The sequence below is a fragment of the Vicugna pacos genome, unplaced genomic scaffold (assembly GCF_048564905.1).
Source record: "Vicugna pacos unplaced genomic scaffold, VicPac4 scaffold_20, whole genome shotgun sequence".
Lineage (NCBI taxonomy): Eukaryota > Metazoa > Chordata > Mammalia > Artiodactyla > Camelidae > Vicugna > Vicugna pacos.
Window position 1 is genome coordinate 41,156,571 of NW_027328741.1, and position 72,089 is coordinate 41,228,659.

The window sequence follows — 72,089 nt, forward strand, 5'->3', positions numbered from 1 at the left end:
GTGAAAACTGCATGAACTTCAAACCCGAAATAGGAAACATACTGAGAAAACAGAGTAAGTGTTTCTACTGCAAATCATTCCCTTTATGCTAGATGAAGGAACCAGACTCCACATGCTCAATTCTGAGAGTTAAGTGTGTGTGAAAGCCGACAATCACCTAGCTTGTTGGAAACAAACATATTCTTTTGAGTGGAAAACTACAATACATTCATATATATGGAGAGGTACTAGCTCTTACACTGTTTTACCGTGAAACCTGCAGCAAATTTACCGACACTAGGAAACATACTAAGAAACAAGAGTAATTATTTCTAGTGCAACCCATTCCCTTTATGCTAGACAAACGAAAGCCTGTCCACATGCTCTTTTCTGAGTTTAATGCTAGCGAATATGATCAATCACTTAGCTTGTACGGAACACAGTTTCTTTGAGTGCCAAACTAACTACATACATATATACGGGGAGGTACTAGACCCAAGTCGATTTTACAGTGAAAACTGAATGAACTTCAAACCGGCACTAGGAAACATAACTGAGAAACCAGATAAGTGTTTCAACTGCAACCCATTCCCTTCATCCTAGATGAACTAACGCTTCACCCCATGCTCAGTTCTGAGAGATGACTCTGTGCAAGAGCCTTCTATCACTTAGCTTGTAGGGAACACACAGTTACTTTTGATTGGGGAAATACACTACATATGTATAAATGAGGAGGTACTAGTTCTAAGTCGGTTCATAAGTGGAAAATGCATGAAGATCAGACCGGCACTAGTTAATATACTGAGAAATCAGAGTAAATGTTTCAATTGCTAACTATTCCCTTTATGCTATATGAATGAACGTCTCTACACATGCTCAATTCTGAGAGTTAAATGAGTGTGAAACCCGTTAGTAAGCTAACTTTTTGGGAACACACAAATTCTTTTCAGTGGGAAACAACACTAAATAACTATATATGGGGAGGTACTAATTCCAACTCGGTTTTACAGTGAAAACTGCATGAACTGCAAACCCGAAATAGGAAACATACTGAGAAAACAGTGTAAGTGTTTCTACTGCAAATCATTCCCTTTATGCTAGTTGAAAGAACGTCTCTCCCCCACATGCTCAGTTCTGAGTATTGAATATGTGCGAATGTAAACTATAACTAAGCTTGTATGGAAAACATAGTTTCCTTTCAGTGGGGAAATGCACTGTATACATCTATATTGGAAGGTAATTGCTCCAAGTCATTTTTACACTGAAAACTGCATGAATTTCAAACCGCCACTAGGAAACATACTGAGAAACCAGAGTAATTATTTCAAGTGCTACCTCTTCTCTTTATGCAAGATGAAAGAACATATCTTAACATGCTCAATTCTGAGAGTGAGTGTGAAAGACATCAATCACCTAGCTTGTTGGGGAAAAACAATTTTTTTCATGGGGAAAATGCATGACACAATTTTATATGGGGAGGAACTAGCCCCAACACGGTTTTACAGTGAAAACTGCAAGAACTTCAAACCGGCACTAGGAAACAGACTGAGAAACCAGTGTAAGAGTTTCAACTGCAAAGAATTCCCTTCATCCTAATTGAACGAAAGCCTCTACACATGCTCAGTTATGAGGGATGAATTTTTGCAAATGTAAAACATCACTTAGCTTGAAGGGAAAACATAGTTTCTTAAGAGTGCAGAAAAACACTACATATATATATATGGGGATACTACCTCCAAATCGGTTTTACACTGAAAAATACACGAACTTTAAACGGACACTGGGAAACATTCTGAGAAACCAGGGAAGATCTTTCTACTGCAAACCATTGTCTTTTTGCTAAAAGAACGAACGTCTCTCCACATGCTCAACTCTGAGAATTAATTGTGTGTGAAAGCCGTCAATCACCTAGCACCTTGGGAACACACAGAATCTTTTCAGTGGGAAACTACTCTATATACATATATATAGGGAGGTACAAGCTCCAACTCGTGTCTAAAGTGAAAAGTGTATCAACATCAAAACGGCACTAGAAAACATACAGAGAAACCAGAGTAAATGTTACAACTGCAACACATTCCCTTCATGTTAGATGAAAAAAGTCTCACCTCATGCTCAATTCTGAGAGTTAAGTGTGTGTGAAAGCCGTCAACCAGCTAGCTTGTTTGGAACACACACTTTCTTTACACTGGAAAACTATACTATATAAATATATATGGGGAGGTAATATTTCCAACTCGGTTTACAGTGAAAACTGCATGAAATTCAAACAGGCACTAGGAAACCTACTGAGAACCCAAGTTAGCGTTTCTATTGCAAACCATTCCTTTTAGGTTAGATGAACGAAAATCTCTCCACATGCTAAATTCTGAGATTTAGGTCAGTGTAAAAGCCATCAGTTACCTAGCTTGTTGGGAAAACAAAGTTTTATTGAGCAGGAAACTACACTGTATATATATATATATGGGATGGTACTAGCTCCAACTCGGTTTTACAGAGAAAAATGCATCAATTTCAAACCGGAATTAGGAAACATAATCAGACCCCACAGTAAGTGTATCTACAGCAATCCATTCTGTTTAGGTAGATGAACGAATCCATCCTCATATACTCAGTTTCAAAAACTGAATGTGTGTGAAAGCCGAAAATCACAAATCTTCTCGGGATTACATGGTTTGTTTACAGTGAGGAACACACTACATAAATATGCATCGGCAGGTACAGTTTCCAACTAGGTTTTACAGTGAAAACATCATGAAGTTCAAACCGAAAATATTAAAAATACTGTGAAAACAGAGTATGAGATTCTAGTGGTACCTATTCTCTTTATGCTATAAGAACAAACGTCTCTCAATTTGCTCAGTACTGAGAGTTAAGACTGTGTGGAAGCCATCAATAAACAAGCTTGAAGGGAACACAGAGTTTCATTCAGTGAGAAAACAATCTACATACATATATATGGGGGTAATAGCTCAACACGGTTGTACAGTGAAAATTGCATGAACTTCAAACAGACACAAAAAACATACTGAGAAACCAGAGTAAGTGTACCTACTGCAACCCATTCACTTTCTGCTAGATGAATGGACGTCTGTCCACATGCTGAACTCTGAGAATAAAGTTTGTGTGAAATCCGTGAATCACCTAGCTTGTTGTGAACACATAGTTTTTTTCTACTGAAAAAAATATATACATATATACTGGGAGGTAATAGCTCAAACTCGACGTAACAGTGAAAAATGCATGAACGTCTAAGTGGCTCTAGGAAATATAATGAGAAACAAGAGTAAGTGTTATAAATGCCACCCATCCACTTAATGCTAGATACACGAAAGACACTACACATGCTCAATTATTAGAGAGAAGTGTGTGTGAAAATCAACAATCACCCACCTTTTTGGGAATGCAAAGATGCTTTTCAGCTGGAAACTACAGTACAAATATATATATGGGGAGGTACAAGCTCCAAATCAGTTTTACACTGAAAATTGCAGGAAATTAAAAACGGCACTAAGAAACAGACTGAGAAAAAAGGGTGAGGGTTCCTCCAGAAACACGTTTCCATTGTGCTACATGAAAGAAAGTCTCTCCACATGTGTAGCTTTCAACCGAAAAGAAAGCTGGTTTTCCCAACAAGCTAGGTGAAGGACGGCTTTCACACACACTTATCTCTCAGAAATGCGCATGGGGAGAGATGTCATTTCATTTGGCACAAAGAGACAGGATTGTAGGAGAAACAATTACTCTGGTTTTTCAGTCTATATCATAGGGCCGATTTGAAGTTCCTGCAGTTTTCAGTGTAAAACCTAGTTCAACTTGTACCTACCCATATATATGTATGTAGCGGGGTTTGCAACTGGAAGAATCTTTGTGATCCCAACAAGCTAGGTGAAGGACGGCTTTCACACACAATTATCTCTCAGAACTAAGCATGTAGACAGACGTTCATTCATGTAGCACAAAGGAACGGGTTGCAGTTAAGCACTTACTATGGTTACTCAGTCTAATTCCTAGTGCCGTTTTGAAGTTCCTGCAGTTTTCACTGTAAAACCGAGTTGGAATTTTACCTCCCCATATATATGTATGGAGTGGAGTTTGCAACTGAAAAGAATCTATGTGTTCCCAACAACCTAGGTGAAGGAAAGCTTTCACACACATTTATCTCTCAGAACTGATCATGTGGAGACACGTTCATTAATCTAGTACAAATGGAAATGTTTGCAGTTCAAACAATGTCTCTGGATTCTCAGTCGGTTTCCTAGTGCCGGCTAGGTGAACCTGCATTTTTCACCGTAAAAACGAGTTGGAGCTTGTACCTCCCCATATATATGTAAATAGTGGAGGTTGCAACTGAAAAGAATCTTTGTGTTCCCACAAAGCTAGGTGAAGTATGGCTTTCACACACAATTATCTCTCAGAAATGAGCATGTGGACAGAAGTTCGTTCATATTGCACAGAGGGAACGGGTTGCAAGAGAAACACTTACTCTGGTTTCTCAGGCTGTTTCCTAGTACCGGTGCGATTTTCCTACATTTTTCGCTATAAAACCGAGCTTGAACTTGTACATTCCATTATAAATGTATGTATCGAGTTTGCACCTGAAAAGAAACTTTGTGTTCCAAACAAGTTAGGTGAAGGACGGCTTTCACACACACTTTTCTCTCATACCTGAACTTGTGGACAGACTTTCGTTCATGTAGCACAAAGTGAACAGGTTGCAGGAGAAACACTTACTCTGGTTTCTCAGTCTGTTTCCTAGTGCCTGTTTGAAGTTCCTGCAGTTTTCACTGTAAATCCGTGTTTGAGCTACCACTTCTCTATAAATATGTATGTAGTGTACTTTGCAATTGAAAAGAAACTTGGTGTTCCCAAGAAGCTAGGTGAAGGACGGCTTTCACACACACTTATCTCTCAGAACTGAGCATGTGGAGAGACGTTCGTTCATCTAGCTCAAACGGAACGGTTTTCAGGAGAAACACTTACTCTGTTTTCTCAGAATGTTTCCAAGTACCGGTTTGAATTTCCTGCACTTTTCAGTGTAAAAGCGTGTTCGAGATTGTACATCCCCTTATATATTTATTTAGTGGAGTTTGCAACTGTAAAGAATCTCTGTGTTTCCAAATAGCTAGGAGAAGGAAGGCTTTCACACACACTTCTCTCTCAGAACTGAGCATGTGGAGAGACGTTCCTTTATCCAGCACAAAGGGAACGGGTTGCAGGAGAAACATTTACGCTGGTTTCTCGGGCTGTTTCTTATTGCCGGTTTGAAGTTCCTGTAGTTTTCACTGTAAACCGATCTGGAACTTCTACCTACCCTTGTATATGCATGTTTGGAGTTGGCAACTGGAAAGAAACTTTGTGTTTGAAACTAGCTAGGTGAAGGAAGGCTTTCTCACGCACTTATCTATCAGAAATGAGAATGTGGAGAGACATTCGTTCATCTAGCACAAAGGGAACGTGTTGCAATAGAAACACTTACTCTGCTTTCTCAGTCTATTTCCTAGTGCCGGTTACAAGTTCCATCATTTTTCACTGTAAAATCGCGTTGGAACTTTAACCACCCCATATATATGTATGTAGTGGAGTTTGCAACTGAAAAGAAACTTTGTGCTCCCAACAAGCTAGGTTTAGGACGGCTTTCACACGCACGCATCACTCAGAACTGACCGTGTCAAAAACTTTCGTTCATCTAGCACAAATGGAATGGGTTGCAGTAAAAATACTTTCTCTGGTTTCTTAGTCAGTTTCCTAGAGCCGTATTGAATTTCCTGTAAGTTTCACTGTAGCACAGAGTTGGAGAGTGTACATCCCCATATATATGTATGTAGTGGTGTTTACAAAAGATAAGAAATTTTTTTGTTCCCAACAAGCTAGTTGAGAGACGTCTTTCACACACACTTATCTCTCTAAACTGAGCATGTGGAGAGACATTGGTTCATCTCGCACAAAGGGAACGCATTGCAGTGTAAACACTTTCCCTGGTTTGTCAGTTTTGTTTCCTTTTGCCGGTTTGAAGTTCCTGTACTTTTCACTATAAAACCGAGTTGGAGCTTGAACCACACATATATATTTATGCATTGGAATTTCAAATTGGAAAGAATCTATTTGTTCCCAACAAACTATATGAAGAATGATTTTCACACACAATTATCTCTCAGAATTGAGCATGTGAAGAGACGTTCGTTCATCTTGCACAAAGGGAACGGGTTGCAGAGGAAACACTTACTCTGGTTTCTCAGGCTGATTTCTAGTGCCGGTTTGAAGTTCCTGCAGTTTTCACTGTAAAACCGAGTTGGAGCTTATACCTCCCCATATATATGTATGTAGTGGAGTTTGCAACTTAAATATAATTTTGTGTTCCCAACAAGCTAGGTGAAGAACGTCTTTCAGACACACTTATCTCCTGGAACTGAGCATGTGGAGACACGTTCATTCATCTAGCACATGTGGACCGGGTTGCAGGGAAACACAGACTCTTGTTTCTCAGTGTGTTTCCTTGTGCAGTTTTGAAATTCCTGTAGTTCTCACTATAGACCGGAGTTGGAACTTGTACCTACCCATATATATGTATGTAGTGGAGTATGAAACTGAAAAGAAACTTTATGTTCCCAACAAGCTAGTTGAGAGACGTCTTTCACACACACTTATCTCTCTAAACTGAGCATGTGGAGAGACGTTGGTTCATCTTGCACAAAGGGAACGCGTTGCTGGGTAAACACTTACACTGGTTTGTCAGATTTGTTTCCTTTTGCCGGTATGAAGTTCCTGCAGTTTTCACTGTAAACCCGAGTTGGAGTTTGTAACTCCCCATACATATGTATGTATTGGAGTTTGTAACTGAAAAGAAGCTTTGGGTTCCCAACTAGTTAGGTGAAGGGCGGCTTTCACACACACTTAACGCTCTAAATTGATCATGTGGAGTGACGTTCGTTCACCTAGCACAAAGGGAATGGTTTACAGGAGAAACACTTACTCTGGATTCTCAGTCTTTTTCCCAGTACCTGTTTAAATTTCCTGTATTTTTCACTGTAAAACCGATTTGGACTTTGTACCACCCCATATATATGTATGTAGTGGGGTTTGCAACTGAAACTAATCTATGTGTTCCCAGCAAGCTAGTTGAAGATCGGCTTTCACACACACTTATGTCTCAGAACTGAGCATGTGGAGAGACGTTCGTTCATCTAGCACAAAGGGAATGGTTTACAGGAGAAACACTTACTCTTGTTTCTCAGTTTCCTAGTAGCTGTTTAAATTTCCTGCAGTTTTCTCTGTAAAACCGAGTTGGAACTTCAACCTCACAATATATATGTATGTATTGAAGTTTGCAAATGATAAGAACCTTTGTGTTCCCAACAAGCTAGCGTTAGTACGGCTTTTACACACAAGCATCTCTCAGAACTGAACATGTGGAAAAACCTTCGTTCATCTAGCACAAATGGAACGGGTTGCTGTAGAAACACTTACTCTGGTTGCTCTGTCATTTTCCTAGTGCCGGATTGAATTTCCTGTACGTTTCACTGTAAAACCGAATTGTAGAGTTTACCTCCCCATATATATGTATGTAGTGGTGTTTGCAAGTGATAATAAACTTTTTGTTCCTAACGAGCTTAGTGAAGGATTGCTTTCACACACACTTATCTCTCAGAACTGAACATGTGGAGAGACGTTCGTTCATCTTGCACAAAGGGATCGTGTTGCATTGGAAACCCTTACTCTGGTTTCTCATTCTGTTTCTGTGTGCCGTTTTGAAGTTCCAGCCGTTTTCTCTGTAAAACCGAGTTGGAGCTAGTACCTCCACGTATATATGTATGTCCTGTTGTTTCCCACTGAAAAGAATCTCTGTGTTTTTCATAATCTAGGTGATTAACTGCTTTCACACACAGTTAACTCTCAAAATTTTGGTCATGTATAAACTTTCGTTCATTTGACTTAAATGAATGGGTTGCAATAATAACACTTTCTCTAGTTTCTCAGTATGTTTCCTAGTGCCCGTTTGAAATTTATGACATTTTGTTTTAAACTGAGTTGAAGCTTGTACCTCCCCGTATATCTATCTGTAGATCAAAGTCAACTGTGTGTTCCGAACAAGCTTTTTTATTGTAGTTATTTTAGTGTTTCACAAATATTCATCTCTCAGATTTGATCATGTTCAGAGGCTATAGTTCATGTAGCATTAGTGTAATGTGGAGCAATTCAAACACTCTGATTTCTCAGTATGTTTCCTAGTGCCTGTTTCAATTTCATTCTTTTTCCCCTGTAAAACATTGTTTTAGCAAGTACCTTCCCATATATATTTATATAGTGTGTTTCACCAGTCGAAAGATACATTATGTTCCATGAAGTGAAATTATTGTCGTCTTTCACATACATTCAACTCTCAGAATTGATCATGTGGAGATGCGTTCGTTCATCTAACATTAAACGAGTGGGGAACAGTAGAAACAGTCTGATTTCTCAGTATGTTTCCTTGTGCCTTTTTGAAGTTTATGAAATTTTCACTGTAAAAACGAATTGTAGCTAGTCCTCCCCTTATATATATGTTTTGTGATTCCCCACACAAGAGAGGTTGTGTTTTCCTGACAAAAGAGGTAATTGTTTGCTTTCACACACATTCAACCCTCAGAAATTAGCTGTGGGTAAACGTTCGTTAATCTAGCATAAAAGAAATGGATTGCAGTAGAAAGTCTTACTCTGGTTTCTTGTATGGTTTCTTAGTGCCTGTATAAAGTTCACATAATTTTCACTCTTAAACTGAGTTACAATGAACACCTCCCCTTATATATGTATGTATTCTAGTTTTCCACCCAAAAGAAACTGTGTCTTCCCAACAAGCTAATCGTTTGGCGGTATTCACACACATTCAACCCTCAGAATTCAGCATGTGTTGAGGCGTTCTTTTATCCAGCATAAAAGGTAGAGTGAATTGTAGTAAGACATTCTCTGATTTCTCTGTATGTTTTCAAGGGCTGGTTTCAATGTAAAAGTTGATTGCCCTGGAAAATACAATTGCTGTGATTGCTTCCCCTTCGATATGTAAGTAACGTAGTTCCTCTAGACCAGAAACTATGGCTTTCCAAATAGTTATGTGAAGGACGTCTCCAACAGACGTACTGATGTCAGAAGTGACCATGTGGAGAGGCGTTCTTTCATTCAGCATAAAATGTAGAGTGACATGTAGAAATAATTACTCTGATTTCTCAGCATGATTCTTAAAGCCGGTCTCAAGTAAAAGCAGTTTGCAACGGAAAAGAGCCCTGGAGTTTTTGCTTCCCCTTAGATATGTATCTAGCCTAATTCCCCGTGGCCAGAAACTCTGGGTTACCAAAAACCTAAGTGAAGGAGGCTGCAACACAGATTCCATTTCCAAAATGGTACATGTGAGGACGCATTCCTTTATGTAACGTAAACAGCAAGGCTTACGTCAAGCACTTACCATGATTTCTCAGCATGTTTCCTAGAGTAGGTTTAAAGTTAAAAGCATTTTTTGCTCAAAAACCTTATTAGAGCTTGTACCTTCTCTTATATTTATAGGTCAGGCAGTGCCCCTAACACCAAAATTCTGTGTTCCAACAGGGTTGGTGAAGGATGGTTTTCGCACACTTTCAGTTTTCTCTCCCCCACCCTCTTTTGCTAAGGGAATCATGCAGGTTGTCTATTATGGAAGCCAAGGAATTTTTTTTCATTTAGGATCAACCTCGGAGAAAACTGAGACTTGCTTCTCCTTCATTTCACTGCTAGATTTCCTCTTGATGCATTTCCAAAACCTCAAGTGTGTGTTCCTGTAACCAAGAAATTATTTCAAAGAAAATGAGCAGGTTTCCATAAGGCCACTACTTCTTTTATATTCTTGCTTTTTAATACCTCTTTTCCATCTATCTCCAGTTATCTTATTTGTATGTACTTTGGTTGTGGCTGAAGGCTAATCAGCAATAGTGTAGAAATTATTGTTTGATATTACTAATCTACTTTCTTTCCATGGATATTTGAATTATCATTGGATTTTAGGGAAGATAATTTCTTTTAAAAAATTCTGGTAAGTATCTTGTGGGTGATTCTGAATCTCTTCTTTAAGAATTATAATGCTTAATTTCTGAATAAGTGATATTTTCATAGAGCTCAAAATTCCAAAGGTTTGAGTGCCACCACTCTCCCAAAGCCTTTCAAACTTTTCCTTGGGGGCACTCAGAACTGCGTGTGTGTGTGTGTGTGTCCTTCTGGACTTAGTTTAGCCTGAAATGAGCAAAGGGAAGTACCCCCCTTTTTACACAAACTGCAGAAGACTTTCACAAATTTATAAATTTCAAAAATATATGAACTGTAATGTTGTAGAATTTTACAAGAGGCAGTGACCTTCAGAGCTGTCAACAATGGAAGCAGAACAGTTGGAGGAACAGCAGGTGCTCGTGCTCAGTGGCTGAAGTCACATAACATCCACGGCCACCTCTGGTTAATCTTATAGAGTTGGTGCTGTCTGCAGGCTTTCAGGGCTGTGCCCCCCTCCCCACCAAATATATATATTAGGAAAAGTGGTGAGCCTCAGTATGAGAAACAATAAAGAATTAAAAGGGGAAATTGAGTTTATTGTTTTTAAAAAGAAAAATTAGCATCCAGGTAGTTTAATTTCAGCTCCGAATAGACTGATGTAATAACACTGACAAGGATGCGTAAACACCTGTAAGATCATGGGGCAGGACTGAAGACTCTGAAACAGCAATACCCACACACAACCTTCACTGCTGTCCTTGACAACCTTATTGAATTACTTGATTTAAAAAAGACCATAGATATTAAATATCATCATTTTGAGAAAGCAGTTCTTTTGAAATCTTATATACTAATGTAACTGAATTGGATAAAGGTATGCTAAATTTGTGATAAAGTATCCAAACAGGTAACGATTACTGAAAACACCACAAATTGAAGATGACCACAGGATAATGTGCATATATACTTTAATGATCTGGAAGAATCAGCTCACCATTGTATTCAAGACATCTAGAGATGATGTCAAATTTGGTTGTCCTTGGATACCTTTTTGTGAATGTTAGAATGAAGTCAGGGTCAAGCACACAAATTTAGTTTAAAAGCAAAAGGTGAAACAGACTTCTTTTCAAAAAGCTATTGTGTCTGGCTAGAAATCATCGAATCCATGGGTCAAGGGAAGAAAAAAACCTAGTGACCACGTGACTGTTTCAGGAGCTGGTGGTAAAATGACAGTTGACAATTATTTAAATTAGATATGATATTGATGTCCAACTGACCCAATGATTTTTAGTCCATGTGCAAAAAATATATCAAGGAATACATACTGATTTATGTTTTCTCAGCTGTGTTGCCCCCCTTCAAGCCTGCATTCTGATTGGGAATCTAATAACTTCTACTGCAGGGAGGAGGATTTTCAGAAAAGAAGTGTCCCCCAACTGAGAAAATGAAGAAAAATTAGATGTACACTGTAGAGACACAGGGAGATCTGTTGAACCAGACGACACTTGCTTTACTGTCAATTAGTAGGAGGCGCAGCTTTTTGATGAGTTGGGTAACATATTGCTGCTTTTCTCAAGGTATTGCCCACGGCTCTTGAGAAGTGATGAAGTGGGGCCAAGGAATTAGCCTCCGAATGCCCTCTGCCATGGATGTTGTCTCTATTTTCCACTTTTAAGATTTAGCTTAGACATGTTGCAGTGTCTTACCAAGTGAGCTACAGACAGTAAGTGCATCTTGAAGCACACGACTCTTTCCTTCTCACTGCAGCAGAGAACCTCTGCATTGGAGCATCCTGAGATGTCATCCGTGGTCATTTTTCATGTTAGGAATCAGTAAAGATGCTATGTCCACATGGATGAGGAGGGTAAGGTTTCAGTCTCTAAAGTGGTAATGATGGGTTGACCTTTTCACTTAATGAGTCTCACATCAACAAATGCATGTCTGTTCTGGACCAAGAAGAAACAAATGTTTCAAAAATAATAGCTTGAAAGGTCAGTGGGACAAGTCAGGCATCTTCTTCATGTCTTCAAGTTCGGATATCAAACATGGGTTTCCTATCCTGAGTGATACTGACAATTTGTCATGCTCTGCGCCTCATGTATACCAAAGGCTTTCCTAGATAAAATGTCTAGAAATGGTAACATTCTTGATATCTGTTAAACAGGGGAAGATGAAGGAATTAAAATTAGTCCCTAATGTGCATTGATTTTTTTAAAGACATCAATTTTACAGAAATTTTGAAGAATTAAAGTGACAGAAAATTTCAAAGCACCTTCTCCTTCTGGTAGAAAACTGTTCTGTTTTCCTTTTTTGATGAATGTGACATAGAACCAGTACTACTATTGTTTGTATTGTACTTAGGGTTTACAGAGTAATTCACAGCTATCCTCCTATTTCATCTGTGCAATGACCTCTGGAAGATAAGGTTTCCTAGTTATGCTTTTTAATGTCTATTTTTTAACTCTGTCTAAAAGCAGATTGATTGAGCTCCATTTGCTCAATTTAGACGGCTGGACTGATTAATTGTGTCAGAACATTCCAGGAGGCAGATGAAAGGAAGAGACAGGGGTTCTACATGATGGAAACTGTTCCTGAAATGATTTGGCCAACAGCCTTATCCATTTTTCCCACGGCTGGAAACAAAACACAACCCAAGGCAAGGAAAACAGGGAGTCCATGTGACTCCAACCTTGGCACGTAGAGTCACGGCTGTCCTCCTGTGCCTTGGAGAAGAGGATGCTTTGGGTCTCTGTTCTACAATCTCTGTTTTGCTTTTCCTCCACAGTGTCTTATTTTACTAGCATATGCTGTAACTTGACTTACATTTCATAACATTAAAACAAAAATCAGGAACTCTTTATCATTTATTAACTAATTGGTAAATAGTTTTTCATGAATTTTTAACTTTATTATTAGGACTTACCGTGGCAATGTACAACAGCTAGTTCCCCAGATAACAGCAGTAGCTTACACATGCTAAACTTGTATTTCCCTCTTACATAAAGAAGTCAAGCAATTGGTACCGCAAGGCTGGTTTGCATGAAGGCCCCAGGGTCAGAGAACCAGATGCTTGTTATTTTCAGCCCGTCAACTTGATGGCCCAAAGTGGCTGCCTGAGGGTCAACCATCAAGTCCACATTCCAGGCAGCAGAGAGGAGGGAAGAAAGGTGCTTCAGTTCCCTTTTGGGATGGTTCTGTAAAGTCCCAGGTAGCTTTCCTGCTTTTATCTTGTTTAGACAGAGGGCTGAGAGACAGCTTGCTATGAGGTAAGCTCAGCTGAGGACCAGGCATCTCCCTCGAGGGGAGGAGAGGGAGGGGGCAAGGGGGCACCTCTCATCCTGCACGTGGTGTAAGGCACCACGATGAGCCGCCAGGGGCCTCCGCAGTCCGTCCATTGCTTCGGGCTGCACTGAGCGGCTGGTAACGGTTGAGATTTTCATGTAGAGCTGCGTGTATGCTGGAACAATTGCTCAGTTCATTTAAACTAGTGGCTAGCAGAGCACGTTGGAGAACACATTTGTTCTCACCTTCTAGCCAGGGACCCTCCCACCAGGTTTCTGTCCTGCTGTTCATTTCCACATTATTTCCCAAGACTTCCGGAACAAATGTAAGAAGCCTGATGTTCAAATGCTTTTCCGTGTGATTCCCCCCTTGTTATTTGTAGGAACAGCAAATTGCCTAGAGAACATTGGACAAAATGCCAACACCCCATTTTTTTAAGTGTCTGAGATTTGGTGTTAGGAAATAAAAGAAATTTCCAGGAACACCCTTAAGAAACATTATTTCTTTCAAATGTGATTTGGAAAAGCAAAGGAAAATACATTTTATAGCACAGCTTTTAAGACAGCTGAAGAGGCAGTAAGTTCCCATAATGTAACTTCCAACAATTCTTTATATTTCTCTTAGAATTTCCTTGGTTCTTGATGTAAATTTTTAATAATTAATATCAGCTTTCTATTCTTTCTCTTCCTGTAGTTGTAGAATTAATGTGAAAATAGCTCTTTGTGTCACTGATGAAGCCTCCTGGTCAGACTTCTAGCTAAACAGCTTGTGTACGTTTTGGTGGCAGGTGTGCTAAATAGTAGTTTTCAGGCACATGAGGGATACCCATCACACCAGCACTGCGGGAGCCTATTTCTCACCCACGACCAGGTGAGAACCTCCTTTCTTCCGCCGCCTCACCCAGGCCCCCATATTCTGATTCTTTCTCACGACCCATTTTCATAAATTTCAGCCCTGCACAAGCAGAGGAAGTCTTGGTTTCTCAAAGACCAGGAAATTAGTTCTAGGTTTTCTGTTAAAGGACAGTGTATAAAATCAGGCACTTTGATATGTCTTTTGAGGTCTCAGGATCCCTGCATTTAAAACAAGAACTTGAGTTACAATACTATTCTCTTCCACTTTTGAAATTCTAAAGCTCCACACAATAGCTTTTTTTAATTGCTAAAATTTTTCTAGAATATATTTTTCGAAGATTCACAAATATCTGTTAATTTATATTTAAAAATGTTATATTTAAGAAATGGAATATTTACATTTAAATAGGAATTTAAGTCAAGAAATGTTTGATACTGAATGTTTACTATGAATTCAAGTATGTAAGCTTGATGTCTGTGGTACTGTCGATAAACCACAAAATTTGAGAGTTGTTGGTTAAAGTTTATCTGGGGCAAAATGAGGACCAGATTCCAGGTGACAGCATCTCAGAGAGCTTGCAGGAACTGCTCTGAAGATGAGGGGGAGCTCAGAATTATATAAGATTTCAGTGAAGGGGGACGTGCGGTCCAGTACACGGTTAGGCAGAGGCTGCTGCTAGTCAAGGAGCAGGTGTCTCTGTTAATGATTTTAGTGCTTTTCTAGATAGGAAGAGATGCAAGAATTTGGGCTCATAAAATTTCCTGAAAATGTCTAACTATCTGAAGACTTTTCTGCCCATTTTCCCAGAGCACAGAGCGCCCCATTCCTGATGTTTAGAGGGTGTTGGAGGTCAGCAGCTGCAGTGGCTCATGACTAAAGCAAATCAGAGGCAGATGACAAGTGCCAATTTTTAGTTGACAATATGTATATATTGTAGGAAAAAATGTTACTTTCCAACCCTACCCGTACTCTAGTTTTAGTTAGAGATCAACGGATTACTGTGTTAGATGACTTAGGTCAGACGAGAGGGCGACGGATTCGTCTCGTGAGTCGGCCGGTGCTCTATGTCAGCCTCCTTGATCACATTCAATTTCCTTTCTCTTCAAATAGCATGCTTCTGATTTTGTGAAGTTTAGAGCCTGTCCTGTGCACATGGGGTCTGGAGATGGCCCTGTTCCTGTGGTCTTTGTTTATTCTGTGAATTATGGTGTGAAACTTTATGTGCCCAAGCTTCATCATAACTTCAAATTTAAAGGATTTAAATATGGGAGATGGATGCCAAGTTCTGGGAATAGATTTTCAGGATAACAGCCAGGATTGGTAAAAAGTAGGGAGAATGGATACAGCCTTCAAAAAAGAAATGCTATTTTACAATTTCTGGCAGAAAAATTAAAAGGCTTGTTGGGATTCTATCAGGAATGTTTAATTGGTAGACTTGTCTCCCATTTTCACGAAACAAAATAATTTTATTATTTGTTCAGGGCCTACTATCTGGCAATGAGGTAGCCCCTTTGCATTTAGTTTTATCATTTAATCTCTACAAAGAATCCTAGGAGAACACACGTGTCACAGGTGAGGGAACCAAGAACATCCAGGGTATGTGACAGGAAGGCAGATGGGCTGGAGGGCTTACCCTCCTTCAGGCTGAGACAGAGACACCAAGGCTTATTGACAAGCATGTTGCTGAAGTGGTTTACTTAATACTTTGCTTCCTTCATGAAGTGGACCCCTTGAAATTGTTTATGTCTGGCTTATCTTCCCCTCTCTCCTCTACCTCAGGACTTCTCATAAGTAGAATGAATTCGGCCTCAACTTATTCAGTAAAACCAGAAAATATAAAATTAGGCCACACAAATGTCTGATTAGTCCTTGTAATTCAGTAATTCCTAAAATTCCTAGAAACGCAAGGAAGGTGTGTTACCTCGGGGACTGAGTGCATTTGAAGAGTGAGAAATGTAGTGTGATCTGGTAAAGGCATAGGCTGTATAGACAAAGATCCGGGTTTGGATCCTGGCTCCACCATGTACTGGAAACATGACCATCCAGAGCCTCAGTTTCTTCATGTGTTGAATGGGCTGATGGAGCTCACCTCCAAGCAGTCAGGTCAAAATGAGATGGTACGAGTGACTCTCAGGCAGAATGCTTGACATAGTGCTAGTTACTCTTGCTGCTTTATAATGTCTTCTTAGGTAATTCTGTTGTCCATTGGCTTGCGAATACCTCCTCATTTGGTTTAAGAAAAATAGCATGCCTTCAGAATTTTAAAATAAGGAATGAAGATTTGCTGAATACTGCTGGGTGTATTCTTATAGTTCATTTATTAAAAAAAAAGTAGGAGTTCTCTAAACAGAATTTATTCAGTGTGCCTTGAATATGATTCAGTTAAATATGATTTTCCTTTAAATTCTTTTCAGAAATTTTCTGTGATATTTTTATTGAATAGTAGTTGAAGTTTTCTGAGGAGGGGTTACATTTTAAAAAGTTTATTCTAGTAACAATTGATACATTAAATAAATGATTCATATCCCTGGACAGCGTAAAGCCCTGTTTTTTTTTTAATATATAAAATTTTGGGGGATAGTTCTATGACATTTTATTGGGCAGAAGTATTTCCCATTTCCATTTTACAGGCAGAGAAGATGAGTCACACGATACTCATTATACAAGAGCAGCAGAGGTTGATTAATTTGGGCAGAAGAGGAAAAGTGTGTGGAGAAAAAATCCTTGCTTCTCAAACTGGACACATTCTGTGGTGCTGTGCAGCTGAAACGGTTTTGAATTTGTTTCTGGGTTGTCCTAGATTTCGGCCCATGTGCCTGGAAAGGTCTCTCAGGCAAACATGCTAATTTAAGAAGTTTGTCATTCTAAATGCTCTTAAGAGGATTAAACAAATTCCACAGCAAATAAATCAACATGTTTGGAAGGTTTCCCACCCTCATATAATTTCCAGAAAACAGACATTATTCACTTGCTAAACCAAACACACAGGTATATAAATGAGCCTGACTCACATGACTGGACAGCAAGGAGGGAGCCTCATCTATTGGGTGAGTTCTGCTGCAAGAACCGCACCTGAAGGTTTAATTAGTATTTATTTCCAGCGAGTGCTGCTCCAGCCTTTTTCTCCCCAATGTAAGAAAGCGCCCTCCTTGCCTGGCCGTTAGTGTGCAGAGCCCCGCGGCTACAACACTCCCCTGATCATCAGGAGGCTGATGGAGCCAGTTTGGTTAGAAACGTTTAGCTACACTCGCAGCGGGGATCATCAGTCACTTCTGTGTGTTGACCTCCATGTGCAGGGGAGAAAATCGAGTTTTGCTGGCGACAAACGCTAATTGACCACCAGTTGTTTCAGAGGGACTGTGATGTTGAAAACTGGAGTCCCTTTCATTTTTATATGTTGGATGCAGACAAACTGCACGGCGACACCCCCACTGTAAGTACACCCACCAGGGAGGGGGTCGGAATTTGGATCTGCACGTATTCAGATCCTGGCACTGGTCAGCTTACTGTGTTCTCGCTGGGTTTGGGAGACTGTTTCCATAGTGATTGATTTGGTTTCCAATAAATTTGCACAGCCGTCTCCTTCAGTCGAGTTCTGATGAGTTCAGTTGGGAGGGGCATGTGAAACTGGGGCAGGCAGAGAGGTGCAATGAAGACTAGACACCATCTGGTTACCTCTCATTTTTTATGGGCCCAAAAATGGTTGTCTTGTTTTCTTTTCCCCTCCATCCACCCCTTCATGTCAGGGAGTCGTCTTCAAGAATATCTTCCTAAAATATAAAGTAATGAAGACGGCAGTGTGTCTCTTTGGTTGATTTCATTTGACTTGGGTTCATTATTAAAGATTTTCTGATGAGGATTTTATGAGCTCTTAAAAGCTGGAAGAGCAGCACAACCAAGGAGAGAAAGTCAGAGAAACGAGTCAGTGGCCACTGTGAGGTCTGGGGGACGAGGGCAAGAGGTGGTGCAGAGGCAGCACCGTGGCCTCCCCTGCAGCCCTGAGGGCAACGTGCGCATGTAAAGCCAGCGTCTCTTGTCACCATGTGTTCTAACAGGACTCCCACTAAAAGAATGCTTGGAGATTTGGGGAGGCCTTACCCTTTACCCTCTTGTCAAACATCTTTAATGCTGACTGTATTTATTCAAGATGACACAGAGATCACCTGCAGAGCTTGAGGGAGCGGTGCTTGCTTCCTGTCTTGCCCGCCCCAGGCTCACTCATCAGACACCTGATTCTTGCAGGCACTGCAGTGCCCGTGGGGGGAGTTCTGCTCCTGGGAGTCTCTGCTCCTGTGGTGGGAGCTCTGCTCCTCAGGCAGCTGGGCACTGGAGTGCTAACATTGGAGCCGGTCACACCAGCGCTGATCCCTCTCCACGTGATGAGCCCTTTGTGTAAATAGTAGAGGTGGGATCCAGAGTCTTCCTGTGTCTACAGAGTTCTCCAGTAAAGCCAACTTGGAGGAAAGAAAGAAAATGCCTACTGTTTCAAGACTGTGTCCTAAGGGTTTAAAGCTCACTGTGGAGCACACGTGAGATCTCATCCAGTAAATACTCTGGGGTCTTGACTCTTACTTGTCATGAATTTGGCATTCTCATAATGTTATTTCTCTTATAATATGTCTAAGCAATCATTTTTGTGTGATGGTTATATGTGCATAAATGTCCTGAAGAAACTGTTGTGGATGGAATTGTGGGCATCAGTGATACCACAAGGGCTGGTGGCCCTGGGGGCTGCCCGAGCTCCACACCATTTGTTACCAGCAGTCTTTCAGATTGCATCTTATTCTAGAGCTCACCGGGGCTCCCATCTCTCACTATGTGTCTTGAGAGAATATTTGTTCAGGGGGGAGGGGACAGGATGCTTCCAAGTCTGCGTTCTGGGGTTCCCTGTCTAAAGGTGGCACTGGCACAAATCCTTTATTCATGGAGTAATGAAGCCCCACAATCTCGTGGCTAATTGGGCCTCCCTGTCCTTCTTCATGTGAGAAGCCGGAGGGCATGGGTTAGGCCCCCAAACCTGTTTATGGTGAGCTTTCAGCCCTATCACACCACCTGGGTTGTCCCGTTTCAGTCACATGACTTTGATTTTTGCAGGCAGGTGTGACTCCTGGACAGTGACTGGGACATCCAGGTTTCCCCTACAGTAGGAACACTGAAGAAATTTCAACCCGTAAGGTGTGTTTGGGGGCCTCGAGGACAAGTAGGGACCCACAGACAGATATCTGGATGGATGGCGATCAGGCCCGAGTCTTGGAAGGACAGAGATTCCATTACTGTTGTAACAGTGAACTTAAGGGAGGAATTCGGGAAGGTCTGATGCAATTGAGATTAAAAGTATTATCTGGCTTTTTTTGTTAGCAGTAGTGGTTTTTAACCCTTAGACCCATTTCCGCTTTTATAAGAAATATTTTGTAACCTTTCTTTTTTGTTGCCTGGAATTGAACATCATAGAAAATGTAACCTAAGTATAAATATGATAAACAAATAGACAGGTAGATGGAAAGATGGGGTACCTCAATTCTTATATTATGGGTTATTTTATATTTATGCAAATTAGTGACCACTCAGGACAAAAGGCACATACAAAGGAAGTCACTTCTAATAAATTATTTTTCCAAGCCTTACCTAACTGGGAAACAAGTGGCTTCACAATGTTAGAGCACCTCCCAGGTCCCCGGGGAAATCTCCTTGTCACAGTTACACTTGCTGATGGTGTCCTGTGCCAAGTGCAAGCACATGCAGTTCGGAAGCTGCCCGAAGCCCGACTCCAGGGATTCCTTCTCCGTCGCAGCTGTGAGGGAGCCTTGCCTTTCCTGACCACAACCACAGAGGCGATTTTAACTCTCTGAAAACTGCCATACAATTGTATACCACAACCCCCACAAGATATGTTGAATAAAGTAGAAAACTTTAAGTGCCTCCTTTACGATAGAAATAGGATATAAAATAAATCATGATTTAAAAAATTCTAGTGCCCGAATAAGTGCTACATTACACTGGATGCATTATTAGGTTAGATAACTTCATTACTGCTTTCCATACCACATCTTCTAGTTAGATTTTATTTATCTTTTTTTTCCTAAAGAAAAAAAATCATATGATGCATTCTTGTGTCAGAGGTGACGAGCAGAGAGCAAGTGTAAAACCAGAAATCGTGATGCTGGTCAGTCTAATATCAGCTCCGTCACTGCACAGATCGTCTTAACTCATTTTACTGCACTTTTTGGAATTACCTTCTCACTTGGAAAAACCCCTGTGTCAGTTAGATTTGTTAGTAAAACAGTACTTTTTCTTACTTAGTGCATCAGTGATGTTTTCAAGATGATAAAAAATTTTGCCCATTGCATTTAAACAGTTGCTTGTTCTTGTAATTCATGGCTCATGGTCTCGTATTTGTCACAAGTGGAGAACTGTGTTTTCTGTGTGCAAATTCTCATTGCTTTGGTGACTCAGGGACACGTGTCCTTACTGGATGGAGTATGACAGCAGTTGTTTGCATTCTCTCCCTAAATCTGGAGTCCTGTGTTATGATTCCTGTTAACTTAAAAATTATGAATATTGTTATTTACCTAAATAGCTAACATCGCACCAGTGATGCATATCAAATTGGTCCAACTAGGAATTCCAACATTAAGTGAGATAGTAATTTCACAACCCACTATTCCAAAAATTTGGATTGATGGTTCAATTATACCAGGGACATTACCTGTTTAATTGAATCAATCATTGCTTTCTTCAATAAAAGTTTCCATTCCATCTGCTCTTTTGGTTTATTGTTCCTCAATGTTTTGTTTGCTTTCTTTCCCAAATATATATGATTTTGGCTTTTGTCATTGAAAATCCTTGCTGGTTTTGCTACCTCATGCTGGAGAGGAAGCCTTGTGACTGTTTTATAGTCACTGGTTTCATGGTTGTATGAGTGCTTAATGTCACCTTGCAGGGGTGTACAGAACTAATGAAGTGTGTACATAAAAGGCTTAGTCTACACTGAGTGCAGGGTTAGTGTGAGCAGCTCATGTCATCAGTAACATACTTAATCCATTACAATCATCCTCTGTTAATCAGTGTTATCATTCTAACGTCTCCAGGAGAGGAAATGTAGTAGTCTAAATGCAAATCTTTGCCACTCTTTTAGTCAATTCAAAACCTTTAAAGCTTTGCTGTAATAGGACTGTGTGCCTGCTATTCCTACTTCTGCTCCTGACCCAGGACGCGGTCTCCACGGCTGATGATCCACGAGAGACACTGGATTCTTGGTCCCATGGCTCTGTGTGTTCTGGGACATCTGGGGACTTCAGCACTGTTTTAGGGGCTTTGGGTCCCACCTCTTCATAGCATTGCTGAGATGAGATCTGTGGTTTCACCCTCTTTCTTGAGTGTACGGTTCATTTTTTCTAGAACCAACACACACCACCGTGGCAACACTGCTTTGACCATGTGCTGGGACAGCGAATGCTTGTCAGTTCTTGGGTTTAAATTTTCTGTTCTAATTTCTAAAATGGGGTCTATTGACAGATACACTCCATGTAAACAGAAGCTCTGTGGGGTTTTCAGGAACTTCTAAGAGCATAAATATTCCTGAAGCAGCTAATCTTCCTCCCAACAAGTGAGGAGCAAGCCAGTAAGTCATTGGTGACTGTGACGGCCAAGCTGTGCAACCCAGGCTGCTCACTGAGGAGCAAGGGGAAAATTTTAAAAACCTACTTCCATGCTGTCTTTCACAGAATCTCAGAAATGAACGTTTTAATATCTAAAGAGAGGTGATTTTTTAAAATAAATTTTTTTATTTTTTTCCTTTTTCAGTTTTATTAGGTAGAATTATTACAGTTCAACTTCACATACACATATTGCATGTAAATACATGTATTGAGTGTATTGCATTTTTTAGTTTACATATATGTACTAATTACTCTTTCTAAGAACAGATTAGATCTTTAGATTTTTAAAATTACAGTTACCAGAGGAATAAGGACATTTACAAAAGAATAATAAACAGAATATAGTAATCCAATCACAAAGGACAGTCAGATGTGCTTACATATATTCAAGAAATCAAAATAATATTTAGTTCATTTATGGTCTTATTATTATTGCTACTAATTGTAGATTCCCCATAAATGAAGTCATATTTCATTTTTGTTTCTCTTTCCACCCCACTTCACTTAGAATGACGGTCTTCAGGTCCATCATGTTGCTGCAAATGGCATCTTTTATGGCTGAGTAGTATTCCATTGTATATACGTATCAGCTCCTCTTTATCCAGTCATGTGCTGATGGACATTTCTGTTGTTTACATGTTCCTTGTTCTATGTCCCTTCTGGCAACAATTACGGATTTTAAATATTTTCCACCTTAAAATCCTTCCTGAAGGAGATGTGGTAACTGGAATCAAAAACAGTTACAGCACAGGGTTGTGTGTGATGGGCCCTGGGGGCTTGGTAGAAAGGTTGGCAGTAAGGATTTCAGATTCTTATCAAATGATTCCTCCTCTTGTAGCCCTGCTGACCGCCTCTCTCATGGCCTGCCCTACAAGTCTGACAAGTCCCTTCATTGAATCCTACTGTATTGTGCACATATTTTGTCCATTTGGTTTCATCCAGCAGGAACCTTAAGTGAGGCACCCAAGCTCCTGTGTTGCTTTCTTCCATCAGCCCTTAACTTCCTTGGGAGCCAGGACTGTCTCATTGCCCCAAGGATCCCTAATGCCTAGTGAGATGCCTGATACAGCTGGTATTTAACGAGCACATGGGTCAAATGGAAAAACCTGATTAAAAGAAAGGCCCTCATTTTTCAGACATGCCTACTTGAGTACAAAGGGTAAAATGACATGTCTTTTTGGATTTGCTGTCAAATACTTCAACAAAGGACAAATAAAAGAATAAAGGTCTGAATAAAGGAAATATGGAAAAGTTTGTGAATTCCTTAATCTGGGTGATGGGCTTATTGTACTATACTTACTGATGTATACTTAAGTTAGTTTATAGTTTTACTGTCGTTAGCTGAATAGCAAGTATCAATACGTATTAACTGAAATCCTTAAAACTGACCAAACTTACCCCACACAAAATCCTTAATAACCTAGTTGTCTGTCTTATGGAAATCTTTTCCCACAAAGACAGGAAAAAAGGGAAAGGCAGATCCGTGCAGTATTTCCACGTTGTCAAAAGACCAAAGGCCAACACAAAAGAAGAGATTGTAGAAAAGATAAAGAGGCTGAAATCAATGTCCGGAAAATCTAGCTAAGTTTCCAAAATGGCCCAACTTAACTAACCACAGCACTGCCGCATCAAGAATGGGGCAAATAGCACCTAGTGGATTTTTTTTTAATAAATAAATAATGATCCAGTTCCTACCACGGGCAATTATGATAAGACAGAGTATAAGTTCTAACAACAAATAGTGTTCAAATCATAATTTCTACTTGATTCAAACTGTTTCTACTATAAATTTTGAATCTTTTTATTCTTTAGACAGATTTGTGGCATATGACCTACTGATAAAATTTTCAACTGGCTTGTATTAAAAAAGGTCACCATAGTGAGAGTTTATTTCATCAACTATTCCTTTTTGGGAAATCCATGTGCCTTGTCACTCTCTTTCATAAGATTTCCTGTGGAAAATTCAATCCTTCATTCAGGGAAAGGCTGAGCAATATATCTCATGGAAAACCGTCATAAACTGCAACACAAGAAAATGAAAATGACACTGAGCATCCCGTTAAGCCGGCAGACACACACAGCACACTGCTGTGTTCCCGCCTCGACTTTCTGTAACCAGCAGGGAAAATTTGCATTTCAAGAACAGACATAAACAATTTTCAGGACCTGAGCACACAATTTCCCTTTCAGGATTTAGTGAGCTTCCATTTAATTCTTTGAGAAATGTTTAAAACAACAGAACAACAGCTGAGATAGTGTTTAAAGTAACTTTCATGCCAGTGAAAATAAAGCCAACCGATAGTTAGCATTTTTACTTTATTTGATCTCACTCTCTTACTTTACCTCCCCAACCTCCTCCACAAAATGATGGTGAACATCCCCTCCTGGGTCAGAAGGCTAAGTAGGAAGTACCAATCACATTGAGGTGTGCTTTGTTGTTTTATTTTTCAAAACAAACAAGTTTCATTCATGTGATTTAGTAAGATCAGAAACAAATTCTACTCAATAAATGGTAGCCAAAACGTGTCATCATAGCTGCTCATCAGGTTTGGCCCCACGTTACACACTTTTACATGGACATGTGCCATGTGCTGTCATGGGAAACGGTAAGTGGGGACAGGGCCTCTGCTCTCACAGGGCACACAGTCTGGTGGGGGAGGCGGTGTTCAATCATTGCCCTTTTTTTTAATGTACTTACAAATTATGGGAAATGCTATTTAAAAAGAACAAAATGAGTCAATGAAAGTGAAAAATACAAGGACAGTATTTAGGCTGAGGGAAGACAGGGAACCTCTTTGAAGAGCTGACACTCCAGTGAGACCCAAAGGACAAATCCGGTGCTGCAGGTGAAGGGCAGGGACACACTGATAAAGGGCTGATATCCAGAATATACCAAAATTTTTTAAACTCAACAAGAATGATGAATAACCTGATTAAAAAATGAGCAAATTGCCTGAACACACATCCCATCAAAGAAGAAATCTAGATGCCAAAGAAGCCTAAGGAAAGATGCTCCACAGCATCTGTCATCAAGGGGATGCAGAGTGAAACAGCGAGATACCACTGCACACCTGTCAGAACTGCCAAAATGCAGAACACTGACAGCACCGAATGCTGGTGAGGATGTGGAGCATCAGGAATTCTAATGCATTGTTGGTGGGAATGTAAAATGGCCCAGATACTTAGGAAGGCGGTCTGGCATTTTGTTGCAAAACTAGACGTACTTCTAACATATGATCCAACAACTGTGCTCCTTGGTGTTTACTCGACGAAATGGAAACCTATGTCCACACACAAATCTGCATACAGATGTTAATAGCAGCTTTATTCATACTCAACAGAATTCAGAAGCAACTAAGCTCTTCTTCAGTAGGTGAATGGATAAATAAACTGTGGTCCAGCCAGAAAATGGACTATTATTTGGTGCTAAAATGAAATGAGTTATCAAGGCATGGAAAGACATGGAGGAACCTTAAATGCATATTACTAAGTGAAAGAAGCCAATCTGGGAAGATTCTGCAACTGTCTGATTCCAACTGTATGGTGTTCTGGGAAAGGGAAAACCACAGAGACTAAAAGATCAGTGGCTGTCAGAGGCTAGAGGGGAAGGAGCAATGAATGAGGTGCAGCACGGAGCATTTTAAGGTCATTAAGACAGACGACTCTGTATGATGCTGTGATGGTGGATACATGTCATTGTACATCTGTCCAAACCCACAGAGTGCACACCACCAAGTGTAAATCCTAGTATCAATTATGGGCTCTGGATGATGATGACGTGTCAGTGTAGGTTCTCCCATTGTCACAAATGTACACTCTGGTGCAGGTGTCAATATTGAGGAGGCTGTGGGGACAAACTGCAGTTCATACACCTAATTCAGCCCCAGCCACCGCTGTTAATAAAGCTCTGTGGGTGTGTGGACTGTCCGGCTGTTCTGGCATCTGAACAGCAGAGCTGAGCAGCAGTACCAGAGATCAGGAGCTTTGCAGACCCTGAAATATTTACCCACAAGCTCTTGACAGAAAAAGTCTGCTGAGCCTTGTTCTAAGTGAGTAAAAATTCACCCTGATGAGACAGGACAGCAGGGCCCAATCCAGGCATGGTTAATTGTACTGAAGCAATGTTTTAGTTCCAACACTTTGCTGAAGTCCTGCAGGTCCAGCGACAGAATGTAGCCAGGAAGCGTCTGCAGGAGGAGGCGGTAGCAGGCCTTCCAGCCAGGCTCCGGGATGCCGGGGGCCGCGCGCTGCATGGGGGCCTCCCGCTTGAAGAAGGTGGACTTGCAGTGGAAGCCGATCAACTCATAGAGCTCGGAGAGGAGGCAGCACTGCTGAATTCTCTCCTCGGAATACTGAAGCACAGGGAGAAAAGCAACAAGCATCTGAATGAAACACGTAAGTGAAAAAAGCCCGTAAATATATTTTCCCTTAAAACAGAGACCCGATGACACAGGAAGGAAGAGGAAGGCTGACTCAGTGCACTGACGGGACCGGATGCAGAAACGCAGGGAAGCAGCGCTGTGCAGACGCTCCAGACCCCCTCCAGGCCCCACCTCTCCGCGTTCCGCCTGTCCTTTAACTAGAAAAGCCCGTATTCCCTGAAATAGAGGAATCTGCTACATAAACATGGGACACAGAGAAGGGAAAGAGGAAAAGGAAGGGAAAGTAAAGGAACAACAGTTCATCTAGAGCCTAGTGTCTGGGCGGGATTTTCACCAAACACGCAACTTCTCAAAGCACAGAGCACACAGAGAGGGGTTGACAGAGTGACTGCGACTTTTGCTCCTTAAGCACCAGATACCTGCCAGCACACGCTGCGCCCGTTACTGAATCATTACGATCATCTCAGAAACTATTACTACCCCAGCTCACAGGCAAGGAAATCTGAAACTCGGGGAGGAATTATTATCATCCTGGACAAATTCCCACAGCTCAGAAGTGTCAAAGCCTCCGGCAGACCCTGGACTAAAATGCTCCTCATCACCACGGGCCCTGAGCCTCAGGTTGAGGCCACATCAGGTCAGCACGGGCCCAGAGCACGAGTCTGTGGGACAGGGAATGCTCCCACTCGAAGTGCCAGGTCAAGGCCCTCAGGAACTTATGAAATGAAACCAAATCCCCAAACTCATTTCCAACCCACTGCCCTGTCAGGGAGGACTGTTCGGCACATCTGCCCTGTCACCTGTGCACAAGCTGAGCAAGGGGCACAGACAGTGATGTGACGTCCCAGTGGAAGTGGCTCGGAGACCACTTCATCACAGGACAGATTCTCCCGGCTTCCAACGTTAACTTTCCATTCCATTTCCAACTGGAAAGTAAGTTTAGACTTGTTTTCCTCTCTTAGAAACAAAGAGACTGGTAACATCAGCGGGAAACTCAAGACGGAGGAAGAGTCTCCTGACCATTTGGTAGGATAGGCTGGGGAGGGAACAGAGACAGGTATCAGAAAGTCCTGTGTTCCAGTCCAAAGTCTGCACGTCACTCACTTTGACGGTTTCCATTTTAATACATATGATAAAATCTGATTATGACTGTTGGGAAAACTAAATGAAATAACATGCCACTAGCATAGGTGTAAAATCCTCCATGAGTGTTCCAGAAATGGTCGTGACCGTGGTTAGTTACTGTCTGCCAAGACTTGTGTTCTAAGCTCACATCACCCAACCAGAGATGTGCCAGAGAATGCCTCACCAGCCAGCAGCCTTCTCCAACTTGGAAACTCACAGTGTCTGAAGAACAGGCAGTGGCGGATGCTTCGGGGCACTCTGGAGGTAGCAATCCAGTGATGACTTTAAAAAGCAGGGGAGAATTTAGGGGACCATACAGTTCAAATACAGAGTACTCATTACATGTCTACAAATATTCATGTCTAGCCATGATGACTCAGAGAGGAAATACATATTCAAACGTATATCATTTTCCCACATAAGTGCATTAAAACAATTTGGAAAGAGTGTAACTTTCTTCTCTAGATCACACAGCGGGGATTACAAGGTTTGTACTGACAGCCCTACTTGTAAATCATCTGCAAACGTAACTGGGTCCACTATCAGTCATCATCATTCAAAGGGAAGGATAGAAAAAATCAAAGCCAAGCTAATACGCTCCAGTCTTTTGTTTGGTTACGATGTCACAGAGGAGATGGACAGCTCAATAAGGAACCACTCTGCCGTGATTACGGAGCCCGGGGAGCGGGATGGGCGGCAAGATGTATGAGGAAGCTGCAAGTGTGCCCGTGCTTATAGGCAGGTACCCAATGTCACCTTGACAACGTGTGAAATGTTTATGCCCATGTCCTCATAACCTGACATGTATTAAAGAGAAATGGAAACATATAAACGTCCAATAAACTTGGTGGATACACCGTCCAAAGAGCAAAGTCACAGTTTGACAACTGGCCATCCCGGTACCTTGGGAATCATTCTTGGAGAACCTTAAAAACCACTCCTCTGTCCTCAAGAAGTGCTGCCTTTTTGTCCTATCTTTGGCTCAGGGATACCGCACGTTCAAGGGAACTTCAATGTCTGCACAGATTTGACTGTCTTTCTCCAGGTTCACTTGTCCATTCTGAAGAGGCCTGAGTTAAGTCAAAATTCCATAAGATTAATTACCTCCAGTGACAACTCAACGAACCTGCAATTACAAGCCAACTGAACAGGACTGTCCTCAGCTAAAAATCTCACCCACCCTTCACTGCTTTCTTAAACTCCTCTCCTGGCTAATTGCAACAGACTAACACCACCCTCCACCAAGTTCCCCAACTAAGTCAAAGAGAAAGTAAGGTCCATAAAAGAGAAGACAACTGCATAATTACCTCTGAATTCCTAGCATATAATAATGTCAATAAATAGAACTATGATTATGGCTTCTTTCCTTTAAAACCTTTCTGATTATTTAAATGAGATCATGGAAGGGAGGTGTTTGGGTCCAGTATCTTGACCCAGAAGACTCTGGGGGCCTTTTACAGAATGGCTGTCCACTGATTCATTCAAAACTCACCTTCTCTTTCCGGGAGGAGCTGTGATTATCTGCCAGGAGTTTGTTTTCTCTCTCATGCCAGAAAAGCTTTAAACTAAATCCTTACTTTGGATATGTTATTTTTCCCAGCTTCCAAAAAATTTACTTTCCTTACTTCCTTGCCTTGAGGAATGCTTTTATTCTTTTCTTTCTAATTCACCCTTTTATAAAGCAGGATTCTCAGGATGCGCTTGGCCTTACATAAGAACAGCCATCCAACTCCCAGTGTGAGAGGCCTCAGGCTCACCTCCTGCCCTCCTGCCAGGGCAACTGAAACACAGTTCAGGAGCCAACCGGCACCCCAGGGCTTCTAAGGCTCACGTATCTCCCAGAATCCCTGCTTTCTGGTTTGTCTTAGCTTCTGAGAATTTCCCCTCACTTTCTTGACAAATAGCTGTGCAGCTTGAAAGATGAGGAAGGAAGGTTTTTTTCTTAATCAGCATTTTAAGGAACTTATGTAATGAAGGTTTTCACGAGTTTATAGAACCTCCATTGCCGAGACAGAAAACACACTAGATATTTTCTAAATTTAGCTATCATGTGCATTTTTTCTTTACTTTGGTTTTCTTAACTGCTTATAGACATTTTTTAATTAAAAAAAAAATAAGGCCCCAAATAGGATAGAAAATTGAAGGGGCAAACAAAATTAAAGGGCAAAGACAGAAAATGAAAAGTACTCTACAAAGTTAATAGAGTAAATACACTATGGATCAGATCAGCAATTCTCAGTAAGAGCTAATTGAAACCTGACCATTAGGTAAAACGTCTCTCCTGTCAGGAGATGGCCAACAGAAAATAGAATTAAATCAACAAACAAAAATTCGAACTCTGGTGAGGTATAGAAGTCTACCAGCTAAATGTGTCTTCTTCTGGAAAAGAGGGAGACTCACCAGCTCTTTGCTGTGGAGCCTGAGCCCACGGGAGGTCAGTGAAGTGAGCTCTTTAAGTACCCAATTAGCAAAGTGAGAGATGAATAAAGAGATGTGAGCTTTGATGACAGAGATGATACTACTATTCACGTGTCCTGTAAAGTATGTCTTCACGTTCAGTGATCAATACCTCGGCATCCTCAGGGATTGAGATTATAGGAAAATGCACAGCCCGGGCCCAGACCTCTTCTGTGATTGTGACAATGCACTTAGATATCTCAAGGGCTCCTCCAATTCCACCTGCAAAGAGCTGACTTCACGGTGCTCCTCCCATAGCCGTCCTTCCCAGGGCACCTGGTCGGGGGACAAGGTCTCCCTGCCTCTCCCAGCTCAGGCCCATCACTCACAGATGTGACAGGACCTCTCCTTCAGGGACCAATTTCCTCAGTCAATGAGTTCCACCACCCACACCTGTCCTACCAGGTACTCACTGGCACTCCCTCAGCACCGACTCTGTGCTGGGGACCACGCTGCACACTGTGCACACATTATCTCACTGGATCTACACAGCAGTCCTGGGAGGTCGGTACATCACTGTTTCAATTGATTAGATAAATTGTTTCACTTCCTTGAGTGTGTCATCCAAAGTGACACGGCTACTCAGCCACAAACCTGGGACTGAAAATCACTTGAAAATTGAACACTGCTACATCTCGCAGCCACCCTACTCTGACTCATCACATCACCTCCTGCCGAGCCTTCTAAATGTTTCTAAGCATTCTATAAGACAAAAGGGATGTACGAGAGCACCACACTCCCCTACTAAAAATCTGTCAATGACGGTCCACTGCTCTTAGGAGAAAGCCCCACTGGGCCTGAGCACAGCTCAACGGCCTGGCATCCTCGTTCCTGCGCTGCAGCGCCGCCTCACCCTCCACGCAGCTCTACACGTGCAGTGTCCAGGACAGGGATGCTGACTTCGTATAACCCGGGGCTCGTCTCACTCAAACAATGATCACCCTCTTCAGTGGTCACCTACTTCAATGCTGACTCTCAGAAAAATATTTTCTCTGGATGAATCAAAATCTTTTTCCTTACAACTTCCCATCATTGATAACGAGCTCCCCCCAAAAGAAAGAAGACTTAATCCTCAGTCTCCTTATCTGTAAAGTGCGAATAACAAGGAAATATGAGAGGTTTTAATAGAAATATTATTCATGTGAGGCTGAGGGACAATTCCCAACATACAGTAAGCACTCAATATATGCTTACTTAATATTAATAAGAATAGATTCCATTCCAGCAACCTTAAAACAATGCTTAATGGCTTTGTCGAAAAGACTACCGACAAACTGTTGGACGAACCGTTTTGAGCAGATCAGCACAAGCGTACTGGGAGAGGTAAGCGGGGACTCCAGTTACAGCTGCAGCCACCCAGCACTACGGGGCAGGAGCAGTTGCTCAAACTCTTACTTGTTGCTTGAGCATTTAGTTGTAGTTACTGAATAAAGACAGGTATTATTTAGTCAAAACTCCTGAAACATAAATCTTCAAAGATTGATGCAAATTATGTTTCAAGTACAACACTCTCACTGGAAATTATTTAAAAAATGATAGTTTAAGCTCCTCCGCACATCAAAAGGGCATTTTCTTAATATAACTGACTATATATACTGAAAGGATTGTTTAAAAGGAATTAAGATGAAGCCTTACTGAATAAGCTCTCAGTATCATCTACAAAAACCCCACCGAAAGGTCTCATTTCTCACTTCCACATAGGTGTTCAGGTGGCTTAACCTGGGTCTTGGTTTCTTATGACACGGGGGTGGGAAGAATTGTGGATAGATTAATGTAGCAAATATAAACCTAGGGTATTTGCTGTGTAGGAATCCTAGAAATAAATAAATTGATATATATTCCCACTCTTAGGAATCTCAGCCTTTCCATTTACAACAGCATTAAAAATAAAATGAGAGATACATTTAACAAAATTTTACAAGATTTGTACACTGAATATTTTGAAGTATCACCAAAAAATATTTAAAAGATATACATATATGGAAGGCATCCCACGTTCATGGAATGATAGACAATATTGTTAAAAATGTTAAGACTCCCCTAAGTGATCTACAAATTTAATGAAATCCCTATCAAAATTCCAGCTGACTTCGTTGCAAAAATTGAAAAACTGATCCAAAATTTCATATTGAAATGCAAGGGACCCAGGTCAGACTAAACAATCTTGGAAAAGAAGACAAAGTTGGAGGACTCACTGCAAATCTATAGCACTCAAGTCATTATGGTTCTGTCATAAGTTTGGATTCAGAAATCTATGAGACATAACAAAAAATCCAGTGGGGAAACTTACATTTACAGTCAGTTTTCCAGAAATGTGCCAACAACACTCCATTGAAAGTATAGTCTATTCAACAAATGGCGCAGAGACACCTGGGTATCTGAAGGCAAAAGAATGAATCTGGAATTTGGACCCCCGTATTTTATATAACAAATTAATATTAATTCAAAATGGATCACAGACAGAAACGTAAAAACTAAATGTATAAACTTTCTAAAAGAAGACAGTATAAATCTTTGTGGTCGTAGGATAGGCTATGGCTTCCTAGATACAATACCAATAGCACAAGTGATAAAACAAAACAGATAAAATGGACTTCATCAAATGAAAATCATTTGTTACAAAGGACATCATTAAGAAAGTGAAATGAAAGGGGAAGGGGGTAGCTCAAGTGATAGACTGCATGCTTAGGAAGAAAAATAAAATGAATAAATCTTATTAACTCCCCCTAAAAAATTGTTTTAATGTTTAAAAAAAGTAAAGTGAAATGACAATCTGCAGAATAGGAGAAAAATCTTGCAAAGCATATATCTAATAAGAGACTAGTATCCAGGATATAAAACAAATGCTTACAAATGAACAATACAAAGAAAATCGACCCAATTTTTAAATTTGCCAAGGATTTAAATAGATACACAATTGGCCAATAAGCATCTGAAAAGATGCTCAGCATCACTAGCGAAATCAAAATCAAAATGAGATCTCATTTTAAACTCACTAGGATGGTTATAATCAAAACATGGACAATAACAAGTGTCAGTCAGGAGGCAGAGAAATGGGAACCCTCAATATGCAGCCGTTGGAAAGGGGCAATGGTGCAGCTTCTTTGGAAAAGCCCGATGTTTCCTCAAAAGGTTAGAGTTATGTGGCTGAGCAAGTCTACTCCTACATGTAGAGTCATCCTTCAGTGTCCTCGGGGGGTTGGTTTCAGGAACACCCCACCCTGGATACCATAATCCAAGGATGTTCGAGTCTCTTTACAATCAGCCATCTGGATCCATGAAGTGGAAACTACAGATATGGTGGGCCAACTGTACAGCCAACAGAATGGAAACGTATTCTCACAAAAACTTGCACATCAATATTCATAGCAGTATCATTTAGAGTAGCCAAGAGTTACTAACAATATCCATCCATCAATGAATGGATAAACAAAATTATCAAGAATAGTCCCACAAACTTTTGGTAATTTCATCTTTGACATAGGAGGTGAGAACATACAATGGAGTAAAGACAGCCTCTTCAGCAAATGGTGCAGGGAAAACTGCACAGCTGCATATAAATCAATGAAGTTAGACTACTCCCTCACAATATACAAAAAAATGAATTCAAAATGGCTTAAAGAATTAAACATGTAGACAAGACACTATAAACCTCTTAGAAGAAGACATAGGCAAAACATCTGACATATAATTCAACAATGTTTTCCTAGAGCAGTCTACTCAAGCAATAGAAATACAAGCAAAAATATACAAGTGGGTTCTAATTAAACTTACAAGCTTTTGCACAGAAAAGGAAACAAAAAGTAAAACAAAAAGACAACCTATGGAATGGGAGAAAATAGTTGCAATAAATGACAGTGACAAGGGATTAATTCCCAGAATATGTAAACAGCATTTACACTTGATAAAAAAGAAAAACAAACAATTCAATCCAAAAATGGGCAGAATACCTAAAGAAACATTTCTCCAATGAAGACATGCAAATGGCCAATAGGCACATGAAAAAATGCTCAATATCATTATCAGAGAAATGCAAATCAAAACTGCAATCAAGTATCACCTCTCACCTGTCAGAATAGCCATGATTCAGAAGTTCACAGACAGTAAATTCTGGAGAGGCTGCGGAGAATTGGGAACCCTCCTACACTGTGGTGGGAATGCAGTTTGGTGGAGCCATTGTGGAAAAATGTATAGAGGTTTCTCAGTAGACAACCTTGACCTCCCATATGACCCAGCAATCCCACTCCTGGACATATATCCATAAGGAACCGTAATTCAAAAAGACACTTTCACCCCAATGTTCACAGCAGCACTGTTTACAATAGCAAGACATGGAAACAACCTAAATGTCCACTGACTGACGACTGGATAAAGAGGTTGTAGTATATTTGTCCAATAGACTACTATTCAGCCATAAAATAATAATAAATTAATGCCATTTGCAGCAACATGAATGGACCTGGAGAGTGTCATTCTAAGTGAAATAAGCCACAAAGAGAAAGAAAAATACCATATGAGATCGCTTACATGTGGAATCTAAAAAAACAAAAACAAAAACAAAAACAAAAAACAAAGAAACAAAAAGATAAACTAATCTACAGAACAGAAACAGACACAGAGACATAGAAACCAAACTATGGTTACCAGAGGGGAGAGGGTGTGGAAGGAATAAATTGGGAGTTAAAGATTTGCAGATACTGAGTATGTAAAGAATAAACAGCAAGTTTATACTGTATAGAACAGGAGAATATATTTAATATCTTATACTAACTTATGTTTGAAAAGAATATGAAAATGAATACAGGTATGTTCCTATTTAACTGAAGTGATGTGATGTACACAAGAAATTGACACAACATTATAAACTGGCTAGATTTCAATGAAAATATTTTTAAATAGACCAAAAACGAAAAAAAAGGAAAAGGATATTATCAAGCAAAAAGAATAAAGTACTGATGCAGGCTACAACATGGATGAACCTTGAAACTTTATGCTAAAATCAGCCCGTCACAAAAGGGCAAATAGTCCCCTTTAAGGTGAAATGTATCTAAGAGTTTATTGTACTACTCCTGTAAATTTTCCGGAGATTTGAAGTCTATCAATATCAAAATAAAATGTATTATTCATTAAAAACATAAAACGCTTCGTCACAGGAGGGCTTTAATTATTATATGCAGAAATGTATGTAAAGCACTTGGAACAACAATTTTCGCGTCCACACACAGTCACTGCTGTCACTGCCACTCGGAGTTTGGTGCCAGCGCTGATGAGAGCTGCCTCCACTCGCTCCCCTGCAGACAGTAGTGAGGGCCTGAGCTCTGACAGGCAGGGTTTGCGTGAACCTGGGTCAGACAAAGCCACGTCCCAGATTCTGCGTTACCCAACTTTCTTATACAAACTGCAGCATGTAATGTAAATACGCTAGAGGGATGTATCTTACAACACCGGGAATACACACAATGTTTTACAGCAACTATAAATGGGGCATCTATTGTACACCTGAAACATATATTATATTTTAAATCAGCTATGTCTTTATGAAAAATTAAAAAATAATTTAAAAATGTTATCACTTTAATATTGAAATCGGTTTTTAAGTAACTACTAAACAGCTTAGAATGTATAAAAGAATTTAAGTGTGCTGTTTGTTTACATATTTATTTACTTTCAGCCTCCTGCTAAAAGAGAAATTGAACAATTTTTAAAACACAGCTTAACAACCATAACAACAAAAAGGCAAAACTGAGAGTGAAGGGAAAATGGAGATTCAATACTTAAATGAAAACAGGGGAAGATAAAGTCATAAAAATGGATTCCATGAAGTCAGGGCAAGTGTTAAAGGCCGACTAGAAATTCAGCTGTAAGATTCTTGGCAGCTAAAGCAAAAAGAAAAAGATGATGGGGCAGGTGGTAGAGCGTGTGCTTAGCGTGCACGGGGTTCTGGGTTCAAGCCCCAGGGCCTCCACTAACAGATAAATACACCTAATTACCTACCCCCCAAAAGAGCCCCAAAGAAAAGAAAAAGAGAAATTTCTTTCCAAAAAACACCTGATTTTAAATTTGAATTAAATACTTACAAAAAAAGAAAAATAGAAAAGATGAGTGACACTGTGAACGAAAAGCCCAGCTGGGATAATAATCTAAGTCACAAATCTAAGTGTGTTAAGTGTCAGTTTACTGATCTAAGTTTTGCTGGGCTAACTCGTAAATCTGAAGTTCAGTGTCAGTTTACGGGGCTAACAAGCTAACTCGTAAATCCAAGGTCAACAATTGTCAGTAATGTGATCTGTTCCAAATTGATAAGCTTCAGTGTACTGATTCCTTGCTTTTGTTGTTTGAGAAATTGGCTAATACCTCCATACTTGTAATTAACCACATAAAACCTCATGTGCAAGTCTTGGAGGTGCTCAGAGCTTCGGAACAGAAGCCCCTCTGAGCCCGCCGGCGTAATAGATCTCAGTGCTCCAACCCTCTGAGTGGTGCTTGTTTCTTGGCTGGCCTGTTGTTTCCGTAACAACGCAAGCGATAATGCCCATGAGATAAATCTGCGGTGGCTGCTGGCAGGTCCCCATGTCTCACGTGGGAAATTCTGAAACATCCTTCTCACCACTCAGTCATCCTCAGCCCACACCACACCTCCCGCTGTTAAATGCAGGAGCACATAGAGGGCCCGGCCTTTGCTGTCTCTGTGTCATCAGAGTGAGACAGGATGGAAGGGGGCAGAGCACAGCCATTCAAGGAAGGCCACAGCAATTAACATCAAAATGGTGAAGGATTCAAACCCCAATAGGCCTTGAGGCTCAGGATGAAGAGATTTAACTTCTAGCAGATCTTGAGCTTCATTATACACCCATTGTAATAGTAACATGGTGAATAACACTGCCCCAGGCAACATGGCAGTCCCAAAGCTAGCCATAAAATGTCAAAAGGTGGGAAATGGCCATCTCCCTGGGAATCCCAGCCCCTTGCCCTAAGGCTGGTCCTTCTACATATTAGCATATGAAACCACCAAGCCCAAGAAACAAGCAACACAGTGCCACCTCGCGGTGACCACTCTCTCTCCCTCTTCGGAGAAGGCCCACACTCTGTAGGTGGAGTGTGTACCTACTTTTAATCTGAGCATCAAACCCCCACACCTCGTGACATTTCTCTTGCCTATCAATGTATCTCTCTGAATAAATCTACCTTTACTCAACACTGGCTAGCTCTTGAATTCTTTACTGCAGGAAGCCAAGGAACAAAATCTGGTGGGGCACATCCCAGGGGCTCAACCAAAGCCTGGGACACAGCCCTTCTCATGCCCCTCATATTTTCTCTTGTATCAACAGGACTGGGTTGTGAAGGGAGCTCTGAGGCCCCAGCTAAGGGACAGAAGCAGCCCCCAGGGCTCCAATTAGCGTGCAGCCTCTCCCCCATCAGGGGCCCTGGGGTCTGCCCGGTTCTCTGTGTTTTTTTGTTCTGCTGACTCCCCAGCCAGAGAGCGTTCTCCTTAGGCCTGGCTCCACAAAACCCTTCTCTCCACAATACAAGCACATCATGTCACAATCCTCTTGTTCAACCATAAAATGTTCAGCCCACTTTTTCCTTCCCCAGTTAAGTACCTAAAAGTCCTCCCTCCCATCCCACCAATTCTTTCTTAGTGAAAACTCAGCACTCCCCGCACACTATCTTGAACCCTGGTGCCTTGCTGGCTGGGACCGAGATGTTTCAGTCTCAAACAGCCTGAGTCCTTTCTCTTTCCCCTTTCTAACTTAAAAAGGCCTTCCTGAGTCTCCCACCCCTCTGATTCTGAACGTCAGAAAATGCTGAGGTTACAGTCACTATGTGAATACCTCCAAGGTTTTGGCTAGGTTTCCTTTGCAAGATCTTCATTTAGGAGCTGCATCAAGAAGTTTAAAGAGGCTATTCTTACATCTGAGCGGAGGAGCCTGCAAGAAATTTAAATGGCTTTGAAGAGAGAGTTAACCAGGGACAGAGAGGTCGCAGGTCTTAGTCAAAAGTGTCATGAGGCAAAATGTTCTTCAAAGGCTCAGGGTGGCTTCTGAACATGGAGTCCTCAGGGAGGAGGTGACAGGCAGTGAGTAGGGTGAGTGACACAGGGTACTCTCCCCCAGCTGGGAAAGAATTGGATATATTCTACTTTTCCAATTTCTTACTACCTTTTTCTGTTATTGTCACATACAATTTCCTACGAATTAAGAATATCGATGTCAGTCATTTGGGCCAATTGGGAGAAGCTACACGATGCCATTCACAGGGCTGGGACATGACAGCCACACCAGTCTAGGTTGAAAGACCAGTGGGAATATTTCCATGGTAATCACGGGCATGCAGCAAACTCCCAGCTTCAATGACCTCCTCTCAAAGTTGGCGCCAATAAAACTACCAAGCAAAGTGCGTGATGATTATGGCCAACATCTGTTTATTAGTTAAGTGCCCGTGAGAGCTGTCGCTTAATGGGGAATGAGTACGATCAATGAGGCCCTGTCTACCTGGCCACACGCGCCCTGCCTTCCTGCCTTGGTGCAGCAGTAGAATTTGTTAAGCTGAGATGAACGCCCCCAGAGCAGCCCGACGGGAAAGCTCCCAGCTCTGCACGGCGAGACGTGTTCCTTTCCTTCTCAGAGCTGATCACAGTTTGCTGTCGTCTGTTTTTATGTTTATCCCTTTTGTAACTGCCTCTCCTCCGGAGATTTTGCTCAAGCAGCACAGGGCCAGTTGTGTCTTGCGGCCTGCCGGATATTTTGGGCAGGGAAACAGCCGAGCCCACATCTGGCTCTGGTGCTGAACGGAGAAGGCACAAGTCCCAGGGGCCCATGCTGAACCGAGGCCCCTGCACCCAAAATTATGGTCTGACTTTGGGCAAATTATAGTCTTTTTTACCCTGAGATTCCTCATCTGTCTATGAAAATAACTGCCCATGGCACACAGAGTTACAAATATTTAAGGAAATCACCGAATTCACAACCTAGCCAAAGGGCTACCAGTGCATCCTCAACAGACAAATAATGCCTTTACGGCTCTGACACACGCGAAGTGTGGTGGCCGCACAAAGTGTACACTGCTAAGTGCCAGTGTGTTAAGTGCTTCATGTGTGCTATAATACTCTTTAGAACTTAACAACAATCCCAGGAAGAAACGAATATTATCATGCACATTTCACAGATTCACCAACAGGTTAAGAGTGGTTACATTCTAGTCCAAGGCGCTATGGTGAGGAAATGGCGATTTCAACGTGAATATGGCCCCAGGCCTGGGCTCCATCTCTGTCCCATCCACCTGACCACTTGCCTATGAAATCCACCTGTCCAATACCCAAGTTTGAAGCCGGCCAGCTCTTAAATGCAATGTGTGCCACAGTTTGTCTATGTTCCTTAATTACCATAAACAGTTCTTAGAAAACACTTCAGAAAGAAAAGTTGGACTCACGTCCCTTCCCACAAAGAAGAGGAATTCTGCCTTGCCTTCTCCTGTAACTTGGAGAAACCCTTCCCATTCACCACCGAATCCTTTTGTATGCTTCCTCCGTGTTCATGTTTGCACACGGCTTATTAAAGTAGAAGTTACCTGCAGTAATTCCATCTCGGTTCCTTTCCAAGGTTCCAGATTATCCATAATCAGGGTAATATTATAATTTTCTGTGAACGAAAATACTACAATGTGAATGAAAATACTGCAACCATGTCACTAAACAAAGAATGCTGAAACCAAGTCATCAGCGGCTGCCGCCACTCCCCCAGTGAAGACAGGCCTGCAGCCACTCACAACGGTGCCCTCTGAGCAGACTCAGAATAAGAAAGGACAGATTACTGGCCCTAGATAGCTAGGTGCTTGTCTAAAGAATATATTCAGTGAGCCCAAATGTTTGCGTCCTCCCATATATTGAAAAGCACTAAATTCTTGAACTTGAGATACCTGGCTTTCTTTAGATAACAAGCAATCTTTTATTGTTCCAACTACCTGGTCTTTGTTATAAAGCTCCTATATAATCCTAGCTTCTCCCCTACTCTTGGTAGAAGTCCCTCAGAGTGCTCTGAGAGGTAGTCATCCTGGGTCTAGCCCTCCCGACAAATAAAACATAACACTTAACTTTAGGCTGCACGTTTATTTCAATCAAGTCCCAGAATAGACACAACTCATCAATTCTGTAATGGAACACACTGGATCAGGAACCAAAAGCGAGTAGTAGTCCCGAAGAACTACGGCTCCCTCTTTCTTCCTGTCATTATACAATCCCACCAGAACTCATTACTTTGCTGTCTGCTCCTCTGGCAACCAAACTCATAAAAGAGTGAACTCAGAAGAGCACCATGCTGGGGAGAACCCCCCGCAGCAGCACTGCAGGCCGCCTGCCCTCCCGCACGCTCTGCTGATCCCTAGTGTCCTCCGTGGAGACCAGGCCAACAGAGCTGTTCCCTACAGCTGCAAAGTCCCACATATTAAATAAAAGCATTTTATTTTATATGACATGTTACGTATATAACCATCTCTGAAAACAGCTTTGCCAGAAGCCCAAATCTTCAAAATTAATCTGCAAAGGCAAACCCGGTCCCCAAGGGAAAAGAAGCCTTAAGACGATGCTAAGGCCTCCAAAGTCCTCTCCACAACCATCAACCAAACTGCCTGCAGGTCTGCAGCTGCAGGAGGCTACATGTCTGCTTTTAAAGCAACCCCTTCCTGCCCTCGGGAATTACAATGTCCCTCTATGCCCTTCTCAGGGTAAGAGCAGCCGTTGCAGAACCTTGCAGGGCAGCACTGACAGGACTGGACAAAGAGGATCAGAGCTAAACTAAGCCTTCTGATGACACGAGCTTGTCACTCTGTCACTTTACAGATGAAGATATATATATAGAGAGGTGGGGTGATATTGCTCAAAGTCACACAGCTAATAAGTGGCGAAGTATATAACTCTGCTCCTTCCTCCTGTGTGACACCCAACTGGGACACTCACAGGGTTCTCTCGTGCCTGCCTGAACAGTCTTTTCCTATCACTCATGACACACCAGAGTGTCTGAACTTAGCCTGCATTTGCAGCATATTTTCCCTCCAGTTTCTCAGGAATAAGGCCGTTCGGGCCTGTATGAATTCCGGCTTCCTGAAATCTCCGTGCTCAGGCTGGCCTTGCCTGTGCATCCAGCCCACTGCTCAGAGGCTCTTCCTCCACTGCAGGAGGACGTTTCTAATCTTCACAGGGACACCCCCTCATGGGAGCTCTCCTCTCGCCCTCAGCACGGCAGGTGTCCCAGACCTCATCCCGAGCATCCCCATTAGGACGGTGTCTGCCCAGCTCTGCTAGTCAGATCAGCAGCCTCAGAGCCAGGGATTATGCCCAGGTCACACTGCAAACCTACTGCCCGCCTCACAGTCCCCAGCCAGCAGGTCACCTGGAAGTCACAGCAAGTGCCCCACCCAATCCAGAAGTCTCTTCTTTTGCCAGCACCACTGATGACTGGTTTCCAACCTTTGGTCAGTTTCGCACAAAACAGCACCTTCTACAGTGAAGCGGGTGGTTTTTCTTCTGCGCCTCATCCTTACTGGAAATTTAAGGGAAACCAAAAGGCCTTTTCTCAACCCTTTTCTGATGACACCCTCCCACCCACAATACTCATATGCTCAAGAGTTTTGGATCCACATGATTTTCTTTCCCTTACGCTAAGTGGCTCAAAAAATTGTGGGGTTCTTTCTCCTTTGAGGGTATTAGTACTCAGTTTCTTGGCTTTAATCTGTTTTTGTCTCTCTCTTTAGTGACCCTAGCAGTTGCCACCTCTTACTCCCTTCAGCAGCCTCCCTCCCAACATCTAGTCTAGGAAATCAGCTGTGACGAGGGGCCCGGGGGCAGTCACAGAAGATGCAACTAAGGCACAGAGAGGCTACATAATTTGCCCAAGAAATCACCTTGAGCCACCAACAGAGTATGTCACGTCCCTCTGTTTAACTCTTATGCTAAGCAAGTTAACTTTTTGTAGATTATGTTTATAAACAGATGAGTTATGAAAATACATACAAGGACACACATCAACTCTAAGATATTCATTAACTCCACTATTTTGTTTCTATTTATTTTATTTCTATTAAAAAAATTAAGAGCCCCTGCAGTCAATATAGCAAAATTTTACTGGGTTTTAAATCCAGAATATAGAGGGGTTGTGTCATTACTCATTCTTATATGTATGTTCACAAGACAAAATGATTTGAAAGTCTCTCTCCCCTCCCCCTACTCACTACTGGCTCTCACCTGAGATCCCAGACCACACATCTAACAACCTTTCACTTTACCCACAGCTGAACTCATCAGTTTTCCGCAGAACTCCCTCTGCAGCTTTCCCTCCTCAGAGCACAGAAGGACCATCATTTACCTCATTAATCCACCCAGAAACCTGGGCCTTACTCCATCCTACCTTCACAGAAAGCATTGATCCTTTCCTCTTTACCATCTAAACATGCCTTCAATCTGTTCGCTTTTTCCCACTGACCATCCCACCTCTCAAGTTGAAGCCAACAACACTGCCCGCCTGGACTCATGAGTCTCCCAAGTGGCCCCACAGCCACTCTCCCCTACTTGAGACAAATGGGATTGTGTCACTCCCACGCTTTTTGGACTCTTTTCATACCCACTCTTCTTAGAATAAACTTCAATTTCTTCACCTGGTGAAGGTCTTTGCCATGAAACTGTCAGCTCAGGAAGGGCAGGACACGCCCTCGTCCCTGGGCCCTGCCCTCTGTCAGAGCATCAGCTTGGGAGGATTGAGTTCTTAGCAAACTACTTCACTTATCCATACAAATCCATGGTAGATTAGAAAGATTTTATATGTTGATCTCGACTATTAATTTGGGGATTTTGCACTGGCAACCTGCAAGTATATATTCTAATGATTGTGTCTTCTTAAAACCACACCCAGTTTAAAGGAGTATTTGTGGAATGCCTTCGGAGTAAAAGGGACTGTACTTTTACAGATTTTATGTTTTATAATATGAACAACCCGGACAGGGTCAAAAATAGAACCGCCTCACAAGTGACAGAAGGCAGGTGAGACGCATATAGCAACAGGTCACAAAGATGGTAAGAGCAAAGTTGTTTCTCCAACCCCCGAAAAAATTCCTCCAAGAACTGAAAACTCAGAATTTTGAAAGTAAAATACTATCATCTAAAGAAAGAAAATAAATAATCCTCTTCATCAGGGTTTCTAGATCTGACTGCAGAGTTATTAGCAGGCCATACTGAATCCTAGCACAGAAAAATCAGATGGACTAGTGATGAGTAAGTTCCAGGAAAACGGCAGTAACTCCTCCACTTGAAAGAGGACACACACTCACTTGTTCAAGGTGATTGTAAACCACATTCTGCAGAAATTCAGAAGATTCAGGCACCGATTCTAGATGGTGATGACAAGGAAGGACGGCTTGGATGCATGCTTCTAACTGAGTCACCGGCATTCTTACACTGCAGGGGGAAATGGAGGCCCTCAGCCAAGAGCACAGATGTTCCTGTCATGTATCCCAGGCCGTGCCTCGGGGACTCAGTGTCCTGTAGCAGTCCGGCCCCAGGCGAGGACCCGCAGCGTGGCCCACGCAAGCAGGAGGGGCACTGTGCTTGAGAAATCCCATCCCCGATGGGGGCAAGAGGGGCTGGTGGGGTTGTGTGAACCTATAAATGCTCATAGAAATACACCTGCATACATTCAAGAGATAAAATTCAAAGTAGCAGGCTATTTGAAAAAATTTCAATTGTCAGTGTTAATTTTACCATTCCATTCCACTTGTCCCCTGCACTCTGAGATGGGCTTAGGCTCTCTCACACTTGCAGCTCTGATGCAATAGTTGTGAAGTTATTTTTCTTTGCTGCAAGTGTCTTCGCTCCCAGTGTCACTGTGACTGTCGTCTCTTAACACAGTCAGATATCCTCCTGGATCTATCCCTGAGTTCCTTGCTCCTGCTTCTCAGATCCTGAGATAAAGAACAGGTGAAGGCACATGACTGGAAAAGTCAATGTGGACTTGACCAAAGTCCTCAGTGACCACCTAGGTGAGTGCTGCCCACCCCTTACCTTCGATTCTCAAGGTTCTGCCCAGGGTGACATCCAGACAGGAGAGAGTCCTGGGCCCTATTAAAAGCTGTGTGGCTTGGGTGCAGGGAAAGCTGCAGGTGCTGGTTCCATAGCCGGTCCCATCCACATCTCTGCTCCTCTCTCTCCCGAGGCCCCGCTGCCAAGCCCTCAGGCTCCCTGAGCTTCTGTCCTTCTCTTCTACTCTACTTCAAGCCCTTTTCCTCTTCCTTTATTCCCTGATTATCCCCAGCTGGAGTGATATTTCTTTTTTTTTAACATTTTTTATTGATTCATAAACATTTTACAGTGTTGTGTCAAATTCCTGTGTTCAGCACAATTTTTCAGTCATTCATGGACATATACACACTCATTGTCACATTTTTTTCTCTGAGATTTATCATAACATTTTGTGTATATTTCCCTGTGGAGTGATTTTTCTATCATAGAATCTGAAAAAATTTCCTGCAGCTGAAAAAGAGGTGCCAGAGGTCAACGCCCATATGGTGGTTCCTGAAGAGAGCCCCTGGTTAGGGGAACCCTCACCAACACTCACGGGGCATCAGGCATGTTGCAGGGTCGACCACCCCCAACAAGAGTTTGCTGTGACCCCAAGGCACGCACAGCATCCCTGCTCACTAAATTGTAGTTGTAGTCCTTTATTATGAAGCAAAAATAAAAAATTTGCTCATGTTTCTTACTAAAATTATTTATGAGGGAGAAAAAAAATTGTAATAGAAAGAACAAATTTCACTCCATGTTAGATGTGTTCATTTGGCTTTAATCCTGTACCTTGTTTTCTAGGCTCAGACTTGCTATCTCTGCACCTTTTGTAAAAGAAAGTTGCCTTTAGCCTGAAATATCCAGGAGGGCCTATTCTCCGGGCTCTGATCTTTAAGGATATTAGCTCTTCTACACTTATGTATAGATGGAAAGTTGTAAAATAGGGAATAACCATTCTTTTTTTTTGGAGGTTTTACGGGGGCACCATAATTTGACCCACATGGACAGCTGCAGGAACAAAGGATTTCAAGGACAAACAATTCATACAGCAAGAAGTTTGTAACAACCAGCCACATCCCCGCCCCTTTTTGGTATAAAAGGAGACTGAATTCTGCCCTGGGGAAGAAAGATCTACTGGATATCAATATGCCATTTTCTGGGTCTGCCAGCTTTTCAAATAAAGTCTCTTTTCCTTACTCCAACATCTCATCTCCCGATTTATTGGCCTGTCATGCAGCAAGCAGAACGAGTTTGGACTTGGTAACAAAATGACTGCCTTAGGGGTAGTATGTCTCCACTGTTACCTCATTTCCAGTATGTCACAACCTATCAATTTTATATGCTTTTTAACAACACGAACAAAAAACCTATTATAAGGAATTGATTCCACAGAAATAAAATTATTTCTACTCCTTCAAAACTTTTTTCTTTTCTATTTTATTTTGTTTTGCATATTGAAAAGAAAATAAAAGTCAAATAATTTTATTTCACGTATTTTTATAGATAGATATTGTAAATACTACAAAGATATTTAAATTGCAATAAAAATTGTTCATATATTAGTATAAAGATATATACACAATCAATGCAGATTAGGAAAGGAGTAGATATTTACTAAAAATCCACTGCACATCCAGTCTTTTACAAGCATATCCTGGAATAAAAGCTCTATTATCCAGGGCTCCCCCACCCCCATTCTCACTACCGAGGCCCTTAGTAATCAACTACCAAGGCACCAGCATAGAACCATGCGATCACTATTTTAGGTATAAATGAGGGAATTAGCTCATTCAATTCTAAAACAGAAACCTTAAAGTAAATACTGAACTTATTTACAGATAAACAAATTTGGACACAAAAAATACAGTTTCTCCCCAAATTCACAAAAATAATAACTGGTAAAGGCAAGATTTGAACTCATCTGCCTGATTATATAGCTATGGTGGAAAGTCCCTTTGACTGTGGAGGAACAGCAGCACAGCCTATCACCCTATCTTTGGATCTGGCTTTAGACAGCCTGAGACAGCACCCCATTCCTATGGAACTCAAGGGCAAACGATAACAATAAGGATTTTATATTCAGTAGTTTCTTAGATCTGATTTATATAAAGTGTCAGCAGGTCAGCAGAAAACTCTGGGAAATATGAGTGGGTCCAGAGCTTTTTGCTGATAAGAAACTCAATCTATCAGGAGAGAGTGACCTTCTCATGAGAGGCCTCATGGACAAAAACTAAAGGCAGCTGAGCAATGAAAACTAGCAAGAACATGGAATTCAAGAATAAGGATCCCTACCATCCCCTGCCCATTTGCCTCTTCACCCTTGTGGACAAGATGGCAGAAGATCCAGGTTCTTGTCCAAGTTACAACATCATGGATTCTCACCCATAAAATGTTACGACTCTATGCTGTCTTAAGTCCTTTCCAACTCAAATATGATGACACCAATATCTCAGCAGAATGTCTATGTCTCCACTTTCTCTCTTCTATTAGGAGACTATATCTATGTCTACAAAGCAGAAATTCAATTAAAAACACCATGCACGAAGCCTGGTGAATGTCTGTGTAAGAGACACTGTTCTCACGCTCAGTGAGTGAAAACTCAGAAAAAGTGGTCCTTCTCCCTCTGCAAGTGGGAGGTAGCCTGATTGTGTGTGTGTGTGTGTGCACGCGTGTGTGTGTAAATCAAATACAATGTATTCTGGGATGTGCACAGTTTTTTTTATGTTACTATCATTTCATGAGGATGAGCCAACCTTTTAAGTAATTTGAATCTAGTATTCTGAGAGAGTCTCAGGTTCTTTTGGTGGAGGATGGGAAAGGGGAAAGGAATGGAGAAAAGAAATAAATGAAGCAAAGGTGTAAGGATACTGCTAGGGAAAGGCAAGACATTAATTTTGTTCCTACTTTCATCACACACAAATTAGGGACTGGCTTTCCCCCATGTCTTGTCAAGCACTGAGTTGCAGAAGAACAGGTGACAGCCCATTTCTCACTGAGCTTGTGACTGTACGTGGCATCTTATAGACACAAATTATTTAACCTGATCAAACAATCTAGCAGCAGGCTGTATTTCTCCTATTTTGAGAGATAAGAAAACAGGAAGTGAAATAGGGTATATAGCTTGACAAAAGTCAGAGGACAAGTAAACTAAAGAGGATGAATTCAAACTCAGATCTGAATGCAGAGTCTGATCTTCCCACTCCCAGGGCTGGAAAATCCTTAACACACAGGGTCCCCAGCTCCTCTGTATTATTCCTGGCACCAAGCATTTCCCATGGCGATATTCTCCAGTTCTCAGACACAGCGCTCTGTGCAGCCAATAACCTCCATTCGACCTTGATCATCTACCTGCCACGCCCACCAGGCTTCACCAGGCAGGAAAGCTGGCTTTCAACTGCATACAAAGCCACCCCTGGTTTATCCTGGACTCTTCAGTGGCTTTTCCAGCGTAAAGGCAGCCATGAAAGTGCTCACAGTTTGTACATGAGCCACACTACCTCTCTCCATCTGTCTCCCCACGTATAATACTTTGCTATGACCATTTTGAGAATCTTGAAAACAAATTTTTAAAAACAGAAAAGAAAGGATTCTGTAACAAGTACTTAATACTTAGAATTTTAAATGAGAAATTACAAAGTGAGTATTTACAAACCGAATCTGCCTTCCTAGGTGTCAGTTTTAACAGTTAAAAAATATAATAGCAAAAAATTCTCACTTAAAAAATTAACAAAATCATCAACAATAATCTGGAATAAACTCAAAAACAATGCCCATGTTGTACATGGAGAAATTACAGGACTGTACTGTGGGGTAAAGTAAGAAGTGTGAAAGTAGAGACATCAACCTTTTGTATGGAGGAAAACAGTTTTGTAAAGATGTACGTTCTCCTAAAGATAATTCAAAATTACTAAAAAATCCCATGACAACACATATCCTTTTTTTTAACTTGAAAAAATTATATTAGAATTCTTCAGGAAAAATGAAGTCATAATACTAGCAAAGAAAAATAGGGATCGAAAAGCAAATCAAAAAATTTGCACTGTCAGATATTAAATAAATTTTTACAATATGTAAGATATAGTGCTAGTGTTGGAAAGTAAGATTGACAGAAATAAATCATGAGCTCAAAAAGAGACTCTAGTGTACATAAGTATTTTTTACAGGTGGGATTTCAAATTAAAGAGCAAAGTAGGAATTCAATAATTGTCTTGGGACAATCACAGAATCCCCTTGAAAAAACAAATTCTATTCCGGTCATAATGACCGCAAGAAAAATTACAGAAAATGATGTAAATATTAGAAAGTACTAATAAGAGCAAATACAACTCTTTGCTCATATCAATTCAGCTTCTCCTCACTGTAACAAGTACCATTATCATCTCCATCTTAGAGATTAAAGAAACCTACAGAAGAAATTTATACCATTATAAGAAAGCATTTCTAAGAATAATATCAAGAATAAAACCCAAAAAGAAGACATTTACCCTCTTAAGATTATTTTGGGCCACAACAAAAATGAACCTACTGAACAAAATGAAAGGCAAGAAATGACAAGGAAAAGCTCTCTGATACATGTTGATGAAGATAAGGGGTTAATGTTCATAACATACAAAGAGCAGTCACAAAGCAACAAGAAGCTCCCTCACTTAAATGTGCGCAAAGAACAAAAGGGATCATTCACTTTTTAACAGTTAGATGGCTAATGAGTGAAAAATGCTCAATACCACACTGGTCATCAAGTGCAAACTAGAACAATGAAAAAGCACTTTTGCTCATCATATTGGCAAATATTTTTAAAAGATATTCTAGCTAGTGTCCATCTTTGAGAGAACAAACTGTGATCGATCTTTAGGAGGATGACATGTCAATGGATATCTAAACTCTGAAAAACGTGTGTACACACTGACTGAACTCCACTTTAAGGAATCGTTTTGTTTAGAAAAAAAATCAGTTCAAAAAGATGTACTCATCAGAGCATTTACACAGCACTGTTTACAATGGTGGGAAGAAAAGCTGAAGTGAAATCATATCCAGCGATAGAGAATTGGTTACATAAGTTATTCTACATCTTTTCATTCCCCACAGGAGGAGGAATTTCTAGATTCACTTGAAAGGAGCCTGTGATTTATGTAGTTGTCACATCCAAGGGCTAAATTTCCAGAAACCTTAACAAAAGGAATACTCACACAAGATCACAGGAATGTTTGTACAAGAAGGATGCCAGTCAAACACTCTTTCTGACAGTGGAAAATGGAGAAAATTTAAGTGTTCACCATCAAGACAATGATGTGTTAAATCACGGCGAGCTGTGGGCACTAAAGTTCCGGTGTTTCGGCGTGGTCCAAGGCCTTGTCACCAGTACTCTCCCACTAAAGGTGTCCTTACACAAGAGACCAAACCTGCACATCAGGAGACCTCTCTACTCTATCTGAAAGGACCGGGTGAGTCTGGAGGGGGAGGACGTCTATGATATATACCTGAGTGAATAAACCGAGCTGCAGAAAACATACAGTATGGCCTTATTTTTCCATAAAGCATATATACACACACATATACATAGAGTTCTCATACACCTGTATGTATGTGTATATATATATATGACATAAGCATAAAGGTCATGAAATATATACTCCACATTGTCAGCAGTTTTTACTCTCAGGGAAAAAGGGGAAGGGAAGTAGGGGACTTTCGGTACCACCACAGTTCTCTTTTCAGTATTTCAGTTAAGTATACTTGGAATTTAAAAGTTTATTTAAGTCCAAAGAAAAATGGACGATGCCTCCACAAGACAGAATGCTATACTGGTCATTAAAAATCATGCCAGGGGAGATAGAATATTGTAGAAAAATGTGTAATAAGCCAAATGGAAAATGGAGGTGTCCACACATTAAACAGGCACAGAGTGCTCTCTGGTTTTTTATGACAGAGGTGATACACACTGAAGAAAATAACAGAAAATAGATGTTAAAGTGTTAATTATTATCTTTGAGTACTGGGACAAGGATAGACGCTTTTGACCCTTTTTTCAGAATTTTATATTAAATACACATTATTTTTCATCTGAAAAAAGCATTTTTAGATGTCTAGTACTGCACATTGGAAAAAATACACGAGTACTTACAGAAACAAATAACTAGGAGACACCGCAGCACCGTCACACAGTGTAGAAAGGGCGATCCTGAATAACACCACGCAGTTACATAAGGACCCACAAAGTGAGAGCACCCGCTGTAACAGGACGCGGCTCCCTTCCATTTGTCAGTTGTGTCTTCAGGGCTGAGGCATTTCTGAGCACGGCCAGGGTCAGTGCTGGTGTCTGGATGGATGCCACTGAAGGTGAGGGCACCTGCAAGCCGAGAGGAAGAACAGAAATCATCCTCTGCTTTTTCTGTCTTATTTCTTTGTTACTTTTAAAGAGAGGAGTAGATAAGATAAACTGAATCTTCCCTACTGAAATTTCAGTAATGAAACCGTTTTTAAAGTGTTCACAACTTATATTCTGCCTATAACTGTCTTTTCAACAAAGCATCATATTTATTACATGCTAATTAACTCAGTTAATTAACTACCTGTTGAAACCTATTAAAGAACATGAAATACACTACGTGAAAGCAACAAGCCTGCAGTGACTACCTCAGCTGTCTTGACGCCAGTGCAGTCAGCCCCCACCATCACGTGGCCCTGAGCTCCTGATGCTGGTAAGAGAGCACGCTGCTGCCTCAGATGGAGAGAAACGTTAAAAGCATTTTCTGAAATCTACAGCACTGACAAAACATAACTGATAAAACCCAGGCTCCTTTGAGGCTGTCATTTCCGTTTCTGGCCAACAACCGTCAATGAGCAGAAACACCCCATTCCCGAGTCATGGGACTCACGTGGGCAGCAGTTTTGGAGAAATTTCCAGGTATAGAATTTAAACCAACTATACATAAAACTCTGAAAAAGAAAAGATGCAATACTCTGATTGTGGAAGACACTCAAAATATTCTCCTAAGCCTTGGTAGTTGGAAAGGCTGGGCTTCTCCTAAGCCAGTTATTTATTTCACAGCCAGTGAGCATCTCCCACAAACCCTGCTTCCCTGTGTCTGCTGGGAGCCTCAGGCACAATGATGCTTTCGATCTTATAAGTCACAAGGCAGATTCGTGTGTCACAAGCCTGCAACTCTCACACAGGCTCAACTCTGAGCCTCACTGTCGGAACTTGGCCCCATTTTCTCACCTGTTTATTTGATATCTGTTCTTCTGTAAGCTGCCTGAAATGCTTCCTGGAACAAGTCAGAAGAATGAGTGGGTAGAGAAACGGACAGATGGACAGGTGAGAGACGGGCAGACAAACAGAGAGACTCCAAGAGAAGGGGAGAAAACAAAATTTCCTATGCAAAACCCTCTTCTAGTCAGGGAAGAAAACCACCACGAAAAAGTGTGAAGAGGCAGGTGGCCTAGGACTGTTTCCTGGATTCCATGAAATGTCACACCAAGAGATGAGAGGGTAGAACTATAAATAATAAAAGAAAAAAAGCATGCATGTTTGAAAAATATATCTACATTATGTACTTTCTAAAGAATAGATTCAAATCAGCAAGGCTCAATAACACAATCCTTGGGTATTTACAGAATTGAGAATCCCATCTCCAATCCACAAAGCATCCCTTTGGAGCACTGAGAGTCTACACGGGGCGGTCATATAGCCATCACCGCAAAAGCTGTGCTATCCTGCACTTACGAAAAACGAGCAGCTGTGCTCGGGCTGCCCACGAGCGTCATTTACAGCCCACAGCACCCCTACGGGGGAGGGATGACTTGCGAGCCCTGTCTCTGCAGGACAGAAAACAAGTCTGGGTGAGGCTAAGCCGACCTACCAGTTCTCTATCTCACAGGACTTGTCACTCCAGAGCAGGACTCGAACTCGGACCCACGTTTGTAACCACAGTACTACCGTACTTTATGTGCTTTTTGTGTGTATAATACATTTGTTTCTGGCATGAAAGTGTATTTAATAAATGATCGGTTGTCTTGTCTATCTCATTAGCTCACAATCTTTATATTTTTGAAATGTACTCTTCCCCTGGAGAAATGAACGGAAAGAGCGGTGGTCAGAATGACGTGGGGCTCCATTCTTTATCTGTTACCTCATCTCATTTAAGTCCCCAACCAGGGAGAAGGAGCAAATGTTCTCTCCAACTTTTAAAGAGAGTGCACCAGTGATGGTGACTTACTCAACTCCAAAACCAAGTCTGGGGGAAGGGCACATGCAGCAACAAGAGCAGTATCACATGTAAGAAGGCGAAAAGAGCTCAGGGGATGGCTCAATGGGTCAGCCTGATTTAATTTCAATTGATAATTCAATAACAAACTCTAAAAATACTAGCATGCAATGGATTTGCTCTTTCTTGACATCTAGCAAGTTTCCACAGCCCACATGTAACATTATCATGAACTAGTGAAAGGAAGAGTCCACAGACAAGGAAAATCAATGCCACAGGCAGGCTGAAACACAGGCTGGAGGAAAGGAAGGGAAAGGGCATAGTAAAGAAGAGGGGAAATTCTGGGAAAAAGACATCATCACAAGGACTCTCAAGCATCATCCAGCAATCATATAATCATTCTTTCAAGAGAGAGTTACTTAGGTCCTATTTTGTGCAACATTGTACAGTGGGCGAAGCAAGAGCACAGCGTCCATGGTGGCAGCAAGCTGCGGAGCTCCAATACACTTCTGATCCCGGTACCTTGCACACTTGTCCTCAGTATAAAGGCAAAAAATAAAGTAAAATAATACTATGTAAACTCTACACATTGCTGAAAAAAAATTAAAGAAGACCTAAATACCTGGATAGGCACACCACGCAAATTCCTGGATCAGTTGACAGCATTCTTGGGGGGGCAGCGCTTCCCAGAGAGATGCATACATGCAACGTGGTCTCGATCACAATCCCAGCGGGCTCCTCTGTAGTAACTGTCTAGCTGCTGCTACAATTCATATGGGAATTCGAGGGTCTCAGTAACCAAAACGTACTTGAAAGAGAAGAACAAAGTGAGAGGACTTGTAATTCTGAATTTCAAACCTTACAACTGTATCTCCAAGTGAGATTAGAGGCCATTTTTAAGTTATTATTGTGTTTATCCTTATTTTCTAAATTCTGTACAACAAATATACCTGTTACAATAAGAAAAATAAAAAGTAAGGTATCTTTTAAAACATGCACACCGATTCATTCATTGGGAAAAAATTATTTTATCAATAAAGAGGTAAACAAATATCTAGTGAAAAAGGACTATTTAAAAACAAGTGTGCATTTACAATTTTCATAAATTGAAAACTGAAAAGCACAAACACATCAAGTTTCTAGGGAGACTGGTGAAACATATTAATAATTATTTTCAAAAATTCTAATTGAACAATGAAAACTCAAGAAAGGGAAACTCGTGATTGACAGCCAACAGCAAACACGTGGAGAGCAAAGGCCTAGAAATCACTGTTTCTTTAACTCTGCTACTAACTCAATAGGAGAGAAAATTCCTCACTGAAGGGACAGTGGAATCCCATGCATAAGATACGATACACAGTACAAACTACAGTAGTATCGGGAGTGAATATCTTAGAAGAATCCTGAAGTAACAATGTTGCTGAAAAACTATAAAAACACTGACAGACAGATTAAAACACACAGTCATATATATTATATAGAAACATATAAAGTCTGCTCCCATGTTGCATAGAAATACAAACATATATGTTCATTTATGGGCACTGATTACTTTATCCCAGGTAGAATATTTCAACTAAAGCAAATAATCAATATTACACTCCTCTTGTCAAATCTACTTGGTAAGTTACTCTGCTATGTAACCATAATGTGTCTAAGATAGATCTAAAATTACTGAAAAAGAGCTTTGTACGGTTTCTTGAATTCTTTTCAAAATTCCAAGCTTAATTTTAAAATAGATCTGAGCAGTATTTCTATATTACCTTTTCCCTTGTGAAATGAACAACACAGTCTGTTGTCAAAATTCTGTCCTTACAATGATTCACGAGCACCGTATCCTCACAAAACTGCTGGACAGCAAGGAACTATCCAGACACTGTGACCAAATAAATGAAACACAAGGAAGACAGTGACCCTATTCTGGAGGGCTTATAGTCTGTGTCAACACTGGGGTTTTTACTTGATTGGTTTGATTGGGTAGCAAAATAAAATCAATCAAGTACTTTCTTTGAGCATTCTATAAGTCATGACTGTTTTTAGTGTCATTAGCAGGAAAGACTTAAGCATGACTTGATTAGGTCAACTAGCAACAATCATCACTGGAGAGTGAGTAATAAAGAAGTAAACTGATAGCAATGCTTCTGCCTACATGAGACCTAAAATAAATCTATATTGATCTCCGAAAGGAAAATGAGGAGATGAGGTCCCCAATGAGAAAACAAACTAACAAGAAATCAGAAAATGAAAGGCGTTTTCATTAACGATTCCAGGCAGTAGTGGAGCATGGTGGTGAAGATCACAAATGCTGGGGACAAACATGAGGGTCTGAAATCCCACAGCACTGGGTAGCTGTGACACTGATATTTCAGTGAAATTTTCTGCATCTCAGTCTACTATCCATAGACTGGGGACAAGAACCGCACCCATCTCCTAGAACGTTCCTACAAATTAAGTTATTTTATATATAAAAGCTTAAATAAAATACCTCAGAATTTACATAATACCCCAAAAGCCCAAGGAACAAAGAAAACAGAGATAAATTGGAGTTCATCAAAATTTAAAAGTTTGCTTCAAAGGGCACCATCCAGAAAGTGAAAAAACAACACACAGGAGAAAATTTTTTCAAGTCATTTATCTGATAAGGAATTTGTATCTCCAAATGAAGAAAAAAAAACCCTATAACTCAACAATAAAAAGGCAACTCAATTAAAAGGTAAATAAAGGATCTGAAAAGGTATTTTTCAAGGAAAATATACAAATGTCCAATAAGCACAATGAAAGAATGTTCAATAGCATTAGCTGTAAGGGAAATCAAGTCAAAACCACTAGGAGAAACCGCTTCACACTCACTACAATAGGGTATAATAAAAAAAAAGGGTAACAAGCACTAAAGACACAGAGGAAGCGGAGCACGCAGCCCTTGCTGGTGGGGACGTAACACAGCGTGGCCACTTTGGAAAACAGCCTGGCAGGGCCTCAGAGAGTTGAACATTTGGTTTCTGACTTACCCAGCAATTCTGCTCTCTGGGCACACACGTAAGAGAAATGAAAACAAATATCCACATAAAAAATCCCACATGAGTGTTCACGGCGAAATTACTCATCACAGCCAAAAAGCAGAAACAACCCAAATGCCTATCACCTGATGAATGGGTAAACAGTGGGGTCCAGCCATACAGTGGAATGTTATTCAGCAATAGCAAAGCATAGAATAGTGACTCAGGCCACAACATGAGCAAACATTGAAAACGTTACTCAGTGTGAAAGAAGTCAGTCACAATAGACCGTTCCACTTACATGAAGTGACTCGATTAACATGAAATGTCCAGCACAGGCAAATCCAGAGAGAGAAAAGTGGCTCCTTGGGGCTGGGGGAGGATGGGGAAGATGGGAATGTCTGTTTATGCGTACAGGGCTTCCTGTTGGGGGATGAAAATATTCTAAGATTGAATGGGATGCACAATTCTGGGCATAGAGTAAAAACCGCTGTACATTTTAATGGGTGAATTGTATTAAAACTCTTAAGAACAAAAGGACCTTGGGCCAGTATCTTCCATAGTAAATGCAAATTGCTAACTTTTATTAGAGGAAAAAGAAACTGCCCTCAGCATGAAAGCAGGAGATCAGCAAATGTGAGTTAACCGAAATTGGACAAGAGCATTTCACTTGAAACAGTTGCTGAGTGTACACGAAATATTCAGAAATAGGAAAATCACATTGACATCACGAAGAAGGATTCTGTTTCAAATGCAGATCAAGGATTCGGCAAGCCCAGCTGCCAGAAATGACCAGAGAAGAAACCTGGTTTATTAAACTAGCACCAGAGACAACAAGGAATGGTGATGAGGAAAGCAGGCGGCGAATATCTGGAACAATTTGCTACAAATAATTTCTCCACCGAAAATTTAAAAATAAAATGAAAGTGATGAAATGCTCTGTTGACATCACGTGAATGGGCTTCCTTCGGTGCTTGACTGTCCTGTAACCCCGATTGAGAGACTCAGGAGAATCAGCATGGCTCCTGGGTGTCCCCAAAGGACTGCCCACCAGCACGCTGACCACCATCACATCTGCCAGGGTTGAATTGCAGAGAAGAGACCAAGTTCTGAAGGGCACAGAAAATGTTGACAAGGGAAGAAAAGGCTGAGGTCAGTCCTGGGACAGAGGCCCTCTGAGCAGAGGCCAGAAGGCTGCAGGTGAACCGCAGTAGACCTGGGGCAGGAAGGGATCACGAGGGAGCATATCTCAATTCTCTTCTGTCTCTTCCTCTGGTAGGAGAGATAAAGCCTGCATTCTTCTCACCTGGAAATGTGGGTTCTGGCTGGCAGAAGTCTTACCGACACGGAATGATTATTAAAGACTCTGTGGAAAAAGTCAAGAAACCAAGAGGGAGTAGGGAGCCATCTCCATGAGCCTCTCAAATGCTCCCATATTTATTGTGTATAATCAAAGGAAAAATTCGTTTGCAGTTGTGAAATAATAAGGAGGAAATTCGGGAAAGACAGGATGAGGCAGAGATTATAGAATACACAATGAGTAAAAAGGATTAGTGTATCTTTAGGGAAGTCATGGGGTGAGGGGAACAAGATACATTTTTAGATATGTTCATTACAAAGCAGACCACCAGACCAGCCAGGTCCTTGTTTTGGGGATAATACACTATCTAACAACACACAAGCCCAGCGTTTATAGCTGAGGGTCTCGGTCCTTGCTTTGCAACCAGCAGAGTGCTATCTAAAACCTCAACTACACAAGCAAAGCATTGTCTCTGCTTTTTAAGGCAAGGAGACTGGAGTGGGGATGCACAGGCACTTGCTTGCAAAGCAGTATCAAAGCATATTTTTTCTTCTTAAAATTCAGAGGCGACTGGGGTGTGTTATAATTTGTTAACCCAATCATGGGCTCCCACATGGAACCATTATGGAGGACACCCTAGGATGACAAATACTGGATGTGGGTCTTTTCCTGCCATCTTCAGCCACTCTAGCAGGGTCTAGGCACATCCGAGAATAAAGATCCTACAGAACCACCCACACTCTTAACTCCTGGTGCTTGAAACTTAATTTTAGCTCTACACAACTTAACATAGAAAAGTTTCAGAAATAAAAGATATAATATTCCTTTTATATCTCATCATATTGCTGATTTTTCTGATTGCTCTAAGCTGCTTCTACTTGGTAAAGCACCTCATTCTGCAGCTGAATTCAGTAATTTCCATTGTACATTTCTAGCCAGTTTGGGCTCTCTAACTTCTATTGGTCAAATACCGATACACTTAATTGAATTCTTTGTTTATCAATTTCAGCCAGGAGGAGAGGGAGTGTCACTCTTTTCCTCAGCCCACCCTCAACTCTTTTCTCATCAACTCAGGCCTCCTGAAAACAAAACAAAGCATTTTTTTCCCTTCTACTCTTTCCACAAACACAACAGGAAACATCAGCCTGGAGAAAGTATTCAACACAAATGTTAAAACAAAAATCTATAAACCTGAAGCCACTCCATCTCCGAATCATGATACACAATGACATGAGAGTAAGTGTGTCAGGCACAAAGCATGCGGGAGTCTGACCACCTGATTTCTATTCTTCAAAGGAAGGAAGGTTTTCGTATTTTCTATTATCATTCTTGGTCATTGTTTCTGATTATGCCAAAAAATAATTTATGAAATATTTATGCACTGCAATAACTGATTTTTATTGTATCAATTTTAGAAGGCATTCAGAGAGGATAGGAAAACCCACCTCTGTAAAAAATGCAATATTTCTTCCCCTGTTAAGAACATGTATACAAAATGCAACAGAGAATTCAAATTCTTGTGGAGAGGAGCAAAAGCCACAGAATCAAAGCAAAGTCATTACAATGAGTCAATTTAAAATTCACTGGACAAACATGTTCAATGCATTCAAATAATTTTAAAGGCATGCTGTAAACCATTCACTTAATTATCTGCAGACTAGAGGAAGAATTTCCCTCTTTAACAGACAACAGAAATCAATAGGGTGCCCCACCAAACAAGGAGCAGTGAACAATCAGGTTTTTAACAGTTCTGATAAACCAGCATGTTCTATAGATCAAAATCCAGAAATTTTAAACATTCATTCAAACCACAATGAAACAAGCACTTAAAGAAAAAAAAAGAAAAGAAACTAAGCACATAGATCATGTAGACAGAACAATGAGAATTTCTTGTACTGCTGGAAGAAAGAACAGGCTATAGCCTTTTACTTGAAAAATAAAACTACTTTTAAAGATAACTGCTAAAACACATTTCATCATTCATGTTGCCTTAAAAAATCTGAGGTACTTGTATCTGATCAGAAAAGCAATTCTGAGTAATAGTATGTTAAAATTCAGTGCCAGTTTGCTTTAGAAGAAAAGAGAAAAGTTACTGTTTCTCATTCTGCACAAAGTTTAAAGAACCTCCCTGCCTCTATCTCCTCCCATTTCCTAAGCTCATGCTCCCTAATCCTTCTGAAACAAGTATGAGAAAGTCCTATTCCCAATATGCCAAATGACAACAGAATATCAATTTATTAGTGTAAATACATGCCAACACCTTGAAATGGAGGAGAAAGGTATCAGAAGTCTATATGGAATTTCTTTCTACCTTCCTGAAATCACACACACAAACGTTCACACAGACACAGACACAGACACATACCCCCTGGATTACTGGGCACTTCCCAAGCTTAGTATCTACAACTTGTAGAAGATAACTTTGTAGTTAATTTAAAATACAAAACTGTCAGCTTTTGAAAGCCTTCATCATCTGCTAGACCATCCAAATATCAAAGAGACCCAATTAGCCTTCTCTGTAGAATGTAATTACCCTTGATGGCAAAACAGACCCTAAGAAGTACTGGATCAAAGATTCGTGTTTATCACTACCTATGATCGTTTTTAAGCACATTAACAGATTCAGAAATGTATGTCTCAACAACATTTATTCCTATTGAAATAGCATACGTCTTCAAATGTCTATACAGTGACTAGGTCCCATGATGGTGCTTAAGAGCTATTTTGTGTATAGCAATATATATTTTCAAGCGCAGAAAAGAAGGGTGTGTATTACTCAGTTGTAGAGCACCTGCTTAGCATGCACAATGTCCTGGCTTCAGTCCCCAGTACCTCCAAAAAAATAAATAAAAATAAATGCATATTTAAAAATAAGAATAAAGTTATAAAAAATGCAGACTAAAAACCACTACAATCTAGGTGCTACAATTATACTAAAAAAACAAGTGTTTCTATCAAATATTAACTATATGTCAATCACAGAGACAACCACAAGTCACACCTGAAGCATCAAGTGTGATTCTCAGCAACCCTACTAAGTAGACACGGATGAGAAACCCGGCTCTGTGGATGAGGAGACGGAGCTCGGAGGAGCAGGGGACGCTGACTGTCCTGCTCCCCGTGACACCGCATCAGCCCAGGGCAAGTGCTGACAGAGCTGCACTGAGGGGACACCCAGCTGCATGGAACCTTGGGGCACTGGGGAGTCCCAGAAAACACTAAAAATTGTTCAGTGAAAAACCAGCTCAAATATATTACACTGTGCCCCATCCTTTAAAGAGGGAACATGACTGAGACCTTTTTGATGCCTCCGTGTCCTTTCTGCCATCATCAGTTACTTGTCCTCACAGCATGACCAGTGATGATCTGGACCCCATATGAAGTGTACTCAGATGGCAGAGCTTTTAAAGCTGTTTTATGAAGTTTGTAGACTCTGTCTATGCCTCACACAGGCGGTCATCCATCACGTCTCACCGGTGTGGACGTGCCACCTAAAATCACTCCTTTCTGCTTTTTAAAATCCCTTCATCTACTCCAGAATTTTCAACAGCAAAGAAGCAGCTCAACCACAGACAGTGGACAGCTTTTCAACAAATGGATTCGAACAGCCCATCTGACTACCTGGAAGCCCTTGTCTTCTATTAAACCCACTTTCAGGTACTTCATCATTTTCTGATTGGCGGACTCGGCCTCTGACTGGCCTAGTCAGAGAGCTCCCAACCTCACATCCAGGGGTGGGAGAGGACCCTGCTGTTGGGGAGAATCAGTGAGGAAGCTGGACAAACTCCAGCCACGTCTGCATGGGTAGAAGTGCCACAACGTGCTCAGAAATTATACCGTCATCACCCCTGGGCTTCCATGGACTGGTTTCACATTAACCAAACTCATGAGACACTGATGCAAGAAAACCAGAAACTTAACTTATTAATGTAACAGAAGACGTGGATCTATGAACCAGACTGAAATATCAGAGTTCAACCATGAGTACATTTTCTCCTCCATGGCCCAATCACGGGCAGGCAGTCACATGGCAAGCATGGACAGAAACGGAGCAGAAAGGGTTTCTAGATTAACTCAATGGACTAAATATCTATTATACAAACAGATCTACTGCCCAGAAGACAATTAACGCCAATCACGGTGCACTCTCCGTGGACAGTGGCCAAGACATGACTATGAGCAACTGTGTAACTCTCCTTTCCCTGTCCTTTCTAGGCTAACAGATGCACAGATGTACAAAGATTCAGGGATGCTGATAATGTTAAACACCAAAAGCCCATCTCTGGGAGCCTCAAAACCAGGCAGCCAGGGTTTAAATACCAGCTCTGCAACTTACTATTTCTGTGATTTTGCCAACTTAATTACCCTCTGTGTGCCTCAATTTCCACACTGTAAAACTGGGATAACAATCAAACCTTCCTTACTCACTTGTTGAGAAGATTGAAGGATTCATTTCTGTAAAACCCTCAGAAAAGAATGTAGCATATTTTGGGTGTTCAACAAATGTCAACTTAATATCAAAGTGATATACAAGTCTCCCCTCTAATCATCTAATGTGTTTCCTGGCTAAACTAAGTCCCAAATAAAATCCTTATTTCTCCTTTTATAAACTCTTGGGGAGCACCCTTATTTTCCATCCAACCACCTGTTTAAACTGAGGGAGGGGATGCCTCCTAACCACTCCTCTGGGCCATGGAGAGTGCTTCTTCCTTCACACCCCTGGCCCACAGCTAGCACTCATTACACTAACAGAGTGAGGTGTGAGTCCGGGGAGACAAGCAGGGCATGTGAAACCCTTCCTTTCACTCCAGTGTTGGTCACCATTGGGAAGCACGCGGGATGCTCAGCTCCATGGCAGGAAAGCCCTGTGCATGAAGGGGCAGGTCCTCTCAAGGGAAGGCTCGCTGTGGCCCAGAGCTACATGGGACAGGGTGAGTCTCTACTTCTGGTACACAGTATCATGACACGCATTTTCCCACAGCCTTGAAGTTCATGGAGAACTTGGCTTCATCAGTAACAAAGAAGACATTTATCGCCTGTCTACTCTTTTGTGTCATCTCTCAGTTGGCTGCTGGAGACAACATGTGTGTAAGTATTGGATCTCCTTAAGCCCCAAAATATATGAAGTAACAAATAATTCTGTGGCTTAACGTTGGTTCAGGGTGACTGTGTAACAGTTCTGATTCTGCTGATGCTAAATTATGTGTATAGGAAGTATGGAACCTCCTCAAATATCTTTCATCATAAAACCATCTCTTCTTATTTTCCTGTTTCTTAGTAATTGCCAAAGACTCTCAAATGATGGCTTCACACAAAACACCAGCTAAAGATTATGAGCACTCTTGACATACCCACTGTGGTAAACACTGCACATAATTTCTAATTCTCACAATTCTACAAATCATATACGAATGTCCCCATCTCACAGACGAGGGAAAAACTCAAAACGAACTGACTCAGGCTCAAGTGGCTCAGTGGCAGCGCGTGCAGGCAAACCAAAGTCAAAAAATTACACCCCTTCGTATATGTACCAAATCTCCAACCACCAATTAACACACAGCGGCGGGGTCAAAACTCAGGGAACTCAATACACTTTTCACTTTTAAGGTCCTCCAGATGCCGATTCTAGCTCTTTCATAAAATCCCGGCTCACTGGTTTCTAACACTAGAAGAAAAGCTCGATTTTGCCATTGTTTGCACAGCAAGTCTGAAATGTTCACAGTGAGATGACAGAATAAATCTAAGATATAAGCAGAATAACTTTTCCAGTTAGACAGACATAATGGACATTGGGCTATTCTGAAGCATTAAGCAAATAAACCAAAATAAAATAACGTTGTTTAAGCCTTCTTTTACAAACAGGAAAGTTAAGACTGTAAGAAGGTGCAACAGTGCCACCTATGGCTAAAATGACCTTCCAGGTTACCGGGAAAGATGCAACACAAAAATTGCCTGTAGGATCAGTAACGAGAATCAGATAAATAAACGCTTATGTAGCACATGCTGCACTTTGATTCGGGGGAAGGGAGGGATATTCAGTATTTAATCTGATATTGCTAATACTCCTGAATATAAACATAAGACATAGGCTCATGGAAACTCATCTTAGAAGAGGAAAGAATCCAGTTCAGCCACTTCATTTTACAGGAGGGGAAACTGAGACATGGGATCTGTACTGGCAATCAGCAGCAAAGCTCTCCTATGCCTCATGTCTTGCACTGTAACAAAAACCAACAGATCTGTACTAGGCCTATATTCATAAAATTCACGTTTGTATGTTTCCAACACTAGGTTATCTAATTATCTTGCAAAATACTTCTCAAAGAGCCAGGATATCATACAAGGTTGTTGCCATACAAAAACATTTATTTACATAATAAAACAGCATGAGATTTATTCTCTCTATTAAAAAAGTGACATGTCAAATCAAAGTTTTGATATTTTAAACCTGTTAAGAATGCAGGAAAAAAAATCAAAATTTTCTTTAATCACAAAAGAGAGGAGCTTATTCCCTGAAAATGATCAATTTGGATTTTACTAAACTTAATGGATCTGGTCAGAATCCCACGAATTTAAATGTCTGAGTGGATGGTTACACGGCAACATAAATTCTGATTTGTAACAATACATATTCTGTGTAAATAATCTTCAAGGTCATCTGATGAAGGCAATTTAACTAGTCCCTGTCTCACTAGAATGATACAGATTTCAATAAAACTTCATACTACAACAACAAAAAAATGAATCCTTGTTACTTTAAACCATATTCAAATATATCATATATATACATATTGAATATGCATCAGAAAGAAGCGACACTCTTTAGTATTCAGAGTTGATCCTTCTAAAATATCTGTCATTATGACAGCACACTTTTATTAAGCACCTCTTGGGTTCTTTGTATACAAGGCGTCTAACTCTCACAGTCAGACAAGTTAAACGATTTTACTCAAATTTCACAAATGAGGAAATGTAGTTAAGCCATGAAAACAACTTACATATTCATCAACAGGAAAGAAAAGAGTAAAGACTTTACTTTCAATATTCACTGACAATCTTTTATTCCATATTAAGACTACATAAAACCAATTCAGTCTTTCTGTAAGTATTTCTGTCAATAAGGGCCACTAGAGAAAAACAAGTAACATCATTAGCAGTGGTTGGACTTTCAGAGCCCACTTCTCTTTTGCACTATAATTATTTTTAATGTTTTGTTTTTAGTGCTTACAGAGCACTAAAATAAAAAAAAATTAACTTTTTAAGTAATTACCTGAGAATTAAAAATTTGTGAAAATGAACAATTTTAATTTCTGCCCTCTGTCTCACCTTCTCAATGGTGTCTCTCCTTTGAAGGCCTCATCAGGCTGAGATCACTAAAATCGGCCATTTATGGAATCACAGGAGTTCGGGTAACCACTTAACGGGAGGCTGATTAGAGGAGTAATTAAGAATGCATCCTGTACAGCCTGGGTTCCAGCACCAAGCTAGCCACCGCCAGCTGCGTGTAATTTGGGACAAGCTGCCCAAGTCTCAATCGCTCAGCTGCAAAAATGGAGACACTGATACCTACCATCAAACACCTGCTATGAATTAAAACATGAGGAAAGCATTTTAGCCTTAGGTAGGTGTCCACTCACAGCGAGTTTGGTCATTATGATGATGAGGATGCCTGTTGATAAATTAATCTCGACCAAACAGGAGAAATCACCTTAAAGGAGAAACATTTTAAGTCAATGAGCATTTCTTTTTGGATGGATTGCAGAATATTCTATTGATTTTTTAAATAAACCAAATTTTGTCCATTAATTATAGATTTACAGGTTCATGGACAAGTCTCCAAAAAAAGAATTAGAGGCCTCAGACCTCTGTAAACTAAGAAGGTAAATTTGAAAAAAAGTCATGGAGGAGATTATACCTCATTTGGGAGAGTATGTGCTTAGCATGCAGGAGGCACTCAGTTCAGTCCCCATTAACTCCATTTAAAAAATTTGTTTTTTAAGAAATGGAGAATTAAAGCAAAAGGATGGAGGAATACAGAATTTTTTAGAGACTCATCTAAGATTTAAGATGGGGAAGAAACCACCCATTTCTCAGAAGAAATCTTGAGGACTATGTAAACTGGATCTGAGATGTCTAGTCTTTTAACATTATTCATGAATTCATATAACCAAGTCTTAAAATTACCTGATAATGCACAGTGGTGATACTGATCATAACAGCTGCCATCACGGATCAAGCTCCGGCTAGGAATGCTCTGTTCTGACATCTCTGCAACTGAGGCCTCACCAGGCTGAGAGCACTAAATTCGGTCATTCATGAGCATCTAGTGTTAAGTCCTCCATTTGTGCTTCTCATTCCCCCCTCACCAGCCCCTCTGAGGGGCGCACTGTTTTCATCTTCACCACCCACAGATAAGGCCACTGAGGCACAGAGACTAAACCCGTTCCAGGTCACACTGGCATTAAAGGACGTCTGTATTTCTGCTGTTCTGCTTTTGACAAAGGAATCTGAGATATTAATTCAAGGCAGTCTGTCAGGTCTTCACCCCAAAGAGCAGATACTATAAATTCCTGATGTAGGATGAGGCTGCTTCCGCAAACTGACTCAGCTTGAAATTAATATCCAAGATGAAGCAGCAGATACAGGTAAATATTCACGACTGTCAACTCCGCTCACGGGTCTGGGTCCTTCACTGCCTGAACGGGGGTGAAATCCCCACCCGTGTCTGGGAGGGAAGCGCGGCTATTCCCGGGCTCACCCAGGCTTCATGGGCTATTTACCCCCACAGACTGGCCTCAACGATTAAAAGCTCTCAAGGTTTTTACACCATGCAAAACTAAAAGACATTTCTGCAGATGGAGCACTTTCTGAGGCTTAAATTTTTTTGCCTACACTCAGCCAGGGGGAAAAAAGAAACATGACTCTACAAAGTCTCTGAGCCTCACCACTCACAGGAGTAGAACGGCCTCAGCAGAAGGTGACTCTTCACATTGCAGGGTGAGAACAAAATAAAGCCGCCCTACAACAGGCAGTCCCAGAGACAGCGCTCAGCAGTCTTCTGCGCACTCACGGTTGTGCAGCCCTCACCACCATCTATTTCCAGAACACTTCATCACCCCAAAAGAATCCCCCTATCACTAGCAGTCACTCCCTAATCCCCCTCCACCCAGCCCCGTGCAACCATCACCTGCTCTCTGCCTCTGCATGTGCCTTTTCTGGGCATTTCAGATCACTGAAATCAACAATATGTGGCCGTTTGTGTCTGCTTCCTTTCACTTAACATGCTGTTATCAAGACTTGTCCATTTTGAAGTAGTATCAGCATCTCTTTTTTTTTTTTTTGAAAATGTTAAAGATTATTAGAAGGTGGTAAGTACTATCAAAAACAGTAGAGAGGAGCATAAGTGATGTGGTTTCAAAGGGAAAAGGGTGGGTTGAACAGTCAGGGTGGACTTCCCAAAACAGGTGGCATTTTTCATTTTCCTCTTTTTTTTTCTTTTTTATTCACTCTTACGTGTGAATAATGTTCCACTACATGGAGATACTACATTCTGTTCATTCATTCAGCAGCTATGTATGGACGAGGTCCAGAAGAATGAGTGTAAGAGGTGACTAGCATGGATGGCATTTAAGCAAAGGGTAAAATGTGCTTTCAGAAAAAAGCCAACAAAGAGAAGCACAAGGAAATTCAGTGCGTTTTTGAGCAAAGTGCTTGCTTGCTTCGGCAGGACTACCGTGCAGGGCTGGGGCGGATATTGGCAGGAGTCACGGTGAGGGAGTCACCTTAGAAGACCCCCCACTGCAAACAGCTCAGCCAATTCTCCTCCCTCATCCTTTATTGTTAGAGCAATGTTCTAGGTTACTCTTATTTCAAGTAATAGCATTTTAACTGCACATCTCCATCAGACCACATTATCTCCAAGCCACAGAAAATCATTCACTGACCGGAGCAGCTCCAAGACATAACGGTGATGGATCAGGGAATCCTGCAGCATTCCAGCCTGCAGGCACAAACCCCACATGTGCCCTGGTGATGTCCAGAAAATAAAATGCATGGAAATATCTCACTGCTGGTACACGACATCTGCCCTCAAATTGCCCTAAAATCATGCTGGAAAAGCACTACTCAACCCTCTCACTACAAAAAAAAAAAAAAAAGCTAAGAAGGCAAATTTAGGCTGTTCCATTGAAAATCATCACTGTCAATAACCGAGCTGGAATGCTCCTGACTTCGAAAACCACTGCGCAGTTACTTTTCAGACGTGAAACTCATATATGTATACCACGTAGATGATATTGCAGTAGGAGTTTTCTTTTCAACATTCCAGTTGGAACATTAGCACAAGAAAGTTTATGTTTCGGCTTTAAAAAAAATCAATTATCCTCCACTTTCTTAATTTTGAACTTATTATTATTTTATAAATGGAGCAATGCTGCGTATTATAAACCGTTCGATTTCTGCAAAGAAGACCTTTATGACCTCACTATTTCAGAGCAAACTTTAACGATTCTTTGAGAGGTGGGGCCTGGGGCGCTCACTAACAGCTCTTTAAATACTGACAAGGATGTGCTATTAGTTAATGCAAAGGCTCTAACTCCACATTAGCTCAGAAAGCAAAGAAACTACACCAAAGACTTACTTTAAAAATTTTATATATTCCTATTCTTTTGAATATTAAAGTTCTTAAAAGATATGATTATTTTTGGAAAAGACAACAGCTGTATTAAATTTCCTCTCACCAAGAAAGCAATCTATATCAAGAATAAAAACCCCTATGGAAATCGAAACGACAGGACGTTTCTAGCTAAGTGAACATCCAGATCTGAACACAAACCTAAATCCTATCAGATCTCACTCGAACGAGCTCAACAAAGTCCTGGGAAACCCTGGAAATTAGCTCTTCAGGTCCAAATGTTGGCTGAGCTAAGATCATCACACTAGGCAGGGAAGGAGAGAAGAGGAAAGTCCACGTGGTGGCCTCCATCACTTTTTTTCCAGCCACATGGTGCCTCTAGGGCGGCCCCGCTAACAAGCACCCCATAAGGAAAGCCGGCAAGCACACTGCCCCTGCCGTCCCCAAGCAGCCCCGATGCCCATATCCCAGCCTGTGAATGGTCTTCTAATGATCCCCCAGTTGGTGGCACCCTCCCTCTCTTCCCCACTACACACAGACACAGAGCCATGGCAGCCTTCCCAAATCACAAATTTGATTACGTCAACCCCACTTCAAACCCTCCAGAGGCTCCCTGGTAGAGTTCTAGCCCCACCACTGACTCTGCTCGCCCTCCCTCACCTCAGTACACAGGTCCCCAGTGACCTCAGGGGCCCCCTGACCTGCTCTTACTTCCCACTTGCCTCCAGGCTCATTTTGACTGTTTCCCAAGGAAGCCTTCCCTCCCTCCAACCTCCACAATTTGTTCCTCTGTTCCTAGAACATTCTAGGCTAAGTCAACTTCTGACAATGCTAAGCTCTCAAGAAGCAAATACATTTTGCTTACTAATGTGGCTACACCCTCTCTCCCCACGACACACAGAAGCGCGCGTGTTATGAATAAATGAATGACGGGGTGGTTCTCAAAGTGACAGACATACCTGCTCTCGCCCGTTCTGACCCTTCTCTCTGTAGAATATCAGAAACAAAACCAGAAGTACCTTTCCTGAGGATCACTTTCTGTTGACACCCTTCACTGCCTACTGTGTCAGTTCTAGGAAAACTCAAATTCTTCCAAAGCCCTACATCCCGGACTCTCTCCAGTGTCCTCCCCAGCAGGGGCTCCCTCCACCCTGGACCACACAGGGCACTCTCCCCGGGTCCCCACGCCAAAAGCCTCCAGGCCTCTGCCTGGGCTGCACCTGCGACCTGAGCCACATTCTTGACTCCTTCTCTTGGCTGACTCTTACTCTGTCCTCACAACTGAATGTACAGCCCATTTCTTCTAGGAAGTCCTCTCTGATAATGTCCTTTAGGTCTTGTCTGGGCTCTATCTATAGCAGCAGTACATGGTGACCAACTGGGTACCCGCTCCTTTGAGACCACAAACTCTTGGGGGCCACGTGGGAAGGAGCGAGAGATTACAAGAGGGGTGGGGGAAGCAAAAAGCAAAAATCACAGCCCAAGTCCCAAATTCAAGGATACTTTCTCAGAAAAAAGTATAAACTATTTCACACGTGTGCAATTTGGCTACTATTTTTGTGGCTTGCGGACAGCAAGAACATGGTTTTCTAGTCCAAAACCCAGGTTACATGCAAAGAAATGTATATATTCATATCCAAAGGAAACCAGAGCTGCTCAACAACAGTTTTCATTTAGAACTGAAAGGAAATTTGATAAAGGCAATCTCTCTCTCTTCTTTCTTTTCTGGAATCATATAATTTTAGAAGTATTTGCGTGACTAAGAGATGGCTACAGCCCGTGATTCTGCACTGGAGTGTTTGGGGCTGAGGAAGCCCAGATTACATTCACTCTGTAAATGCAATCACACCAACACACTGATAGGTGCCGTGAGTTATGGAGCTGATGTTCCAAAGCAGGCAAAATTATTCTGTAAGAGAACTCTAAATAGAAAGTAAGAAATGCAATGTCCTGTACTCAATTTCATTTGCTATATGGGCCATTAACTGATAGTATATCTTGACTAATGAAACCCAAAAATAAATTGTCAACATCGATTTTCTTCATCTGACCATTTTATGCTAACTTTGGATATTAAACCCTCACTCCATACAGAAAGCTCACGCCTATGCTGCAGCACAGTTACATCCGTGGAAGAAAGCCGACCAAGGGAGAATTGGAGAGTTTCCCTTCAGAAGCTGCGAAGTGTGGTTTTGCACCTGTACATCATTTGCAACCACGTCACCGACAAAGGAGTTAGACCTTACCTCTGTGGGGCGAAAAGCACTGCGTGCTTCAGAACCATCAAAGAACACTGAGCTTTGTGAAACAATCCTGAGGCACATAAATCATACTTTTTCTGAAAGGCTCCAAAACTGACCCAATTCACCATTCCAGGTATAACAGGGAAGTACTGGAAATAGTAGAGAGAACATGCTCTTGAATTCTGACACGGCCCTGCTTGAATCGTGCTACAGCATTTACTGGCCGCTAAATGGATCAATTCCTTAACCCCTCTGAGAAGGCTTCCCAATCTGCAAAAGGGGGCTGCCACCGCCCACCTGGGAGGCATGGATGTGAATGCAAAACGCAAGTAGGGCGGCCGACTGGTACCTGACACGGGGCCTGGCTAGTTTCCCTCCGCTGCCCTTCTCCCTCTTTAACCTTGCACTGTTCCCCCGGTAAGGATCAAGCCCCCGGAGCAGACTGCCTGTATCTTCCGTTTATCCCTGGATACATGCCTTACCCTTAGGAGGCCAGAAAAACAACTGCCTCCTCCCAAGTCACTAACAATGTTCTTAAGAGTCTGGGTATTTTTAACTCTATTTTTCAGGGAGAGTATTCCAAAACTTTCCAAGCACCAAGCATTATCCAGGTTGCCTCCCCTCCAGCTGCCCATCCCTTCTCACCTCAGATACTCTGAATGATTGACTTCTGTTCATGGGAAAGCGAGTCCGGTAGGGTGTGGTCTCCCTAGGCCTCCCTCCCTCACAGGTGAGTGTGATTACCTTCTCCCCACTCCCCACTCCAACTCCAGCTTCTGAGGAGTCTCCTCTTCCAGACCCTGCAGCCTCTGCAACTTCCCAAGACACACATGTGGCCAAGACCCTCCCTTCAGATTTCTTCCAGGCTGGCCATGCCCACCCCCTGGCCCCTTAAAGATAAACGGCATTAGAGTGAAAATCCCAAACGCTGCTGACAGACACACCAAAGCTGCATGGTCTGGGCTTTCCTCCAACCCAGGCAAAGCCCTGACCCCCCTCAGCCTCAGTCTGCAGCCCTCGAGATGATCTAATTCACATGCAAGGCTGTGAACACCAGCTAAGAATGACGACTCCCAACGTGTATCTCTAGTCCGGCTCCTTCACCTGAGCCCGTCTCATAGACACGAGTGCCTCATTGAAGTCCTAACTTGGATGACAAATGGCATCTTAAAAATGCCTCATGTCCACCATTTACTCTGGAATTCGATTCCTGGCAGGTACCTCCCAGACTCCCCATTTTAGTAACAGCCCCAGCACCCACCTATGTGTCTAACGTCACATTCAATTTCCAATGTTCCCTCCCCCCGGCTCTGCCCTGGAATCAGTCCTGTTATTTCCGTCACTAAGCCCATCTCAAGTGTGGTTCTGCAGGGACCATGGCCGTAACCCCACAAGCTCACAGCATGGTGCAGTGACTAACAGTGCTCTGTAGGGTGCTCCCTGGAAGGGGAGGCATCTCCTGCCACGGGTCACCTCAGAAGGCAATGGATTCTCACAAAGCAGGACCAGGAGAAGGGACTCAAGTTTCTCCCGTGGTCTTAGCTTTAAAGGGCCCGAGGTCTGAGGGAGCTCCTAATTAGCAGAAACACTTGCCAGTGAGCAGATGAGGATGTGGGAACCCAGGGAAGGCTGTTCTCACTCCAACTCCTGGGCTCTCGGGAGCCACAGGAAAAGCCTGTGTCCAGGGCACAGCCCAGCCATCACAGATCCCAGCCTGCTTTTGCCAACCCGGACAGCCTAGACTCCATCTACTTGCGACACTTACTTCTGTTCTGTTCCCCACCCAGAATGTGATGGACTCATTCAGATATTCTGGCCTGCCTCAAGCGAGACAAATTCAGTGAAAAATGAAGTGTCCACATTTGGACCAGAGCATGAAAGGAGAAACAAGGCCTCATAGTCAGCATGGTGGTGGTGGCCAAACCCTTCCACCGGATGAGATGAACCATGGTTAGGGTGAGAATCCAAGGTCCTAGGTCGGCCAAATCATCTTCCTTCACGGTTGACTGGGGTGTTGGAGACTGACTACCACAAACTAATGACACGGCCGTCAGTGGAGGGCGTCAGCTGCAACAAAAACGGATTCAGCTATTTAATGCCATAATGGGTTAAAAGTAAAGGCCGGGGCAGGGAGGTCTGTACGGCTGCTGAGGCAAACCACAAACCCGGCTCTGAAAGCCCACTGGCTGGAGAATAGAGGAAGCTACGGCCCTTTTAGCAGTCCCTGTGCCCAACAGATCCAGGTGAGCCAGCTACTTAGGAGAAGGCCATGTTGTCCTCATACTCAGAAAAACCACCCTCGTAAAGGGAACAAAATAGTGGCATGGATTTTAGACCCACTTCTGCCCCTTTATGGAGGCAAAGTAAAGTAAATGGCACGGGTAAGTTGAATGCAAAAAAAAAAAAAATACTAACTGCTTCCTCCAACAGCTTCCCCTGCAGCTGCTCACCCCCGAGCCAGCCACTTTCTCACCAGTGACCACCGGCCAGGAAGCGCCATCACGCACGTCACACAACGACAGCAAGGAACCGCGTGCCGAGCACGTTTGTGGAAAAGCAGGAATCGAGCAAGATGCTGCAGTCTTTGACTTTCCAAGTTTAAATACTCCATGAAAAGTATCCCTCAGCAGCCGCCTAAATCAATTCGCGTCTCACTTCTTCAAAACAATCAAACAAATTTAATAAGGGCGCATTTGTCACCAAATATAAGAAGGACGAAACAGGTCCCTCAAAGCAGGGATTTTAACAGCTATCAAACACCAGTGGGTGATGTGCTAACAAAGCAAATATTCCACAAATTTAGAAAATAAAAAGACTACTAGGATAACACATGGATAAAGGCAGCTGTTAAGTTTTTGCTTTTTAAAGCGATGGAGACATTACAGAGTGCAATCTGGCTATTCCCAATGCAGGGTGTGCACAGCCCACATTTTCAGAAGCAACA

The 72,089-nt window shown here is 41.6% G+C and overlaps 1 protein-coding gene across 1 annotated transcript; it reads right to left on the reverse strand.

Annotated features, from left to right (window-relative positions):
* Window positions 1–25,822: 25,822 nt before the first annotated feature.
* On the reverse strand, window positions 25,823–49,999 carry LOC140693659 (trafficking protein particle complex subunit 9-like). The gene is made up of 3 exons (XM_072957374.1): window positions 49,891–49,999; window positions 39,293–39,363; window positions 25,823–26,113 (listed from the first exon to the last, which is right to left on the reverse strand). The coding sequence occupies exons 2-3, from the start codon at window positions 39,338–39,340 to the stop codon at window positions 25,823–25,825; spliced, it is 339 nt and encodes a 112-aa protein (XP_072813475.1). The 5' UTR covers window positions 39,341–39,363; window positions 49,891–49,999.
* Window positions 50,000–72,089: the final 22,090 nt, after the last annotated feature.

Coding starts and splice junctions, on each gene's coding strand:
- LOC140693659 (XM_072957374.1), bottom strand. CDS start 39,340: ATGGATAATCTGGAACCTTGGAAAGGAACCGAGATGGAATTACTGCAG. Junction 26,114..39,292: donor CCGAGATGGAATTACTGCAG/GTAACTTCTACT, acceptor CCTGTGCTTCAG/TATTCCGAGGAGAGAATTCA.